At 44.1% G+C, this 62,029-nt stretch overlaps 3 protein-coding genes across 5 annotated transcripts in view; 2 read left to right on the forward strand and 1 right to left on the reverse strand.

The window, feature by feature from the left end:
• The window catches only part of stam2 (signal transducing adaptor molecule (SH3 domain and ITAM motif) 2), a 78,693-nt gene extending 75,123 nt beyond the window's left edge, over nucleotides 1–3,570 (forward strand). For both annotated transcript variants that reach the window (XM_072260950.1, XM_072260951.1), the window contains exon 14: nucleotides 1–3,570. This exon is cut by the window's left edge and continues 30 nt beyond it. In XM_072260950.1, the coding sequence (XP_072117051.1) occupies nucleotides 1–190 (190 nt within the window). In that variant the 3' untranslated portion in view covers nucleotides 191–3,570.
• Nucleotides 3,571–17,283: 13,713 nt separating this feature from the next.
• Nucleotides 17,284–25,202, reverse strand: rpl39 (ribosomal protein L39). The gene is made up of 3 exons (XM_072260954.1): nucleotides 25,107–25,202; nucleotides 24,765–24,868; nucleotides 17,284–17,449 (listed from the first exon to the last, which is right to left on the reverse strand). The coding sequence occupies exons 1-3, from the start codon at nucleotides 25,107–25,109 to the stop codon at nucleotides 17,401–17,403; spliced, it is 156 nt and encodes a 51-aa protein (XP_072117055.1). The 5' UTR covers nucleotides 25,110–25,202; the 3' UTR covers nucleotides 17,284–17,400.
• Nucleotides 25,203–25,386: 184 nt separating this feature from the next.
• On the forward strand, nucleotides 25,387–59,465 carry tsn (translin). 2 transcript variants are annotated; one of them, XM_072260952.1, is made up of 6 exons: nucleotides 25,387–25,588; nucleotides 34,854–34,947; nucleotides 41,355–41,451; nucleotides 46,964–47,079; nucleotides 52,553–52,632; nucleotides 58,859–59,465. In XM_072260952.1, the coding sequence occupies exons 1-6, from the start codon at nucleotides 25,523–25,525 to the stop codon at nucleotides 59,099–59,101; spliced, it is 696 nt and encodes a 231-aa protein (XP_072117053.1). In that variant the 5' UTR covers nucleotides 25,387–25,522; the 3' UTR covers nucleotides 59,102–59,465. The 2 variants fall into 2 exon arrangements, with proteins under 2 accessions (XP_072117053.1, XP_072117054.1); XM_072260953.1 differs by lacking the exon at nucleotides 25,387–25,588 and adding an exon at nucleotides 25,743–26,291.
• Nucleotides 59,466–62,029: the final 2,564 nt, after the last annotated feature.

Raw genomic sequence — 62,029 nt, forward strand, 5'->3', positions numbered from 1 at the left:
AGCAGCAAGTCTGCAGGTGACAAGTGGACCTGCCACCCCCTACACAGCTCAAGTAGGATTGAGTACCGACATGTCTGCCTATCAGAACACTACAGTCAGTGCATCTTTGGCTGCAGGCTACCCCATGGCGTCCCAGGCTCAGTCTCTCCCCCAGCAGCACTCTAACTACTTCCAGCAGCCACTGCTTTGAAGCCTGTCTCTGGGTGCACATCTCCAGGCTGTTGTACTGGTTTCTGTGTTATTGTGCTGGTACTGCCCTGTTTAATGTGCACTGTGCCGTTGCATAAGCGTTACATTTGAGATTTCCTTTCACCAACCTTTACTCCTCCCAAGGGCATTTGTAGTGGGCTAATTTTCTTTTTAATGAAATAGGTGTAAATTTGTTTTCTAGTTTTTTAAGTGGTCTTTCCCGCTCTCAGACCTGGTGTACCATTAAGTTGTTTTGCTCATGGCCCCACTGAGAACTCAGCTGTTCCAGCAGATTGTTCTTGCTGAATGTGTGGGACTGACATACCAACATTCCCTTCCCACCCTCTCATTGCAACTGCAAGACATGACCCTTGAGATTCACCCTGGCTTAGTTGTTATGTGCTCTTGGAACAGTGAAAGGTGTAAATCCAACTAGAGTGTAGGAAGGGACTGTGGAGTGCAGCTGGGACTGGTTACTATTAGCTACAGAGTTTTAAGCTAGAGAGCAAGGTTGTTGAGAAAGAGCACAAGTTAGAACAGACTGACTTTGTCAGGAGCATCAGAATTACAGGTGTGGATTAGTTTTTAAACTGAATACCAACTCAGTGATGTGACTATTGGCAATCTGGGTAAGTAAGGACTTGGATTGTAATCTCTATACTGCTAGCTCCCCGTATTCCATTCTGATCTGGATTGTGGGAGACTTGAGTTTTATGCCCAATCTTTTCCATTTGTTCTCAATCTTGACCAGGCAGAGGTAGGTTCTGAAACTCAACCGCAGTGTGTGACATTGCACTTGCTGCTTTGTCATAATGAATGATGAGCGGATCGAGATTGGGCAGACAATGAACGATGAGCTGATCGAGATTGGGCAGACAATGAACGATGAGCTGATCGAGATTGGGCAGACAATGAACGATGAGCTGATCGAGATTGGGCAGACAATGAACGATGAGCTGATCGAGATTGGGCAGACAATGAACGATGAGCTGATCGAGATTGGGCAGACAATGAACGATGAGCTGATCGAGATTGGGCAGACAATGAACGATGAGCTGATCGAGATTGGGCAGACAATGAACGATGAGCTGATCGAGATTGGGCAGACAATGAACGATGAGCTGATGAGATTGGGCAGACAATGAACGATGAGCTGATGAGATTGGGCAGACAACAGACTGAGCATAAAACTCGCCCTGAAAGTAGACCCCTGAAGTTACCCAAAAACTGACTTTAAAACAAAAGTTCTTTTAACAGCCAGAAGTATCATCGTAAGTCAATAATGGGTAAAGAATTGAGTAAAGCAGTAGTAATGAAGCATCAGATAATTGTTTCTTGAGCATGTTCTGCTCTGGGTTCATGGTCCAGTGGTCATTTTGTGGTTCACATTCACAGTTCAGTAGGTGTATTATGGTCTCAATTGCAATACATCAATACTTCCTTTTATCAACTATGCTTCATGGAAAACCTCTCTCAACAGATCATTGTGTAGATCATAATTCTATCCCTGTGACACCCATGGAATTGAATTAATTAATTTTTATATCGATCTGTGTGCATCAGAAATCTAAATAAGCACATAATCTTTTATTACCTTGTTTTGTGATTTAAAAATTCATACTTCTGTCTCTAGAATTTGGTACTTTGGTTACCTGGACAAATACAACCCCCCTCCCCTTCTCCATCATTACTAAATCCACAGGACACGCGGTTTCCCTGAAGTAAGTGCTTTGATCAAGAATGTGTGTACCTGAAATGGTCACATAGCGATCATCCCTTTAATCATGTTCCTCCGTGGACTTTGCAAGAGTCTAGAACTGTACAGGAGTAAGTTTACAGGAGGTTTTATGGAGCTGATGAGCAGGAAAGGAAACTATAATCTTGGCTTTCAAAAGGGAAAGTAAAACACTTGTGGATCTGTTTTGCAGGTTCTTGACTGAAATTGGGCAACTCAATTCCTATTAAGCCAGCTTTTGGTACCTTTTTCTCCCTACCCAAAACGTGACCGTTCAGAGTATGAATTGCAAACTGATGTTCTTGGAGAGAATTTGGAAATGGTGTATCAAGGTGAAAAAAAAGTTCCAGATCACTTGTGTTTTAAAGTTTCAGTGGTGAGCCCTGTATGCAGTCAGTATAATAGTAAGAAGTGTTCCCAGGAGACAAAGGTGCCCAAGTGAAAGAGGAGCAGATTATGTCACTGTCCAGAGGAACCTCTCAATAGCCAGTTCTCCCCAAAGAAGTGAGTCCTTTGCAAAGCTCCTCTGCCACCACTTCCAGAATACTGGCGTTCAGTGACTTAAGTCTAGTTCCAAGATCAAACATTGTGAACCTCAGTTGGCATGCTGTGGTTTACACATATTTACAGAAAACTGGGGAATAGTTCTTTGAAATACTTCTCTTTTAAAAGACAAGACTTAATAATTGTTGTTTTTGAATGTTTTAAAAACTAATTGTTATCCTTTTGACAATACTGTACCTAGTGTCTCAGCAGGACTTTGTACACTTGTGTCACACACAAACTGGGCAAAGATAACTCTTGTACTCTTGAAAGATTCCCTGGTGCTTGTGAGGCCAATCAAGGCACATTCCCTTTTCTCTAGTATCCCGCACCCCCCATTCCTCATGCATAAAATATTTCTTATGATAATGAACAATTTTTTGCCTGGACACCTCTCCTCATTTCACCACGTATTCATCTGTCCCTTTGTGGCCCGTATACATAACAAGTTGTCACTTAATTCCACTCATTTTGGTAGCTGCAACTAACAATAACGAGTTGTACATACTGCTTCTTCGGCTGTGTAAGTGATCACATATTTATAGCCTCAGTTTTGGTGTCTCCCAATGTTTAAATTCAGCCATTAGATTTTTGGGCTAGAAAAATATCATCTGAAGATTGTCACAAAAATAGGTTAACACTTTGTCAAACTGTTATTTTCCCTTCCTTTTAAATCTGCTTATTTATATTAAGCAACTACTTGCATTTAAAACCAGCACAATAAGATGGAAACCAATCAATCTTCCCAATTAATTCTATTATAATGTATGTTGAAGATTTGTTTATAGTTGTATTTTACTTTATTCCTTCCAAATAAAGAAAATAATCTGCTGGTTTTGGCTGTTTTCCCACTCTTGACATCTGCTTTTGTGTGTGTGATGCTCAATCATTGTAATTGGGAGTGTGGAATTACTCTTTTGTTTATTCCTATCTGCACAAGACATGTAGTTTTAATTTTATTCCTTCAGTGAGTATTGAAATATCATAGATGCAAGATGTCAGCAAGAATGATACACACTGGTGGCTTGTACTGACATTTACTAGGCTTCAACTGCCTTCTAGTTCTTTCAAATAATAAAATAATTAATTTTTATTTAAATAAAGCCCATGTGTTTTGCACTTTTTGCATGTTCCTTGCCAGTTTTAGAGGAGATTCACTACTCTGCCTCTGTTTTAAGTGACCAGTCCTTTATCTTCTAATGTTCTTTTGTTTCTCTCATTGAAAATACTTCTTCAAGATATTCTTAAATGAAATTAGTATTTCACCATTATTCTTAGTATTCTTGTATTCTTAGTTGCTCTTCAGAACTAATTGGTGCTTTTGCCAATCAACTGTCCAGCTCTTGGCTCCATCCCTCCCCCTCCTGTCTTCTCCTATCATTTTGGGTCTCCCCCTCCCCCTCCCACTTTCAAATCTCTTACTAGCTGTTCTTTCAGTTAGTCCTGATGAAGGGTCTCGGCCCGAAACGTCGACTGTACCTCTTCCTACAGATGCTGCCTGGCCTGCTGTGTTCACCGTCAACTTTTATGTGTGTTGCTTGAAATAACAGCATCTGCAGATTTCCTCGTGCTTGTGACTTTAGAGTAGTCTCTTCATTGAAAATACCTGGTTTTGAGAAAACAGCAAAATCTAAACTAAAATAAAATTGAAAAATTTAACCCAATTTACATTAAGATAACACTTCCATAATACTTAGGAACAGACTTGGACCATTTGGTCCAACTGGGAAGGAGAACAGCCAGAGGTTGCGGTATATATTGGTACCAACAACATGGGTAGGAAAAGGGAGGAGGTCCTGAAAACAGACTACAGGGAGTTAGGAAGGAAATTAAGAAGCAGGACCTCAAAGGTAGTAATCTCAGGATTACTGCCTGTGCCACGTGGCAGTGAGTATAGGAATAGAATGAGGTGGAGGATAAATGCATGGCTGAGGGATTGGAGCAGGGGGCAGGGATTCAGATTTCTGGATCATTGGGACCTCTTTCGAAGATGTGTGACTGTATAAAAAGGACAGGTTGCACTTGAATCCCGGGGAACCAATATCCTGGCGGGGAGGTTTGCTAAGGCTATTGGGGAGAGTTTAAACTATAATTGGTGGGTGGTGGGAATCGAACTGAAGTGACAGAGGAAAGGGAGGTTGGCTCACAAATAGAGAAAGCTTGGAGACAATGCAAAAGAGAGGATAGGCAGGTGATAGAGAAGGGACACGCTCAGTCTGATGGTTTGAGATGTGTCTATTTTAATGCAAGGAGTATTATGAACAAAGTGGATGAGCTTAGAGCATGGATCAGCACTTGGAGCTATGATGTTGTGGCCATTACAAGGACTTAGATGCTGCAGGGGCAGGAATGGCTACTTCAAGTGCCAGGCTTTAGATGTTTAAGAAAGGACGGAGGGAGGCAAAAGAGGTGGGGGTGTGGCACTATTAATCATGGATAGTGTCACGGCTGCAGAAAAGGAGGAAGTCATTGAGGGGTTGTCTATGGAGTCCCTGTGGGTGGAAGTTAGGAATAGGAAGAAGTCAATAACACTAATGGGTGTTTTTAATAGACCACCCAATAGTAACAGGGACATCGAGGAGAAGATAGGGAGACAGATTCTGCAAAGGTGTAATAATAACAGGGTTGCTGTGGTGGGAGATTTTACTTTCCAAAATATTGATTGGCATTTCCCTAGAGTGAGGGGTTTAGATAGGGTGGAATTTGTTAGGTGTGTTCAGGAAGGTTTCTTGACACAATATGGAGATAAGCCTACAAGAAGAGAGGCTACTTGATCTGGTATTGGGAAGTGAACCTGGTCAGCCGTCAGGTCTGTCAGTGGGAGAGCCTTTTGGAGATAGTGATCACAATTCTATCTCCTTTACCATAGCATTGGAGAGGGATAGGAACAGACAAGTTAGGGAAATGTTTAATTGGAGTAAGCGGAAATAGGAGGCTATCAGGCAGGAACTTGGAAGCATAAATTGGAAACAGATGTTCTCAGGGAAAAGTACAGAAGAAATGTGGCAAATGTTAAGGGGATATTTGCGTGGAGTTCTGCATAGGTACATTGCAATGAGACGGAAAGGATGGTAGGGTACAGGAACTGTGGTGTACAAAGGCTGTTGTAAATCTAGTCAAGAAGAAAAGGAGCTTACAAAAGGTTAAAAAAAAATAGGTAATGATAGGAATCTAGAAGATTTAAGGCTAGCAGGAAAGAGCTTAAGAATGAAATTAGGAGGGCCAGAAGGGGCCATGAAAAGGCCTTGGTGGACAGAGTTAAGGAAAACCCCAAGGCATTGTACAAGTATGTGAAGAGCAAGAGGATAAGACGCATAGAGAATAGGACCAATCAAGTGTGACAGTGGAAAAGTGCGTATGGAACCGGAGGAGATAGCAGAGGTACTCGATGAGTACTTTGCTTCAGTATTCACGACGGAAAAGGATCTTGGCCATTGTAGGGATGACTTGCAGCAGACTGAGAAGCTTGAGCATGTAGATATTAAGGAAGAGGATGTGCTGAAGCCTTTAGAAAGCATCAATTTGGATAAGTCACCGGGACAGGACGGGATGTACTCCAGGCTACTGTGGGAAGCAAGGGAGGAGATTTCTGAGCCTCTGGCAATGATCTTTTCCATCATCAATGAGGATGGGAGAGGTTCTGGAGGATTGGAGGGTTGCAGATGTTGTTCCCTTATTCAAGAAAGGGAGTAGAGGTATCCCAGGAAATTACAGACCAGTGTGTCCTACTTCAGTGGTTAGCAAGTTGATGGAGAAGATTTGGAGAGGCATAATATGAATAGGAATAGTCAGCATAGCTTTGTCAAAGGCAGGTCGTGCCTTACGAGCCTGATTGAATTTTTTTGAGGATGTGACTCAACACATTGATGAAGGTAGAGCAGTAGATGTAGTGTATATGGATTTCAGCAAGGCATTTGATAAGATACCCCATGCAAGGCTTATTGAGAAAGTAAAGAGGCATGGGCTCCAAGGGGATAATGCTTTGTGGATCCAGGACTGGTTTGCCCACAGAAGGCAAAGAGTGGTAGTAGATGGGTCGTATTTTTGCATGGAGGTCGATGACCAGTGGTGTGTCTCCGGGATCTGTTCTGGGACCCCTACTCTTCATGATTTTTATAAATTACCTAGATGAGGAAGTGGAGGGATGGGTTAGTAAATGTGCTGATGACACAAAGGTTGGGGGTGTTGAGGATAGTGTGGAGGGCAGTCAGAGGTTACAGTGGGACATCGATAGGATGCAAAACTGGGCTGAGTAGTGGCAGATGTTCAACCCAGATAATTGTGAGGTGGTTCATTTTGATAGGTCAAATATAATGGCAGAATATAGCATTAATGGCAAGACTGTTGGCAGTGTGGAGGATCAGAGGGATCTTGGGGTCCGGGTCCACAGGACACTCAAAGCTGCTATGCAGGTTGACTCTGTGGTTAAGAAGGCATACGGTGCATTGGCCTTCATCAACTGTGGGATTGAGTTTAAGAGCCAAGAGGTAATGTTGCAGCTATATAGGACCCTGGTCAGACCCCACTTGGAGTACTGTGCTCAATTCTGGTCATCTCACTACAGGAAGGATGTGGAGATCATAGAAAGTGTGCAGAGGAGATTTACAAGGATGTTGCCTGGATTGGGGAGCATGCCTTATGAGAATAGGTTGAGTGAACTCGGCCTTTTCTGCTTGGAGCGACGGAGGATGAGAGGTAACCTGATGGAAGTGTATAAGATGATGAGAGGTATTGATCATGTGGATAGTCAGAGGCTTTCTCCCAGTGGTGAAATGGCCAGCACGAGAGGCCATAGTTTTAAGGTGCTTGGAAGTAGGTACAGAGGAGATGTTGGGGGTAAATTTTTTACGCAGAGAGTGGTGAGTGTATGGAATGGGCTGCCGGCAGCAGTGGTGGAGGTGGAAACGATAGGGTCTTTTAAGAGACTCCTGTCTAGTTACACGGAGCTTAGGAAAATAGAGGGCTATGGGTAACCCTAGGTAATTTCTAAGGTAAGGACATGTTCGGTACAGCTTTGTGGACCGAAGGGCCTGTATTGTGCTTGTAGGTTTTCTATGTTTCTAGTTTGCTTTGCTATTCAATTATGCCTGATGGAATGATCTGAAAATTTTTTTTTCAACCTATTCTCCTGTGCAGGTTTGTAGTCTAGTGCAGTTTTTATGTTGTTTTACATAGTCTAGTGTAGTTTTGTGTTGCTTCATGTAGCACCAGGATCCTGGAGGAATGTTGTTTCATTTTTACTGTGTACTGTACCAGCAGCTTATGGTCAAAATGACAGTAAACTTGACTTATCCCCACAAACTTTGGTTGTTCTCACTAGAGACAAGGAGCAGAAGGGAGAGCTGATTGAAGTTTGTAAGATTATGGAAGGCAAAATTTTAAGAGAAACAAAATCTTTTTCCTAGTTGGAAATGTCAAACACAGTGGATTCAGGTTAACTGGGGCACAAAGGTGTGTGATGCTTGTGCTATTAAGGAATGAGACAGGTGACAGAACGTTGTGTAGGGGAACACTGCATCTAGTAATACCATTAGTTTCAAAGTAAATACGGAAAAGGATAGATCTGGTCCTCGGGTTGAGATTCTAAATTGGAGAAAGGCCAATTTTGATGGCATCAAAAAGGATCTGGCAAGTGTGGATTGGAACAGGATGTTTTCTGGAAAAGGTGTACTTGGCAAGTGAAAGGCCTTCAAAATGAAATTTTGAGAGTACAAAGCTTGTTTATGCCTAGCAGAGTTAAAGGTAAAGATAACAGGCTTAGGGAACCTTGGTTTACAAGAGATATTAGTAATAGACAATAGAGAATAGGTGCAGAAGTAGGCCATTCAGCCCTTTGAGCCATCACCACCATTCACAGTGATCATGGCTGATCACCCACAATCAGTACCCCATTCCTGCCTTCTCCCCATATCACTATCTTTAAGAGCTCTATCTAACTCTTTCTTGAAAGCATCCAGAGAATTGGCTTCCACTGCCTTCTGAGGCAGAGCATTCCACAGATCCACGACTCTCTGGGTGAAAAAGTTTTTCCTCAACTCCGTTCTAAATGGCCTACCCCTTATTCTTAAACTGTGGCCTTTGGTTCTGGACTCCCCCAACATCGGGAACGTGTTTCCTGCCTCTAGCGTGTCCAATCCCTTAATAATCTTATATATTTCAATCAGATCCCCTCTCATTCTTCTAAATTCCAGTGTATATAAGCCTAGCCGCTCCAATCTTTCAACATATGACAGTCCCACCATTCTGGGAATTAACCTTGTGAACCTACACTGCACTCCCTCAATAGCAAGAATGTCCTTCCTCAAATTTGGAGACCAAAACTGCACACAATAGTCCAGGTGTGGTCTCACCAGGGCCCTGTACAACTGCAGAAGGACCTCTTTGCTCCTATACTCAACTCCCCTTGTTATGAAGGCCAGCATGCCATTAGCTTTCTTCACTGCCTGCTGTACCTGCATGCTTTCAGTGACTGATAAATAAGGACACCTAGATCTCATTGTACCTTCCCTTTTCCTAACTTGACACCATTCAGATAGTAATCTGCCGTCCTGTTCTTGCCACCAAAGTGGATAACCTCACACTTATCCACATTAAACTGCATCTGCTCACTCACCCAACCTGTCCAGGTACCCTGTATTCTCGCATTAGGGTTAGGGTTCCTCCTCACATTTCACACTGCCACCCAGCTTTGTGTCATCTGCAAATTTGCTAATGTTACTTTTAATCCTTTCATCTAAATCATTACTGTATATTGTAAGTAGCTGTGGTGCCAGCACCAAGCCTTGTGGTACCCCACTAGTCACTGCCTGCCATTCTGGAAGAGACCCGTTCATCCCTACTCTTTGTTTCCTGTCTGCCAACCAATTTTCTATCCATGTCAGTACCCTACCCCCAATACCATGTGCTCCAATTTTGCCCACTGATCTCCTATGTTCTGTTTAATGCCCCGTTTAAGAACAAAAAGGTGCAAAAAAGGTATCGGCAGGTTAGAATAAATGAGGTACTTATGGAGTATAAGAAATGCAAGAGAAAGAAACCAGGAGGGCTAGCTAATAAGAAGGCATGAGGTTGGCCTAATAGACATGGTGAAGGAGCATCCTAAGGGATTCTACAGATATGCTAAGAGCAAAAGGATTGCAAGGGACAAAATTGATCCTCTGGATGATTTGGTAGGTCAAATGTGATGGCAAAATATAGCATTAATGGTAAGGCTCTTAGCAGTGTGGAGGATCAGAGGGATCTTGGGGTCTGAGAATGGTAATTCATGTGTGGAGCCAAAAGAGATGGGGGAGGTCTTAAATGAATATTTTCCATCTGTAAACACGAGGAAATCTGCAGATGCTGGAAATTCAAGTAACACACACAAAATGCTGGTGGAACGCAGCAGGCCAGACAGCATCCATAGGAAGCAGCACAGTCGACGTTTTAGGCCGAGACCCTTCGTCAGGACTAACTGAAATTGCATCTGTATTTACTCAGAAGATGGACACAGAGACAGTAGAAGTGAGGCAAAGTGGCATCAACTTCATGTACCTGATACAGATAACAAATGAGTAAGTGTCTGCTGTCCCGAGGCAAATTAAGATGGAGAAGTCCCCAGGCCCTGATGAGGTGTTCCCTCGGACCCTGCAGGAGGCAGGTGAAGAAATTGCTGGAGGTCTAAATGAGATATTTAGATCATCCTTACGGACAGGTGTGGTACTGAAGGATTGGAGGATAGCCACTGTTGTTCAGCTATTTAAGAAAGGCTCTAATAATAGAGTGAGAAATTATAGGCCAGTGAGCCTGACATCAGTAGAGGAGGGATTATTCTAAGAGACCAAATATGAGAATTTGGAGAGACAGGGAATGATTAGGGATAGTCAGCATAGCTTTATTGTGTGCTAGGCAGTGGATGCTGTCTACGTTGTCTTCAGCAAGACATTTGACAAGGTCCCACATGGGAGGTTGGTCAAGAAGGTTCAGTTGCTCGGCATTCAGGATGAGGTAGTAAAGTGGATTGGACATTGGCTTTGTCGTAGAAGCCGGAGAGTGGGAGTAGATGGTTGCCTCTGACTGGAGGCCCGGAACTAGTGGAGTGCCACAGGGATCGGTGCTGAGTCCATTGTTGTTTGTCATCTATAGCAATGATATGGATGATAATGTGGTTAACTGGATCAGCAAATTTGCAGATGACACTAAGTGACTCTAGCCTTGAACTCCAGGCTACATATGCCGTCACACTTCCTCCCTCACCACCATTCAGGGCCCCACTCAGTCCTTTCAGGTGAGGCAACACTCCACCTGTGAGTCGACTGGGGTGATATACTGCATCTGGTGCTCCCGGTGCGGCCTTTTATATATTGGCAAGACCCGACGCAGACTGGGAGATCGTTTTGCTGAACACCTACGCTCTGTCTGCCAGAGAAAACAGGATCTCCCAGTGGCCACACATTTTAATTCCACATCCCATTCCCATTCTGACATGTCTATCCACATCCTCCTCTACTGTAAAGATGAAGCCACACTCAAGTTGGAGGAACAACACCTTATATTCCGTCTGGGTAGCCTCCAACCTGATGGCATGAACATTGACTTCTCTAACTTCCGTTAATGCCCCTCCTCCCCTTCTAACCCCATCCCTTATTTATTTATTTGTTATTCCCCCCCCCCACCCTTCTCTCCCTGTCCTTCTCACAATCACTCCTTGCCTGCTCTCCATCTTCCTCTGGGCTCCCCTCCCCTTTTCTTTCTCCCTAGGCCTCCTGTCCCATGATCCTCTCCCTTCTCCAGCCTCATCTCTTTTGCCAATCACCTGTCCAGCTCTTGGCTCCATCCCTCCCCCTCCTGTCTTCTCCTATCATTTCAGATCTCCTCCTCCCCCTCCCACTTTCAAATCTCTTACTATCTCTTCTTTCAGTTAGTCCTGTTAGCCCAAAACGTTGACTGTACTACTTCCAATAGATGCTGCCTGGCCTGCTGCATTCCACCAGCATTTTGTGTGTGTACCAAAATATATATATATATATATATATATAAAATATAGAACAAATTAGAACATTGTCAATATTACTGAAGTACCATAAAACTTTATATTAGTTCCTAATATTTACCAGCTGAGTAATTTCACCTTTTCAATTAGGCTTGTGATGAAGATTTTAACATTGTAAACTAGCGAGTTGTTTGTTATGTCTCCCCGCTCACTGGGAAAACAGACACCTCCTTCTCCCTTATTAGGGGGAGTGAGAGAGAGCCTGTGGTATGTCTTATACCGGGTGAAAGGCTAAGTCTCCGGGCTATTTGCTATTGCTTTGCTCACGCTTGAGTGCTCGGTGACGGGTGCAGATGCTTTTTTTGCTGGTGGAGGGAGGGGCAATTGTTGCTCGCTGCCGCTTACGCGTAGGAGGGGGGAGCTGGGGGGGGGACTTTGGGGTTCTAACATTTAACTGTCATTCACTCTTTGGGGCATCCCTCTGTTTTTGTGGGTGATTGTGAAGAAAAAGCATTTCAGGATGTATATTGTATACATTCCTCTGAGATTAAATGCATCTTTGAACCTTTGAAGATTTAAAGGGCCGAGCTTCACGGCGGTTTCTCTGAAGCAATCAACAAAGGGATTCATTAGAAAGGGCAAATAAAAATAATGCAAGTGTATGTAGAGCAGCCAATCTTTTCAATGTGCCACTGTTTGGCGTGGCTTTGGCTCATCAGGCTTGGGCAAGGTAAAGTATTTGTCAACTTTCTTCTCATTCTCATTCTCATTCTTTGTTCTCATTTCTTCATTCCTTGTCTGTTAGGGCATAGTAGTGCAGTGAGAATGGCTCCAGGGGCAGTATTTTGTACTGTGTGGGATGTGGGAATTCTCAGAGACATCTAGTCTCGGATAAACACATCTGCACCAGGGGCACTGGTCTGCAGCTCCTGAGGAACTGGAGCTGCAGCTCGATGACCTTCGACTCATACTGGAGAACAAGGAGGTGATGGACAGGACCTCCAGGAAGGCAATCACCCCTAGGTTACAGGAGACAGGTAACTGAGTGACTGTCAGGAGAAGGAAGGGAAATGCAGAGTACACCTGTGGCCATTCCCCTCAATAATAAGCATATAATTGTAGATATTTTTGAAAGAGTTTACCTCCTGGGGGGGGGGGGGCGCGGGAAGCCACAGCAACTGGGTCTCTGGCACTGAGTCTAATACTGTGGATCAGAAGAGCAGAGAGGTGAGGAGGACAGTGTTGATAAGAGATTGCATAGTCAGAGAGACAGAGACGAGATTTTGTGGACACGAAACATGTTGCCTCCCAGGTGCCAGGGTCAGGAAAGTCTGAAAGGGTGAGCAGCCAGAGGACTTGGTGCATATTGACACCATTGACATAGGCAGACTAGGTGAAGAGGTCCTTAAGGGAGGATTTGGAGAGCTAGGTAGAAAGCTGAAAAACAGGACCTCCTAGGTAGTAATCTCTGGATTGCAGTCTGTGTCACGTGCCAGTGAGGGTAAGATTAGGATTTGGCAGGTGAATGCACGGCTAAGGAACTCGTGCAGGGGTCGGGGGATCATTGGGATCTCTTCTGGGGAAGGAATGACCTGTACAAAAGGGATGGGTTACACCCAAACCCGAGGGGGTACAATATCCTTACAGGCAGTTTGGTTAGAGTTCTTCAGGTGGGTTTAAACTAATTTGGCAGAGGGATGGGAACCAGAATGATAGTGTTGAAGGTGAGATAGCTGGTTTACAAACAGAGGTAATGTGTAGTGAGACTTCTAGCAAGGAGAGGCTGATGATAGGGCAAAATTGCAGTCAACAGGATGAGTTGCAATATAAAAGGCAAACATAATCAAAAAGGGTGAATACAAGACTGAAGGTGTTATATTTGAATGCACACAGTATATGTGATAAGGTAGATGAACTTGTAGCACAGTTGCAGATTGGCATGTATGATGTCAGCATCACTGAATCATGGTTAAAGGAAGTTTATAGCTGGGAGCTTCATGTTCATGTATACTGTACACACTATATCAAAAGGACAATCTGGAAGGCAGAGAAGATGCCATTGCTATTGGTAAAAAATGTAATCAAATTATTAGAAAGGTGACATAGAATCAAAGGTGCTGAAAGGTAGATTACAGCTAAGGAGCTGCAAGGGTAAGAGACCCAGATAAGAGTTGTATACAAACCCCTAGTGGTAAGGATGTGGTCTACAAACTACAACAGGAGATAGAAAATGCATGTTGAAAGGGCAATGTTACAATCGTCATGGGGGATTTCAATATGCAGGTAGATTGGGAAAGTCAGGTTGCTGCTGGATTCCAGGAGGGGGGGTTTCTAGAATGCCTACAAGATGGCTTTTTCATGCAGCCCGTGGGTCAGCCCACTGGGGGATCAGCTCTTCTGGATTGGGTGTTGTGTGATGAACTGGAATTGATCAGAGAGCTTAAGGTAAAAGAAACCTCCAGGGCAAGTGATCATAATATGATCAAATTCACCCTGAAATCTGAGAGGCTAAAGGCAGATATATCAGTATTACAGTGGAGAAATGGAAATTAGAGGCATGAGAGAGGAGTTGGTCAAAATTGATTGGAAAAGAACACCAGTGGGGATGACATTAGAGTACCAATGGCTGAAATTTCTGGAAACAATTCAAAAAGCTCAAGATAAATACATCCCAAAGAGGAAGAGGTATTCTCAAGAGAAAATGACACAACCGTGGCTAACGAGAAGACAAATCCAACATAAAAGCCAGAGAGGGCATATAATAGAGCAAAAATTGTGGGAAGTTAGAGGATTGGGAATCTTTTCAAAACCAACAGAATGGAACTAAGGAAGTCATTAAGAAGAAAAAGATAGGATACGAAAGAAAGCTAGTCAATAATATTGGAGGATCCCATAAGTTTCTTCAGATACATAAAGTGTAAAAGATAGGTGAGAGTGGATATTGAACCACAGGAGAGGTAATAATGGGGGATGAACTGAATAAATATTTTGCATCAGGCTTCACTGTGTAAGACACTAGCAGTATTTTGGAAGTGTCAGGGGTCAGAAATGTGTGAAGTCACCATTTCTAGGGTGAAAGCTCTTGGGAAACTGTAAGGTCTGAAGGTGGATAAATCACCAGGATTAGATGGTGTACACCCCAAGTTTCTGAAAGAGGTAGCTGAAGAGATTGTGTCGGCATTAATAATCTTTAAAGAATCACTAGATTCTGGAATGGTTCCAGAAGACTGGAAAGTTGCAAATGTCACTCCAGTCTTCAAAGGAGACAGAAGTCATCAAATTAGAGGCTGGCTGGTCAGTGGTTGGAAAGACTTTGTAACCAAATGTTAAAGATGTGGTTCAGGGTACATGATAAAATAGGCTATGGTTTCCTCAAGGGAAAATCTTACCTGACAAATCTAATGGAGTTCTTTAAAGAAATAACAAGCAGGATAGACAAAAATCAGTTGATGTACTTAGTTTTTCAGGCCTTTGACAAGGGCCACACATGAGGCTGCTGAACAAGTCCATTGTATTACAGGAAAAATACTAGCATGGATAAAACAGAGGCCATTTGGCAAAATGCAGAGAGTGGGAATAAAGGGAGCCTTTTTCGCGTTGGCTGCTGGTGACTAGTAGTGTTCCACAGGCGTCTGTGGTGGGACCACTTCTTTTAGCGTTACAATATATGTAATGACTTGAATGATGGAATTGATGGTTTTGTTGCAAAGTTTGCAGACAATACACACAGAGGTGGAGGGGCAGGTGGTTTTGAGGAAGTACAGAGGCAACATAACTTCATTGGACATGTGATTAGGAAAGAGGAGTTAGAATGCACAGTAATTATGGGAAAGATTGAAGGGAAGAAAGGAAGAGGAAGACAAAGACAAATGATGATGGAGACAGCAGCCAGAGAACTGGAAATGAATGCCAATGAATTGATCCACTTGACCCGAAACAGGAGTGTGTGGGCATGGCACCTGATGATGATGACAGAGGCTAAAGGAGGACTTAAATTAGGAGAATGGCAAAGAAGCATGTCACTATATTCATGCACTTTGGTAGAAGAAATAAAAGGATAATTTTCTAACAGAGAAATTTCAAAAATCTGAGGACCTTGTGCAGGATTCCTTACAGTTTAATTTGCAGGTTGAGTCTATGGTGAACAAGGTAAATACAATGTTAGCACTCATTTCAAGGGAGCTAGAATATAAAAGCAAGGATGTAACTTTGAGGCTTTCTAAAGTACTGATGAGGCCACAATGAGTGTTGTGAGCACTTTTGGGCCCCATATCTAAGTGCTCACACTGGAAAGGGTATAAGAGAGGTTCCTGAAAATGGAGCCAGGATTGAACTACTTGTCATACGAAGAGCGTTTGATCGCTCTGGGCCTGTATTCACTGGAATTGGATAAAACAAGGAGCGTGCTAATTGAATGGTGAAAGACCTTGGCAGTTTATGTGGAAAGGATGCTTCCTGTGGTGGGGGTGTCAGACCAGAGCACACAGCCTCAGAATAGAGGGGCATCCTATTAGAAGAATTTCTTTGACCAGTGGTGAACCTGTGGAATTTGTTGCCACAGGCAGCTGTGAAGGCTGCTTACAAATATTTAAGGCAAGATGAAGAGAAGGCAGGAGAGGAAATATGGATCAGTCATGATGAAATGGTGGAGCAGACTCTGGGCCAAATGTCCTAATTCTTCTCCTATATCTTATGGCCTTAGAGAGATTTGTATGTCACCAAAAGCACTTGCAAATCTCTAAATATTACTGTGCAGAGCATTCTAACTGGCTGGGTCACTGGTATGGTGGGGGTGAACTGCTGTACAGGATCAAAGAGCTGTAAAATTAAGTCAGCTTGAACCTGGGCACTTGCATTTATAGTATGCAGGAAATCTGCAAGGAGCAATGCTTCATAAAAGCAGCGTCATTAAGGGTCCCCACCACACAGGACGTGCTGCTTCTCATTGCTACCGTTAGGTAGGAGGTACAGAAGCCTGAAGGCACCACTCACCGATTCAGGAACAACTTCTTCCCCTCTAAATGGATATTAAACCCATGAACACCTCACTACTTATTTAACTATAAAACCTAATTACACACTAATTCAGTTTTTCCATATCGTCATGAATTGCACTGTACTGCTGCTGCAGTTAATGAATTTCACACTATACGATGGTGATATTAAACCTGATCTGAATTCCATAACCCACCCACTTCAAGTTTTGCTGTGCTGTGCATTCAGAGATGATCTTCTGCACACCACTGTTGTAACACGTGGTCATGAGTTAGTTTCCTCTGTCAGCTTGATCATTCTCCTCGGACCTCTTCCATTAACAAAGCATTTTCATCTACAAAGCTGCTGCTCAGTGCATTTTTTTTGTATGTACTATTCTCTGTGAACTCCAGAGATTGTTGTGTGTAAAAACTCCAGGAGACCAGCTTTTACTCAAGCCACTTGAGTATCTGGCATTCCGTGGTCAAAGTCACTCATATCACACTTCTTTTGCATTCTGATGTTTGGTCTAAACAACTCGACCATGCTTGCATGCTTTTATGCATTGAGTTGCTGCCACATGATTAGCTGATTAGATAGTTTCATTAACAAGGTGGCCACTGATTGTATCTAGTGCACGAATGTGTTGCAAGCCTATAGATCGAGAGCCACGTATCAGGGCAGCAACCCATATTAACACTTTCCCATAGATGCTGCCTCACCTGATATTGCCAACACCTGGAGCATTCTGGCTCTGCATCACTCTCACACCTTCTGCACCAAATGTCACAAGGCCAGGGTGCATTTCCAATCAGAGAAACAAAGCACCTGAAGAACTACAACATTTGATAGTCAAAATTCACACATACAGTTGCCAAACACCAACAGCTTTATTTTTCAACAATAGAAAATAAAGAAAATATTGTTCCGCTCAGATCCACAATTCCATTCTCCCACTTGGCAGAGCTGTCAGAGGGAGTGAATCTTCTTACAAGCCAAGTTTGGTCCTTCTCCAGTGTCTCCTTTTTGAGTTGTATCTGCAAGAGCAACAAACAGCAGTGAGTAAGCCTCACGGTAATTTACATCTTTTCTATGTCAGTGACAGCAGAAGTAACTGGAGAATTTATTTTCACATGCAAGACTAGTGACCCAGATTTAAATTTTGTCATGTCTGTAAGGAGGTGTCTGTTCTCCCCGTGTTCCTCCCACTTCCGAAAGATGTACAGATTAGTCGGATAATTGGTCACAGTTTAATTGGGCAGCACGGGCTCACTGGGCCAGAGCGGCATGTTACTGTACAGCTTCTCTCAAAGACAACAGAACTTGAGTAATTCAGTGCTGTATGTAGCTGTTATGAAGTCTGATCTTGCCATTGAATGGCAAGACAGAATACAACATGCAGACAGCTGTTAATCTCAGCAGGATTAATGACAGCACAACACTTGTAGGAGGCGCTGTAATTGCAGACCTGCTGCGAAGGAAAAGTTGCATCAATTTAGCCAACAGACTTGTTTGAAGGCTTTATATGCCTCTCCAAGCACAAATTACAAAATCTTTTGATTTCACAACCCCCACCACTGCACACACGAGTATTCTAAAGATTAGATGAGCTAGATTCGTTACATGTACATAGATATATAGAGTGAAATGCCCTATTTGTACATAGATATATACAGCGATGCCATGCTCCCTACACCAAAATAGCATGCCTACAATTTACTAACCATAACCAGTATGGGAGGAAACCAGAGCGTCGGGAGGAAAGTCATACAAAACCTAGGTTGTTGCACTTTAAAACCATGGCATGAGTATCAACCAGATCAGGAGTCAGGAGTCGGGAGGAAAGTCATACAAAACCCAGGTTGTTGCACTTTAAAACCGTGGCATGAGTATCAACCAGATCAGGAGTCAAGAGTCAGAGTCTCACCCAAGGAAGCAACAGAGAAAATTACCAGACTGTTACAAAGGAAACCAGTTCCTTAATGTCTTCCTAGACACTGTCTGAGTGAAACCTGACTGACCTTTAACGATGTTAACAGGGCGTGATAATTAAGCCATTAACACAACGCAGAACAACAGTTGATTTAGTTTCATTTGCTGTTGTGACAGGAATTGCAAGACCCCCCTCCCCCTAGACCCAGACACACACACACACAAATCACGCTGAGACTCCCAGCAGCACAGCACACAACTGCAGAACGCACCACTGAGTTTACATGCTGTACTCGGGTCCAGTAAATATACTGTCATGTTAATAATGAGAGTGCACTAGCAGGGAGAAGTGAACAAGGCAAGTTACATTTATAACAGAGTAGCTCAAATGTTCCCAAATGTCAACAATATTTCTAAGCATGTAAAGTGCCTGACAGACATTACTGATCCTCACCTCAGTTACTTCACTCCCCAATTTCCCCATAAGACCAGATCCCCTCAATATAGAAAGTAACTTCATTGGTAAATATACGCAACCCTCCAAAGTGTGGGAGCATAGGCCAAGGACTCTCGGCTGGAGGTCGTATGTGTGTGAGTCTGGGCCGAGGACTGGAAGCTGGTGACGGCCTGCCCTGAGGTTAGAAGCCGGTGTGGGCAAAGGGGCCTGTTCAAGTGCTGTTTGTTTTGTTGTTGCTGCTACTGCTGCTCGTGATGTTTGTGTCATATTGTGTTCTGTAGTTGTGGGCATGCTATATCAGCACTGGAAAGTCTAGTGACTTGCAGGATTCCCCACATCCTCGGGTGTGTCGGCTGTCCATGTAAATGATGCAATTCACTGTATATTTCAATCCGAAAGTGGAACATTCCTAAGATTAATATGAATAAAATCCTTACTGACTGATACCTTATAAATAGGAAGCATAAACTTACAGATGTACATGAGAAATGCCGATATTTAGCTGAATTTCCCCCACTTTGCCGCCTGGCTTTCATGAACAGGAGTATTATTACATCCGCTGATTTCCATTTCACTAGAACATTTTGTAATGCTTCCCACCACGACATCAGAATGTGGGTCATTATGTTGCCTACAATCTTTAACTCCAGTGATAATGACTTAAAATCCCCATTTCCTTTCCTCCCCACAATGCTGGGACGCTCTTATGATCTGCTCCTACCTTCGATAAATGGCTTGTTTCAAGACTCTGCACGTTTCTCTCACTATCAATGCATCAAGTCTCCTCCCTCAACCGGTGAATGTTTTCTTTAGTGATAGAATAATAGAACACCGCTGCACGGAAACAGGCCGTTAACCCATCTAGTCTGTGAACAACTATCATTCCGTCTAGTCCCATTGCCCTCCCATCCAAGTACAGTTGCAACTACCTGGCTTTCTGCATTCATGCCATAACATCTCAGATGGGTTACAATCTGGACTCTGACTCGGCCATTCCAAAACATGAATTTTCTTCTTTTTAAACCATTCTGTTGTTGATTTACTCATGTTTTGGATCACTGTCTTATTGCAACATCCAACTTTTATTAACCTTCAGGTGACAGATCGCTACCCTGACATTCTGTAAAATGTCTTGAGGCAATTTTGATTCTTTGTTCCCTCAATGTTTTCAATCTTTTTGTCTCATCTATCCATGGAACATTGTCCCAGAAGCATTATGGAATATCCAGGTAGCCTTTTGCAAACTTGAGACATGCAGCCATGTTGTTTTTGAGAGCAGTGGTTTCCTCCATGGAGTCCTGCCATGAACATCGTTCTTGTTGTGTTTTTCTCATAGTGAGCACATGAGCAGAGACTTCAGCAAGTTGTAGACATCCCTGCAGGTCTTTTGCTGTTGCCCTTGGGTTCCTTTTCACCTCCTTCAGCATTGCAGAGTGTTCTTGGTGTGATCTTTGCAGGACACCCACTGCTAGGGTGAGTAGCAACAGTATTGAGCTTCCTCCATTTGTAGACAATTTCTGAGTGGATTGGTAAACACTCAGGCCTTTGGAAATGCTTTTGTAGCCTTTTCCAGCTTCAGGCATCTCGACAATTCTTCTAAGGTCCTCTGAAAGTTGTTTTGATTGAGACATGGTGTACATGAACAGATCTTTCTTAAGAGCAGGCTCTGTCAGTAACCTGACTTTGTGTATTTTTTATATATAAAGGCAGGGCACCTCTACAGCCCACACCTCATTGATTGGAACACCCGACTCCAAATAGCTTTTGTAGAAGGCATTACCCCAGAGGATCACATGCTTTTCTGAACCTAGACCGACCTTTTAAATGGTGTGGCACAATTGTTTGATTGTTATTAGTTTCGGAAGGTTGCGTTTGTCTATTATTGTGACTTAGATGAAGATCAGACCACATTTTATGAGTAATGAAAGCAGAAAGCCAGGTGATTGGCAAAGGGTTCACAAACCTTTTCTTGCAACTGTACCTATCCAAACTTCTCTTAACCATTGACACCGAACCCAAATTCACCACCTTCCACTGGCACCTCATTCCACTCTCACCACCCTCGAGTAAAAACGTTCTCCCTCATGTTCCCCTGAAATATTTCACATTTCACCTTTAACCCATGAACTCTGGACTCACCCAACCTCAGTGAAAAAGCCTGCGTTTACCGTATCTATACCCTTGTAATTTTGTATACATCCATCAACTCAAAATCACGATCCTTTAGACCATCTCATTCAGTTTTTCTTCATTAGAAAATCTCACTTTAGGAATCAACTTTATTAACTATTTTGAAACTGCTCTTCTGTACACACGTAGCTGCTACTGTTTTTAAACTTTCTGCTTATCAACTGTCAATTTATTTTCTCCCATTTAATAGGGCCACCCCCTGATAAGTTTCTGACTCACTACCAATCTTCACAATTATGCCCCCGTGCATTTGACACCACCCTCAATTGCCTCGGTTAACCACACATGGAATATGCTTCCTGGAGTCTTCTCTCTCTCTCTCAATGGAATAAATTTTTGTCCAATGCCGGAGACAATTCCTTCAAAGTCTGCCATTAGCAACCTACCATCCATACTTTTAATCCATTTTCCCAGAACACTTCAGCCAACTCTGGTTTTTACATTATATTGATATTAGTCATCTTTATCCAATTTGATGGTTTCTCATTAATGACCTGATCTCACCCCTCATCAACTGAGCTAACTAATCATTTCCTTTCTGAAGAAAATCAAATACCATTCAATATTCAGGCATCTGCGCTGAACTAGCCATCAAACCACACCTTCAATTTCTGTTAGTGCTGACAATTTATCTTCAGTGTTCTGAATGCTGAGATCAGAATCTCAGTTCCACTTAGTGAAAAAAACCTTCAGTTTCAAATTGTTCTTATTCTGTCCCACTGGTTACTATGACCCCCAAACAATGACCTCATCTTTAATCTAACTTTCCAAATGCCTTTCCTCCTAAACAGCAGAGTTCAAGACTCTGCCAAAAATCTCAAGACTATCCTGCCAATCAACCAGAATACGAATTATCTACTCTGCCATTCAGTAATATTTGCACTATTACTTAACAGACAGATTTTGTGTATTAGACCATAATGCAGAATTAGGCCATTCAGCCCATTGAGTCTTCTCCACCATTTGACCACGCCTGATTTATTTCCCCCTTCAATACCATTCTCCTGCCTTCTCCCCGTAACCTTTGACAATCTTACCGATCAACCTGTCAACCTCTCCTTTAAATATATCTAAAGGCTTGATCTCCACAACCGTCTGTGGCAATGAATTCCAGATTCAACAGCTGAAGAGATTCTTCCGCATCTCTGTTCTGAAGGGACGTTCTTCATTTTGAGGCTGTGCCCTCTGGTCCTAGGCATCAACTCTCCCACATCCATTCTACCTAGGCATCAACTGCTCCACATCCATCCCATCTAGGCATCAACTGCTCCACATCCATCCCATCTAGGCATCAACTGCTCCACATCCATCCCATCTAGGCATCAACTGCTCCACATCCATCCCATCTAGGCATCAACTGCTCCACATCCATCCCATCTAGGCATCAACTGCTCCACATCCATCCCATCTAGGCCTTTCAACATGTATTTATCTGTGTCCTCAACACTCAGCTGATGAGCCTCCACAGCCCTGCTGGCTGCATGAATGCAAAGATTGCTCACCCTCTGGATGAAATTTATCTGCTTGCCAGTCACTTACTGGACCCCTGGCTGTAGATATCCCAGCCAAGGGAAACCTCATCTCTGCAGCTATCCTTCATTACTCAAGTAAACCGCTTAGATTCATTCCCAAAGCAGGCTAGTACTCAGCAAAATCACTAAGGGATCACGTACAAAACAGAGACAAATAAAGTAAATTATACTTATTAGGTAAGTTGTAGAGTCTTTGAAAGTGAGAGCAGAGTTGAGGTGAGTGAAGTTATCCACACTGATTCATGAACCTGGTGACTGACAGGTAATAAGTGTTCCTGAACCTGGTGTTATGGGACTCAGTTTTTTAACATATGTCAAACAGAACTGTAGCGATGAAAGAGAATCACCCAAAAAGGAATGCAAGTTGGGTGCCAATTGTGGAAAGAGAAACAATTAACATGTTGGGTCAGTGACTATTCAGAACTGAAAGAGAATTTTTGTTTCCATTCATAGAAACATAGAAAATAGGTGCAGCAGTAGGCCACTCGGCCCTTCGAGCCTGCACCGCCATTTATTATGATCATGGCTGATCATCCAACTCAGAACCCTGCACCAGTCTTCCCTCCATACCCCCTGACCCCCGTAGCCACAAGGGCCATATCTAACTCCCTCTTAAATATAGCCAATGAACTGGCCTCAACTGTTTCCTGTGGCAGAGAATTCCACAGATTCACCACTCTCTGTGTGAAGAAGTTTTTCCTAATCTCGGTCCTAAAAGGCTTCCCCTTTATCCTCAAACTGTGACCCCTCGTTCTGGACTTCCCCAACATCGGGAACAATCTTCCTGCATCTAGCCTGTCCAATCCCTTTAGGATTTTATATGTTTCAATCAGATCCCCCCTCAATCTTCTAAATTCCAACGAGTATAAGCCTAGTTCATCCAGCCTTTCATCATCCCATTCATGAGAATATATCACAATAAGGTCATATTGGAATTTTCTCCAATGCAAGTTCACCCTGTTAGAGGGGAGACAGGTAATACAAGAGACTGCACATTCTAAATGCTGTAGTATTAGCACTGAGCGTGAAGGGAGGGGAGAGGAAGGAACTAGCAGACTATCCACACGACCAATGCCTCTCATCATCTTGTACACCTCTATCAGGTCATCTCTCATCCTCAGTCACTCCAAGGAGAAAAGGTCGAGTTCACTCAACCTATTCTCATAAGGCATGCTCCCCTATCCAGGCAACATCCTTGTAATCTCCCCTGCACCCTCTCTATGGTTTTCACGTCATTCCTGTAGTGAGGCGACCAGAACTGAGCACAGTACTCCAAGTGGGGTCTGACCAGGGTCCTATACAGCTGCGACATTACCTAGGATAAAGGGTACAGCAGTACAGGTGTGCTGTGACTGGAAATCTAACACTTTTCACAATAAGGAAACAAACTGCTGGAGGAACTCAGCAGGTCAGACAGCCTCTGTGGAGGGAAGTCAAGTTACTACTTCAGGTTGAGACCTTCCAATTAAGTGCCCTGATCCATCGTTCTGCCTCGGACATGTTAACAACAGGGCGTGACGCCTTTTCCATTGATTTTCTTTCTGGCTGCAGATTCCAGCAATCTTGTCTCTCCATCTTACTTTCAATGACAGAGGCCCATACTCTTTCCTCGCTTTACTGGCTGGAACAGGCCATTTAACTCAACAGATGCCAAACTAATTAAACTAGTAAATTAATGCCTAAAGCAATCACGTTTGCCTATCCTTCTAGTCTCTGCATATTCATGTGCCTCACTAGCACACTCTACCACCACTCCAAAGCCTGCTCCCTCTCAAAGCACACGCTTTATTCTGCACCTGTGGAAACGCTCCAGCATGATCTGATTCCTCAGTAGCTGCGCTGTGTGACCTTCCTTCATTTAGTCCACATGCTGATTTTACTCAGAAAGTGGCCCAGTCTCTCTTCTACCACAACAGATGCGGGTCAGGCAGCATCTGTGGAGGAGAGTAAACAGTCGGCGTTTCGCGTGGGTATTTTACCAGGATTGGCTTCTGTCGCCTTCCATTCACCAGCTGCTTACCTCTTCAGATTTGGCACATAAATCATTTACCTTTAACAAAAAATGCTGCAGAAACTCAGCAAGTCGGGCAAAACACAGCCGAGACCCCTCATCAGGACAAGTGCCTGACAACTCCCTCCTGGCCCGAAACGCGGACTGTTTATCTCCCTCTGCAGATGCTGCCCGACCTGCAGCATTTCTGAACGGTGCCCAGTCCGGCAGGCCCGAGGCCCCGCACCCACCTGATTTTGTTGCCGGTTTTCATGCGGATCCATTGCGGGATCGGCCGGTTCTGCTTCATCTTCTTGGCGAGAAAGCGCTTGATCCGGAAAGTTTTGTGCGACGGCTATCGAGGGGACAGAGAAGGAGAAAAAAACATCGTCAGCAGAGAAGAGCCAGTGGGGAGTGGAACCCCGTCGTCCCGCCGCATAAACATCGCTAATCATTTACAGTTTCCATTCAATACAACTCCGAAAAGTCACACCGAACGGCTTTACGCTGTTTTGCGGTGGTTGTTTGTCGGCAGGAGACGATTTGGAAGGCGGATGGTGTCGGATTGCGCCGGATTGCGCCCCTGCACTCACCATGGCCGAAACTGCGGCTCCCAGAATGGCGAGCGACCAGAAAGAAGAGGGAGGGCACGGCACGGCGGGTCAAAGGTCAGAATTGCGGGCCTTTAGCTTAGTTTCCCGAAGAGGATGCCATTGGATAAAAAACGGCAAGTGGATAAAAAAAAACAAAAATATATTTTAACAAGCACATTAACTATTTTTACATAAATTTAGCCGTCGATACTACTTCAAAATTAATGTTGTTTAACCTGTAATAGAATAAAACAGTCACTGATGGAGATGATGTTTTAGTGCGACAATTAATACGGAAGGACCCCGCGCCAAGAAACAGCAGAAGAGGAGACGGAAGACGGCGGTGGTGGTGGTGCTGTGTCTACGATTGGTCGTCAACCGATTTATGTGCACATTCCCGATCTTCCATCGCCTTCATGTCGGTCAGCGAACTCTTCAGCATGGTGCAAGCCTCGCTAGCTGCCGATCAGGATGTCAGGGAGGTGGGTGTCCATGGCGACCGATGGAGGGCAGGACCTGATTGGAGGCCCTGCTGCCAATCAAGCGGATGGCCACGATCTACAACCAATTGGCGCCCAGGAGTCTCCCCAGCCAGCGCCCCCTCCCCTTGCCCTAGGCCTGTGAGCCAGCCGGACTGTGTTTAAGTAGTACCCTGTCTGAGGAGAGATGCCGCCGGTTCAGGCTGGCTGGAAGCTCCAACTGCTGGGCCAGAGTTTCGAGTTAGCTGCTGGCTGTGGGGTGTTGTGGGGGACATTCTGTGGGAATATTGACCGACGGCCTGTATAGGTCCGGAAAGATATTCGTACACGGTCCCTTGCAAACTCTGATAGAATGGCAGGGAGGGAGACTGATGGTGACAGCAACAGCACAGAGTGTGAGTGGGGAGAGGTAGGGAGAGGGACTAAGAACAGGAAGATGATGGGTCGGAAGATAAAGAAAGGAGGTGTGTCTAGTGTAGGTGGATCGGAAGGAGAGAGAGAAGTTGAGGAGAAGGGCCCGAGGGCAAAATTGCTAAATGTAGTGATAAGATTTGAGGGGGAAGGGAGAAGTAAAGAAAATTGATTTGCTAAGCTAACAAAAATCATTAGAGGACAAGTAGGGGAAGTGAACCATGCGAGAATTTTAGGAGATGGAAACCTGCTGACAGGATGTAAAACTGAAGAGCAGATGGAGAAAGCAATGAAGGTGACTAATGTTGGGAAAGTCAAAGTGTCCAGGGTTGTAAGAGTTGGAGCACAAAGGGTCAGTGTTTGCAAGGGGGTGATTTCTGGGGTTCCCCTCGGTGTTAATATGAAGGAGCTAGTGGAGAACTTGAGGGTGAGGAATGGTTCAGTGAAGAGTGTGAAAAGAATGACAAGGGGAGCAGAGAAAAGGGAGACTGAAACCATTCTGGTAGAATTTGAGGATAAAGTGCTTCCAAAGGAGTGATATTTTGGATTTCTAAGATATAATGTAAGAGAATATATACCAAAACCTATGAGGTGTTTCAATTGCCAGGAGTTTGGGCATGTGGCCAAAGTGTGCAAAGGAAAGAGAAGATGTGCAAGGTGTGGTGGGGAATATGAATACAGAAAATGTGGAGAGGGAGTGAGACCAAAGTTCTGTAATAGTGGAGGTAGCCATAGTATAGTGTACTGGGGGTGTGAAGTGTTGAAAAAAGAGGTGGAGGTGCAGCAGATAAGGGTGAAGGAAAAAGTCTCATGCAGAGGCAGTCAAGTTGGCAGGACAGAAGAAAATGAATAAGGGAGGATGTAGTAAAGAGCAAGCAGCAGCTAAAGAAGGGCAAGATAAGAAGAATGCATGGATAGAGAAAAAGAAATTGGTGACCTTTATAGCAGGAGTGGTAAATGCAACGTATGAGATCAAATCTAAAACTGAAAGGATTCAGATTATTGTGAAAGCTGCAGGGCACCATTTGGGTATGATAGGATTAAAATGGGAAGAAGTAAACGATGAACTCAGGGTACAGTCAAGTCAAGAGACAGTATGTGTGGGTTGATATTACTAATAATGCTACTTCTTCAATGGAATGCAAGAAGCCTGATTGCTAATGGACAAGATTTCAAACAGTTTATAGCGAGTAGGAGAGAAAAGCCAGATGTTGTGTGTATCCAAGGGACCTGGTTAAAACCTAATTTAGATTTTGTTTTATATGGTTATGAGGCAGTAAGGCGAGACTGGAGAGAGGGTGGAGGAGGAGGATGTGCAACTTATGTAAAGCAAGGTATTTCTTATAGAATACTAGGTGTAGGACGTGAACAAGAGTATGTGGTAGTAAAAGTATGGTCTGAAAGGAAAGAGTTGGTGATTGTGAATTATTATAATCCATCAAAAGACTAGAGTTAAACAAGCTTGAGGAGATAGAAGGGCAGAATAGTAGTAACGTTGTTTGGTGTGATTTTAATGGACATAATGTATTATGGGGGAGTGACAGAACAGACATCAATGGTCAGGTAATAGAGAAGTAGACGAGAAGTATTTAGTGTGCCTAAATGATGGCAGTAGTACTAGAATTGATGTTAATACAGGTAAAGAATCTGTGCTTGATCTTACATTAGTATCAAACTCCACTGCATCAGTGTGTGATTGGTTAGTGTACCAAGAAGGAACTGTAGGGAGTGATCGTTACCCAATCTGGTGCAAGATAAATATTTCTGCTTCATTGGTCACAGAGAATACAGGTGGGAAATGGATCCTTGAGGAAGCCAATTGGGAGAAATTTCTGGAAAAAAGTGATAGATATCTAAGTCAGGTCAGAGATGGAATGGACGTAGAAACACTTGACAGCATATTAAAACAAGGTATGATATCAGCTGCATTAGAATCCATTCCTAAAAGTAAAGGAAGAATAAAGAAGAGAATAATACCATGGTGGGATGATAATTGTAAGGAAGCAGTGAGAAATAGAAATAAGGCATTTAAAATGGTTAAAAGAACTCATAATTTCCAACATATGATTCAGTACAAACAAGCTCAGGCAGTAGTAAGGAGGACAATAAGACATGCTAAAAGGACGTACTGGAGGAAGTATTGTGATTCAGTGGGAAACACAACTCAAGTAGGAGAGGTGTGGGGGATGATAAAAAGGATGGGAGGGGACAGGAGAGAGTGGAGGTACCCAGTTCTGGTTGATGGAAATGTGACTGCAGTAACAAATAAGGAAAAGGCAGAGTTGTTGGCAAACACTTTTGTTATGGTACATAGTTCTGATAATTTGTCTGAGAAGGGAAGAAGAGGTAGAGAGAGAACAAAAGCTGAAAATATGGAGGCTTTATGTAGGAAAACTAACCTTGACGGTGTGCAAAATGTCCCTTCCAACATGGGAGAATTAAGAAAGGCACTAGATAAAACAGGAAAGACTGCGCCAGGTAGAGATGAAGTATGTTATAGTATGATCAAACACTTGAGTGAAGGAAGTCTGGAGAAACTACTGCTTCTGTATAACAAAGTCTGGGATGAAGAGAGAATACCAGGGAGCTGGAAAGAGGCAATAATTATTCCATTAAGGAAACCTGGGAAAGATGCCAGCAGGCCGGAAAACTACAGGCCAATTGCCTTGACGTCACATATATGTAAACTTATGGAACGTATGATAAATGAGAGGTTAGTGTACTTCTTGGAAAGTAGAGGTATGGTGGCTATGTATCAAAGCGGGTTCAGGAAAGGAAGGAATACTATGGATCCGGTGTTGTGTCTAGAGGATGAAATAAGAAAAGCTCAAGTAAATAAAGAGACAGTGGTTGCAGTTTTTTTGATGTTGAGAAAGCTTGTGATATGTTATGGAAAGAGGGGCTCCTAACCAAGCTACATTTAATGGGAATGGGGGGGGGGGCAATGTTCAGTTGGGTTAAGGACCTGTTAAATGGGAGAACTATTCAGGTGAGGATAGGATCAGAGCTAACAAGCCAGTATGTTGTAGAAAACAGGACGCCTCAGGGGAGTGTAGTGAGTCCAACTTTATTCTCCATTTTGATAAATGATTTGTTCGTAAATATTCCAACAGAAGTGGGAAGGTTTGCAGATGACGGGGCTTTGTGGAAAAGAGGGAGAAATATTGAACATGTAGTTACGAAAATGCAAGATGGAATTAATCAAGTTGAAGAGTGGGGGACAAAGTGGGGTGTTAAATTTTCAGTGGAGAAGACAAAAGCCATGTTCTTTACAAGGAAAAAGTCCAGGGGACTTAATTTGAATCTGTATGGAAGTAGCCTGGAGAGAGTTGAAAGTTTTTGGTTTTTGGGAGTGCACTTTGACCTGAGATTAACACGGAGAGAACATGTTAGATATGTAGTTAGTAAATGTAAAAATGTGATAAATGTCATGAGGTGTCTTGCTGGATTGGAATGGGGTGCTGATTATGCATCACTGAAGTATATTTATGGAGCATTAATAAGATCAAGATTAGACTATGTAAGTATTGTATACAGATCAGCAGCAAAATCTGTGCTGGCAGAACTGGATATCGTGCAAGCTCGGGCTCTAAGGGTGTGCTTGGGAGCGGTTAGAACTTCCCCAGTGTGTGCACTCCACGTTGAGGCAAATGAAATGCCATTGGGACTGCGGCGTAAACAGCTGGAGGCCAGTTACTGGATTAATTTAAGGGGGCATGGTGATAGCCATCCTACAAAAAGGGTGTTGCAGACATGCTGGGAGAAGGAGAGGTCACAAAAAGAAAGTTTTGAATGGACAGGAGAGCAAACAGCAAAAGGTATGGGTGTATACGATAAAGAGTTTTGTCCAAGTGTGGTGTGGCCTGTCAGACCTTTCTGAGTATTAGAAAATCCCTCTGTAGATTTGGAATTGCTTAAGATTAAGCACAGTAATAAGATGGCTGATATACTCAGTGAATATCATAGTTACAGGAAATATAAAGGCGTACAGATTTTTACTGATGGATCAAAGGATCCAGAAACAGGTACAACAGGATCTGCAATTGTTGTACCAAGTTATCGAGTGGAGATTAGCAAGAGAACACCTGATTGCTTGAGTGTATATGCAGTTGAAATGTTTGTCATATTGTTAGCACTAGAATGGAGTGAGCAGGTTGATTGTAATAATATTGTGATATGTAGCGATTCTGTGTTGGCCCTTGCAAGCATTAAGGCGGGTACAGCTAGAGGTCACCAGGATCTGCTTTATGAAATCCTGTTTGCAAATTCAAGACTGGCTAGACAAGGCAAAAATATCGTATTCATGTGGGTTCCAGCACATTTGGGTATTATGAGAAATGAGACAGCAGATAGGCTGGTAAAATCTAAAAAAGGATCTGTAGAGGTCAATATTAAACTATCAGAATCAGAGGGGAAGAGCATAGTGTGGGGAAGGATAAATCGACAGTGGCAGCAGCATTGGGATAGAGCTATAAAAGGAAGACATTTACATTCAATTCAGAACAGAGTAGATATGGGAAGAAGTAGGGGAATAAAGCGGAAGGAGCAAGTGATTATAAGTAGACTGAGAATTGGGCACAGCAACCTTAATGGCACTCTGGCCATCATAAACAAGCATCCAACAGGTTTTTGCGATCTATGTCAGGAGACTGAAACAGTAGAGCATATCCTTATTTCATGCACAGGAAAGGCAACTAATGTTACAACAATTACACAAACTAGGACTGGTAGAGAACAATGTTAAAGATTTATTGGAATGTGGGGAGAGTGATCAGGGGAGGAAATGGTTGTTTAGTTATTTAAGGGCGACGGCACTGGAAAGACGGCTTTGAAGTGAATGAAGGGACAATAAATCCTGAAGATGGCAGTAATGCAACAATATGGATGCCAACTGCCGTAAAAACTCGAAGAAGAAGAGAGATGCTGCCGCCGCCTCTCCCAGATTTGTCTTTGGTCCATAAAATCTAATTTGTCTGTGTCTGACAAATCTCTTGGAGCTTTACAGATAGGTGATCTAGAGGTGATCTGTTGACAGTGGGGTGGTAGATGTACGTTCAGAAATTTGTTGTGCAAAACGTAAAAATTGCTACAACAAATAAATAATACAAAGATAAATTAAAATACAATAACACAAGGCCGTAGACTGATGACAAAGGAGCAGAAGCTGTTAATAAAATATTGAGTCTGGGTCTTCAGGCTCTGGTACCTCCTCCCTGATCACAGTAACCCAAAGAGGGCACGTCTTGGATGGTGATGAGTTTTAATGATGATGGTGCGAATCTTCATTGATGGATCTTGAACCTGAACTCCTGGGGTGCCTCGGGAACAGCAGTCTCGAAGGATATGGAATGTTGGCTGTCCATTTTCCTCCATACTGATGCTGCCTGACTCACTGAGTTCCTCCAACAGCCGTAAAATCTGTTTGGAGTTTAGCAAAGGCTTTCATGACAGGAATCTGGAAGGTTAGATCACACGGAGCATTAGCTAATTGGATTCATAATTGGCTTGATAGTAGGAAGCAGAGAGTGATGGTGGGAAGTTCTTTCCTCATCTAGAGGCCACTGAGAAGCGGTGTGCCAAATGGGTCAGTGCTGGGAATTCTATTATTACTGTAAGTGACTGAATGTGTTTGTGAGATTGTGAACGATAGTAGAACATGTGGTTTTGAAGGCAGTGAACAAAGTTATCAAAAGCACAAGGGGATCTTGATCAGTAGGGTTGAGGACTGGAAAATTCAGGCAAATGCAAAGAGTTACATTTTGGAAAGTTAAACCAGAGTAGGATTTTGCACAGCGAATGGTGGGACCTTGGGTAGTGTTTTGAGACAGACAGAGGGACCAAGGAGTAAAAGTACTGAATCTGGAGTATTGCTGATAGTTCTGGTCACAAATATACAGAAAAGATATGAAAAATATTGAAAGGGTGTAGAGGAAATTTACATGGATGTTCCAGGCCAAGAGGATCATTGTTACAGTATAGGGAAAGGTTCCATAGATTGGACTTTATTGCCTGGAGCATAGGAGAATGAGGGAAATCGTAAAGAGGTATACAAAATCCACCCCCCCCCCCACCCTGGGATTGGGTGAGATTAGAACTAGAGACAGTAGATTAAAGGTAAAAGGTGAAATATTTAAGGGGTATCTGATGGGAACCTCTTAATGCGACTGTGGAATGAGCCTTCAATGAAAGTGGTGGATGCAGTTTCAATGGCAATGGGTCTAGGCAGAAAAATAGATCAGCATGTGCTTAGTGGTCTATTTCTGTACTGTCGTGTGCTTTGATTCTACAAAGTTTGCTGAAAGTGCAGTCACATGTAGACAGTGTTGAAGGAAACACTTGGCATGTTGGCTTTCATCAGTAAGGACACAGTGTAGGAGTTAGGATATTATGCTGCAGTTGTACAAGACTTTGGTGAAACTACCTCAAGTATTGTGCACAGTTGTGATTATCCTGTTGAGGCAAAGGTACCATTAAAACTGGAAAGAGTGTAAAGAAGGCTTACAAAACTGTTGCCAGAACTCGAACATCTGAGTTACGAGAGGAGGATTGGCAGGCAAGAAGTTCCGTGGAAAGTATGAGATGAAGTGGTGATCATTAAAACATGGAAAATTCCAACACAGTAATGGCCTGTCCACCCACGATGTTGTGCCGACATTTTGACCAGCTCCACAGTCAATCTATTCTTATTACAGAGGTGTGAGAGAGGAGCTGGCCACAACTGGTTGCGAGGTGAAACTAGGAATCTAGCAAGGATAACAGCAGAGCAGCGATGGCTGGAGTTTCTGGGAGCAATTGGGAATTGCTTCCTACATGGCTCATAACCCTCCAATTTTCTTTCATTTATGTTGCCTTTCTAAGAGTTTCTTTAAGTGTCACTAAAATATCTGCCTTTACCACCAGCCTAGCAGTGCATTCCAGGGCACCCACCACATTTGTAGAATTGAAAAAAAACTAACTCTGACATCTCCACTGACTTCAAATGAATGTCCTTTGGTATTGGCCATTGCCACTTTGGAGAGAAAAAGACGCTGGCTATCCACTCTGTCTATGCCTTTTAATCATTTAGATGCCTCTTATAATCTGATACACCTCTATCAAATCATCTCCCATCCCCCATCGCTCCAAAGAGAAAAACCCTAGCTCACTCAACCTTTACCCATAAGTCATGTCCTCTATTCCAGCAGGCTTCAGATCTGGATCATAGGGTATAGGAGCAGAATTAGACCACTTGGCCTGTTGAGTCTGCTCCGCCATTTCATCATGGCTGATCCATTTCCCTCTCAGCCCAATCTCCTGCCTTCTCCCTGTATTCCTTCATGCCCTGACCAATCAAGACTGTCTTGAATATACATACAGACGACCTCCACAGCTGCCTGTGGCAAAGGATTCCACAGATTCACCACTCTCTGGCTAAAGAAGTTCCTCTTCAGCTCTGTCCTAAAAGGATGCCCCTCTATTCTGAGGCTGTGCCCTCTGGTGTCAGACTCTCCCACTACCGGAAACATCCATTCTATCAAGGCCTTTAAAGCAATGGTACAGGTCCCCACTGGGAGCTGTGAGAAGATGGCACGGCCCAGACGATGGCATTGGATGTATTCTTGATGCAGCCCCTTCTGTAGATGCCAGCATTGCTGGGGAGGAATGAGCTTCTGTAATACTGGGCTGAATCCATCACTCTCTGCAGCTTCCTGCATTCCTGTGCAAGGTATGCGGTAGAGTTAAAGGCAGAAGTTATTCAACAATGAAGAATAGCGATAGAAGTTGCGAAGGACAATCAGGGTAGGACATTCACAGTGAACATTGGGACACTGAGGAGTACAGTAGAATAGATGAATCTGGGAATGCTGATCTATAATTTCTTGAATTTGGCTTCACAGGTAGAAAGGGACATAAAGAGAGCTTTTGACACATTGGCCTTCATAAATCAGAGTATTGAGTGCAGGAGTTGGGATGGGCCTGTATTGTGCTGTCGGTTTTCTATGTTATGTTGAAGTTGTATAAGACTTTGGTGAGGCCAGATTTAGAGTATTGTGTGCAGGGATACAAGGTGGTAGATGAAACCAGGTGAGGGGGAAGTTGGGTGGGTGGGGGAGGGGGATGAAGTGAGAAGCTGGGAGGTGATAAGTTGAAGACGTAAAGGAATTTAATAGGAGAGGACAATGGACCATGGGAGGCAGGGAAGAGGAGGGGCAGCAGAGGGAGGTGATGGGCAGGTGAGGAGAAGAGAAGAAGTGAGAGGGAACCAGAATGGGGAATATAAAAAGCAGAGGAAGATGGGTGAAGCGGACATCGGAGAAATTGATATTCATGCCATCAGGTTGGAGTCTACCCGGACAGAATATCAGTTGTTGCTCCTCCAACCTAAGAATAGGCTGATTGTGACAGTAGAGGAGACCATGGACCGACAGGTCAGAATGGGAGTGGAAAGTCAAATGGAAATGAAATCCCATCTTTTATGGAGGTGCCCAACGAAGCAGTCCTCCAATCTACATCGGGTCTCACAGACATAGAGGAGGCCACACCCAGAGCACAAGATACAATAGTGTATAGTAGACCGTGATGGTCTTGCAGGTGAAGTGTTGCCTACAGGAGCGTTTGGGTCTGGATATGTGGTTTGATAGGACTAAGCCAAAACGGAGCTCAGCATGGAGTAGTTGGGTTCTCTCTGCTCTAGTGCTCTGTGACGCTATGACCTCGAGGGCACGAAAATACTAAAATGAGAGACTCACATTAACTAACATTACAGTAGAGGGCCATTTAGTTCACTGTGTCTGTGCTGGTAACGATTCTAACCTGAGGAACTTTTCTGTCTTTTCCTACATTCACTTCATTCTCTGATTTCTGTTGAATTTTGTAGGAAATCAGGAAAGTAGTTCAAGTCCTTGAACAAACAGCTCGTGAGATTCTCACCCTGCTACAGACTGTCCATCAGATGTCTGGCTTTAAAGAAAGTAAGTATGAGAGGGGGAAGAAAGCTAAGGTAGTAACCTATTATAGCTGTTCTGCTTTTTTCCAATTTTCCATTCATACTCTCTCACTCCTATTTACAAGCTCCCCTAGCTTTCAAACACCTGACTTGTGTACACTTGACCAAATATTGAAAGGCCTATAGATGGAGTAGATTTTATTTATTAATTAGAGATCCAGTGCAGAACAGGAACTTCCAGCCCAACGAGCAGCACTGCACAACAACCACCTATTTAACCCTAATCGCAGGGCAATTCCCAATGACCTGTTAACCCTCGCACTGTGGGAGGAAACCAGAGCAACACGGTCACAAGGAGAATGTACAGACAGTGCTGGAATTGAACTCTGAACACTTGAAGCCCGGAGCTGTAATAGCATCACACTAACTACAGTACTGCACTACTGTAGCGCCCCAGTTTAGAGGAATAGGGGGAGGCTGACACCTATTGAATATTGAAAGGGCTAGATGAGAGGATGTGGAGAAGGTATTTTCTACAGTGGATGAGTCTAGGACCAGAGGGCACAGCCTCAGAATAGAGATGAGGAGGAATTTCTTTAGCCAGAGGGTGATGAATCTGTGGAATTCACGGTGACAGATGGCTGTGGAGGTCAAGTCATTGGATATATTTAAAGTGGAAAGTGATTTATAAGTGTGTCAAAGGTTATGGGGAGAATGCAAGAGAATATGGTTCAAAGGGATAATAAATCAAACATAATGAAATGGTGGAGCAGACCCGATGGGCTGAATGGCCTAATTCTGCTCCTCTGTCTTATGACTGAGCGTTTGAGAGACACTTGCTGACTGCTGCAGGCATCTTCCGTCAAGTGTGAATTTAGCTACAGCCTAATTACAATATGTGAACTGTCATAGATGCCAACTGACCCATTGAGTTCCTCCAGCATTTGTGCATGTTGCACCTGTATTTTTATTTTCTATTCTGCTTGCTTTTCCTATTTTCTCTTGTCTGACTTGCTGCATACAGGTTGAGTACCCCTTATCCGAAATGCTTGGGTCCAGAAGTATTTTGGATTTTGGATTTTGGAATGTATAATGAGTTAGCTTGGGATCACCATAATTTCCGACTCTGAGTTTATGTGCTGCCGGTAAGCAGTCTTTGCCTTACGCATGTTCATCACACATACTGATACGGCCATTCATTGTGTTAGATTTTTATCAGCGATGATCTGGGCAAACTCACTGCTTCGTCATCAGCAGATGCTTTATCAGAACAATTCATTAAAAATTTAATGTTGTGTCTTCTCTTAATTTCCTGCAACCAGGCTGCTGAATATTCACAACTACCTTCAATTTTCAGTTTGTTTCTGGATTTTGGAATTTCAGATAAGGGGTACTCAATCTGCATTTCTTCTTGTACTTCTAATCTGTCTTCACTTGCTCTTTCAATTATAAAAAAACACAGCTGGAGGAATAGAACAAAGAAGTTGGGACAGATATGCCAATGACTTTCTATTCCATAATTCGTGCTACTTAACCATTGCAAACGGATTAGACTTTGAGCTGAACTATAATTCCCCCACATCCCTGTCCCTAAAGCCTAACTGGAGGAGTGTGTATGTGTAGTGAAGGGAGAAAAGGGGCTTGCTTTGTTGCTTGTTGTGTCCTGCTCAACATTGTGACGACACTTGCAGACTGTCCCAGGCACAATATTGGCTGTGTTGGTTGTCAACACAAACCATGCTTTTCACTGTATGTTCCAATGTACATGAAGAAATGAGAAAGGATCTAAAAAGCATGGATTGGGACAGGTTGTTCTCTGGCAAAGATGTGATTGGTAGGTGGGAAGCCTTCAAAGGGGAAATTTTGAGAGTGCAGAGTTTGTATGTTCCTGTCAGGATTAAAGGCAAATTGAATAGGAATAAGGAACCTTGGTTCTCAAGGGATATTGCAACTCTGATAAAGAAGAAGAGGGAGTTGTATGAAATGTATAGGAAACAGGGGGTAAATCAGGTGCTTGAGGAGTATAAGAAGTGCAAGAAAATACTTAAGAAAGAAATCAGGAGGGCAAAAAGAAGACATGAGGTTGCCTTGGCAGTCAAAGTGAAGGATAATCCAAAGAGCTTTTACAAGTATATTAAGAGCAGAAGGATTGTAAGGGATAAAATTGGTCCTCTTGAAGATCAGAGTGGTCGGCTTTGTGGAGAACCAAAGGAAATGGGGGAGATCTTAAATAGGTTTTTTGCGTCTGTATTTACTAAGGAAGCTGGCATGAAATCTATGGAATTGAGGGAATCAAGTAGTGAGACCATGCAAACTGTACAGATTGAAAAGGAGGAGGTGCTTGCTGTCTTGAGGAAAATTAAAGTGGATAAATCCCCGGGACCTGACAGAGTGTTCCCTCGGACCTTGAAGGAGACTAGTGTTGAAATTGCGGGGGCCCTGGCAGAAATATTTAAAATGTCGCTGTCCACGGGTGAAGTGCCGGAGGATTGGAGAGTGGCTCATGTTGTTCCGTTGTTTAAAAAAGGATCGAAAAGTAATCCGGGAAATTATAGGCCGGTGAGTTTAACGTCAGTAGTAGGTAAGTTATTGGAGGGAGTACTAATATACAGAATCTACAAGCATTTGGATAGGCAGGGGCTTATTAGGGAGAGTCAACATGGCTTTGTGCATGGTAGGTCATGTTTGACCAATCTGTTGGAGTTTTTCGAGGAGGTTACCGGGAAAGTGGATGAAGGGAAGGCAGTGGATATTGTCTACATGGACTTCAGTAAGGCCTTTGACAAGGTCCCGCTTGGGAGGTTAGTTAGGAAAATTCAGTCGCTAGGTATACATGGAGAGGTGGTAAATTGGATTAGACATTGGCTTGTTGGAAGAAGCCAGAGAGTGGTGGTTGAGAATTGCTTCTCTGAGTGGAGGCCTGTGACTAGTGGTGTGCCACAGGGATCAGTGCTGGGTCCATTGTTATTTGTCATCTATATCAATGATCTGGATGATAATGTGGTAAATTGGATCAGCAAGTTTGCTGATGATACAAAGATTGGAGGTGTAGTAGACAGTGAGGAAGGTTTTCAGAGCCTGCAGAGGGACTTGGACCAGCTGGAAAAATGGGCTGAAAAATGGCAGATGGAGTTTAATACTGACAAGTGTGAGGTATTGCACGTTGGAAGGACAAACCAACGTAGGACATACAGGGTTAATGGTAAGGCACTGAGGAGTGCAGTGGAACAGAGGGATCTGGGAATACAGATACAAAATTCCCTAAAAGTATCATCACAGGTAGATAGGGTCGTAAAGAGAGCTTTTGGTACATTGGCCTTTATTAATCAAAGTATTGAGTATAAGAGCTGGAATGTTATGATGAGGTTGTATAAGGCATTGGTGAGGCCGAATCTGGAGTATTGTTTTCAGTTTTGGTCATCAAATTACAGGAAGGATATAAATAAGGTTGAAAGAGTGCAGAGAAGGTTTACAAGGATGTTGCCGGGACTTGAGAAACTCAGTTAAATAGGTTGAATAGGTTAGGACTTTATTCCCTGGAGCGTAGAAGAATGAGGGGAGATTTGATAGAGGTATATAAAATTATGATGGGTATAGATAGAGTGAATGCAAGCAGGCTTTTTCCACTGAGGCAAGGGGAGAAAAAAACCAGAGGACATGGGTTAAGGGTGAGGGGGGAAAAGTTTAAAGGGAACATTAGAGGGGGCTTCTTCACACAGAGAGTTGTGGGAGTATGGAATGAGCTGCCAGACGAGGTGGTAAATGCGGGTTCTTTTTTAACATTTAAGAATAAATTGGACAGATACATGGATGGGAGGTGTATGGAGGGATATGGTCCGTGTGCAGGTCAGTGGGACTAGGCAGAAAATGGTTTGGCACAGCCAAGAAGGGCCAAAGGGCCTGTTTCTGTGCTGTAGTTTCTATGGTTCTATGGTTCTATGTGATAAATAAATCTGAATCTTGAATTTTTACAGCTATGAATTAATTTACAGAAAAGGCCTGGATAATTTCATGTTCTATGTTCTATGTTCTATTACAGCAAAGAAACACCAGGTGAAAAATCTTTCATCTTCAGCAGTTAAGACTGAAATCGGGTGCCTATTTTTACAATGTAGAGAGGCAGGACTTCCCTAATTGCATTACTAGGAATAGAACATAGAACACTGCAGCACAGTACAGGCCCTTCTGCCCATGATGTTGTACCAACCTTTAAACCTATTCCAAGATCAATCTAACTCTTGCTTCTTACATGGCCCTCCATTTTTTTTCTCTATCATTCATTTGTAAGAGTTTCTTAAATGCCCCTAATGTATCTGCCTCTACCACCATCCCTGGTAGGATGTTCCACGTACTCATTACACTCTGTTTTAAAAAAACTTACCTCTGACATCCCCCTATACTTTCACCTTAAAATAATGTGCCCCGGTATTAGCTGTTTCTCCTCTGGGGAAACAAAGTCTCTTGCTATCCATTAAATCTATGGCTATTATCACTTGTACATCTCTGTCAAGTGGTGTAGAACCAAAACTGAAAAGAGTACCACTCCAGTTGTGTTGCTTCTTACCCTGTGGGACAATATTTCGCAATACCCTAAAGTGGAGCCAGAGAGATAAGGAGCACATTGCATGAGAACAGTGTGGACAGTGCCAGATCCAGTCACTGCAATTTAATGTGTCTTACTTCCTGGAAAACAGGACTTGGCTGTTATTGTACCTCATGACCAGAAACGACTAAGTGACACAGAGAGGAGTGTGAATGGCTACTCTATGATAAGTAGTATTGAGGCATCTAAAGGATAAGAGGGGAAAAAAGAGTCAGAATCCAATTTATTCTCACTGATATTTGTCATGAACTGTGTTGTTTTGTGACAACAGTGCATTGCAAGACATAAAAGTGACTGAGGTACAAATAAATAAAGAGGAATAGTGAGATAGTGATCATGGGTTCATGGATTGTTCAGAAATCTGCCGGTGGAGGGGAAGAACTTCAGCCTCCACATCCACTCTATCTAGTCTACCTCGGCCTTTCAATATTCAGTGAGATCCCCTCTCAACCTCCCCAATGGTAGTAATGAGGAGGGCATGTCCCGGGTGGTGAGGGTCCTTAATGATGGATGCAGAACTTCCTGAGGCACTACCTTTTGAAGATGTCCTCAATGGCGGGGAAGCTAGTGCCCATGATGGAGCTGGCTCAGTTTACAACTCTCTGCAGTTTTGCAGCTTTTTCTGATCCTGTGCATGATGCCTCGTGATATAACCAGCCTGAATACTCTCCACAGTACAAGAAAGTTGTGCTAGAAAGAGGTAGCTCTGGGAGATTGGGAGCAGATTCACATAGGACAGGAGTCCCCAACCTTTTTTGCACCACGGACTGGTTTAATATTGACAATATTCTTGTGGACCGGCTGACCGGAGGGGGGGCGGGGGGGTGTTCAAGTAGGGTTAAACTCACCTCAACATGTCTTTTACAGTTAGGGTTGCCAACTTTCTCACTCCCAAATAAGGGACAAAAGTAGCAGTCAAATCCCGGGACACTTTACCCCAGGAAAGACTACCATGACCATGAAGCCTTGCACGAACACCTGTGTGCGCATGCGTGATGTGTGCGTACATGATGTGCACATGCGTGTACGTGCTGATTTTTCCCCCACAAATCGGTTTTGCCTTCATCTTCCCAATTATACTGTACATACATTATTTCTACTTTATTAGGCTGTGTATTTATCATATCATTCCTGCTTTTACTATATGTTAGTGTTATTTATTTTTGGTTGTATGTGTTATTTGGTATGATTTGTTAGGTTATTTTTTGGGTCTGCGAACACTGAAAAATTTTTCCCATATAAATTAATGGTAATTGCTCTTTGCTTCACGCCATTTCGGCGCGAAAGGTTTCATAGGAACGCTCTACCTTAGCGGGGGAAATGCGGGACAAGGGCGGTCCCGTATAGGACAAACCAATTTAGCCCAATATACGGGATGCCCCGGCAGATACGGGACAGTTGGCAGCCCTATATTCAAGTTCATGCTTGGCTACTGGGCCGCGAGGAAACGAAATGAGTCAGCTGCACCTTTCCTCATTCCCTACAGACCATGTAGGACATAAATGCCTACATGGTCTGAATAGTCTATTTCTGTACTGTAGCTTCCAGTTGACATGGGTATTTATCCAATCCACAAAATGTCCCCAAGTCTTTCTACAGACGATGTTAATGTCAAATCACTGTAGTAATCCAGAAACAGAGCAGCTAATCAATGGATCTCACAGCAATTTTGTGCTAATTATCATCTTGTTTGCTTTGCTAAATATTAGGTGAGGTTTAAACATTGGACAGGACTCTTGACAATGGACTTCACATTTTTTACCTGATGGAACCCATTAATAATAATAGCTTGTATTCATCCAAATCATTGATTATTTTTCTCTCTTTAGTACCAAACAAATGTCAAAAAGCACGAAAACATTTTGACACCGTGAAAACACATCTGGCAGAGCTGAAAACAAAGTTCCCTGCGGACCAATACTACAGGTTAGTGGCAAAAATGAAAACTTAAAAAGAGAGGAATAGTCCACCCATCAGCAACTTAAAAGAAAATACAGGGGACAATACTGAGGTTAAAATCCATTAAGCACCACAAAATATTGGAGTTTTGTGTGGAATGTCTCAGTGGATGTATATACACTCAGTGCCTACTTTATTAGTTACCTCCTGTACCTAATAGAGTGGCCACTGAGTGTGTGTTTGAGGTCTCCTGCTGCTGTAGTCCATCCACTGCATGGTTCAGCAGGTTGTGCGTTCAGAGACGCTCGTCTGTACACCACTGTTATAACGCACAGTTATGAGTTACTGTTGCCTTCCTGTCATCTTGAACCAGTCTGGCCATTCTCCTCTGACTTCTCTCATTAACAAGGCATTTTTGCCCACAGAACTGCCACTCCTGGATGTTTTTTTGTCATTCGTACCATTCCGTATAAACTCTAGAGACTTGTGCATGAAATCAGCAGGATATCAGCAGTTTCTGAGATACTCAAATCACCCCATCTGGCACCAACAATCATTCAACGGTCAATGTCATTTGGATCACAGTTCTTCCCCATTTTGATGTTTTGCATGCTTTTATGCATTGAGTTGCTCCCACATAATTGCCTGATTAGATATTTGCATTAACGAGCAGTTGTATCCTATAAAGTGGCCCCTGAGTATATATGTAAATTAAAAAGAAAGCTTGCGATTTGTTTTGCTGTCCCAAAACACTTTATAACCCATGAAGCACATTTGAACTGTAATCACTGTTGTAGAAGTACAGAGCATAGTAACATAGCAGTTAATTCGATTCCCGCCACTGTCTCTAAGTTCTCCCTGTGACCATGTGTGTTTCCTCCAGATGTTTGGTTCCCTCCCATATTCCAAATGCGTACAGGTTAGTACTCTGGGCGTGCTGTGTTTCAACTGGAAGCACAGGTGTAGAATTTTCCCAGCCCAATCCTTGCTGATTTGATTTGATGCAAACAACACATTTCACTGTATGTTTTGATTTACACGTGACAAATAAAGCTAATCTTTCTTTTCACTCAGCAAGAGCCCACACAGAAATGTGATAATGAATAGAAAATCTGTCTTGATGATGTTAATTGAGTGAACAAGATGCCGAGGATAATTACTTGATTGTTGAAATATTACCATGAGATTTTGATGTTTCCACCTAAGTGAGTGGATGGAGCCTTGCTTAATGGCATTCTTGGCAGTGCAAAATGCCCTCAGTACTGCACTGGGAGTGTCCGCTATGCTACTTTCATTCTGCAGTCTCTGAAGAGGACGGAATCCAGCTCTGACCCAAGACGACTGTTACCAACAATAGGACCAGAGGGCATAGTTTCAGAATACAGGGACGTCCATTTACAGCAGAGATGAAGAGGAATATTTTTTAGCGTGTGGGTGGTGAATCTGTGAAATTTATTGCTACAGATAGCTGTGGAGGCCAAGTCACTGCTTACAACAGGGATGTGCTAGGGCTGCTCACAAATGCTTCCGGTGCCAACATGGCATGCCCATAATTTACTAACCCTAACCGGTATGTCTTTCCAATGTGTGAGGAAACACACAAGGTACAAATTCCTTACAAGGAAGCAGTGGGAATTGAACTCTAATCGTTTGGCTAGTACTGTAAAGCCTTGCACTAACAGCGGTACTACCATACTGCCCTCCAGCAATATCTAAACACAGATTAACAATTGGTTTGAAAGTTTCGGCAGTGATGCACTGGGATTAAAGGCATTTTAAACTCCATTTAGAATAGCTGTCTGTTCATTCAATTCTACTTGCTCTTGAGGTTTGAATGACATCATATTTAATTATGGCACAGAAGAATGCCATTCAGCCCATTTGATAACACAAAATCCCATTTAACCCTTCTCACCTTATTTCCCTGCAATTCATTCATATTCTCATTCATTCTCATTCTCTCTCTATCCCCCTCCTCTCCTCCCTCCTGCCCCTCCCCCTACTCCCCCGCACTTCCTCCTCCCCTTCCCTCCTCCCTTCCCTCCTCCCCTTCCCTCCTCCCCTTCCCTCCTCCCCTTCCCTCCTCCCCTTCCCTCCTCCCCTTCCCTCCTCCCCTTCCCTCCTCCCCTTCCCTCCTCCCCTTCCCTCCTCCCCTTCCCTCCTCCCCTTCCCTCCTCCCCTTCCCTCCTCCCTTTCCCTCCTCCCTTTCCCTCCTCCCTTTCCCTCCTCCCTTTCCCTCCTCCCCCACCCTCCTCTCCCCCTCCTCCCCTCCTCCCCCTCCCCTCCCCTCCTCCCCCTCCCCTCCCCTCCTCCCCCTCCCCTCCCCTCCTCCCCCTCCCCTTCCCTCCTCTCCTCCCCTTCCCTCCTCCTCCCCTTCCCTCCTCCTCCCCTTCCCTCCTCCTCCCCTTCCCTCCTCCTCCCCCTCCCCCCTCCTCCCCTTCCCCCCTCCTCCCCTTCCCCCCTCCCCCTCCCCCTTCCCCCCTCCTCCCCCTCCCCCTTCCCCCTTCCCCCTCCCCTTCCCCCTCCCCCCTCCCCCTTCCCCCTCCCCCCTCCCCCTTCCCCCCTCCTCCCCCTCCCCCTTCCCCCCTCCTCCCCCTCCCCCTTCCCCCCTCCTCCCCCTCCCCCTTCCCCCCTCCTCCCCCTCCCCCTTCCCCCCTCCTCCCCCTCCCCCTTCCCCCCTCCTCCCCCTCCCCCTTCCCCCCTCCTCCCCCTCCTCCCTCTCCTCCCCCTCCTCCCCTTCCCCCCCTCCCCCTCCCCCTCCCCCTCCCCCTCCCCCTCCCCCTCCCCCTCCCCCTCCCCCTCCCCCTTCCCCCCTCCTCCCCCTCCCCCCTTCCCCCCTCCTCCCCCTCCCCCTTCCCCCCTCCTCCCCCTCCCCCTTCCCCCCTCCTCCCCCTCCCCCTTCCCCCCTCCTCCCCCTCCCCCTTCCCCCCTCCTCCCCCTCCCCCTTCCCCCTCCTCCCCCTTCCCCCTCCTCCCCCTTCCCCCTCCTCCCCCTTCCCCCTCCTCCCCCTCCCCCCCCTCCCCCTCCCCTTCCCCCTCCTCCCCCTCCTCCCCCTCCCCCCTCCTCCCCTTCCCCCTCCTCCCCCTTCCCCCTCCTCCCCCTTCCCCTCCTCCCCCTTCCCCCTTCTCCCCCTTCCCCCTTCTCCCCTTCCCCCTCCTCCCCTTCCCCCTCCTCCCCTTCCCCCTCCTCCCCCTCCCCCTTCCCCCTCCTCCCCCTCCCCCTTCCCCCTCCTCCCCCTCCCCCTTCCCCCTCCTCCCCCTCCCCCTTCCCCCTCCTCCCCCTCCCCCTTCCCCCTCCTCCCCCTCCCCCTTCCCCCTCCTCCCCCTCCCCCTCCCCCTTCCCCCTCCTCCCCCTCCCCCTTCCCCCTCCTCCCCCTCCCCCTCCCCCTCCCCCTCCCCCTCCCCCTCCCCCTCCCCCTCCCCCTCCCCCCTCCCTCTCCCCCCTCCCTCTCCCCCCTCCCTCTCCCCCCTCCCTCTCCCCCCTCTCTCTCCCCCCTCTCTCTCCCCCCTCTCTCTCCCCCCTCTCTCTCCCTCCTCCTCCCCTTCCACTCTCCCCTCCTCCCCCTTCCTCATCCTCACCCCTCCCCTTCCCTACTAACCCCCTCCCTACTGCCTCCACTCCCTCACCCTCCTCTCCTTCCTCTCCCCTCCCTCCCCCCTCCCCCCTCCCCCCCTTCCCCCCGGGGGAGGATGAAAGGATTAACATTTGAGGAGCGTTTGATGTCTCTGGGGCTGTACATACTAACTGGAGTTTTGAAGAATGAGAGGGTTATCTCATTAAATCTATCAAATATTGAAATACCTAAGACAGTGGATGTGGAGAGGATGTTTCCAATAGTGAGGTACTCTAGGACCAGAGGGCACAGCCTCAGAGTGTAAGGATGTCCTTTTAGAACAGAATCTCTTTAGCCAGAGGGTGGTGAATCTGTGGAATTCATTGCTACAGACGGCTGTGAGGCCAAGTCTTTGGGTATATTTAAAGCAGAAGTTGATAGGTTCTTGATCAGAAAGGTTAGGGGGAGAAGGCAGCAGAATGGAGTTGAGAGGGATATAAATCAGTCATGATGGAATGGTGGAGCAGGTTCAATGGGCCAGATGGCCAAACTGCTTCTGTTTTATGGTCTAAGGGCTGAAACTAGCATAGCCTAAAGATAATGTAAGGAATGCAAAACAATTGATAGATTATTTCAATCTGACCAGTTTAACCTGGTTCACTGATATCCTTGAGGGAAGGATATCTGCTCTCAGTTTGGCTGAAGTATAATTCTGGAACCGTAGTAAGATTGACTCTTGACTCTCCTGCAAAATAGGCCAACGAATCCCTTGTTTCCAGGGCTATTAACAATGGGCAATAATTACTGCTGTTTTAGTGACACCTGGTTCCTGTGATTGATTAAATGAAACTATGCAGGTCAAAGTAAAGGAAAATTTATTTTCAAAATACATATGTCACTATACACAGGAAAGTTAAGAAATATGATAGAATTTATGATAAACTATATATAAACAAAGACTGATAAACAACCAGTGTGCAAAAGAAGGCAAATATTAAGAGTAAAAGATAAATAAATAGCACTGAGAACATGAGTTTACAGTCCTTGAAAGTGAGTCCATGGGTTGTGGAATCTGTTCAGTGTTGGGCTGAGTGAAGTTATCCACGCTGGTTCAGGAGCCTGATGGTTGAAGAGTAATAACTGTTCCTCAACCTGGTGGTGTAGGACCCAAGGCTCACTGCCCGATAGTAGTGGTAGATGGTGTAGAAATAGGTAGATATTGGCTGGGTCTTTGGAAAATAGTTACACACTGGAACATGACAGCTGGTGTGTTGGGTCTCCATAGATTTAAAATTGAAGTTGCACCAAATTCGAGGCTACAAGGGACCCTGACAGACGTTTATAGAATTATGAGAACACTGATAGGGTAGACACAGAATCTTTTTCTCAGGGTAGAAATGTCAAATACTAGAGGACATGGATTTAAGGTGAGAATGGAAAACATTAAAGGAGATGTGTGAGGCAAGAATATTGATTTCTCAAACTTCAGATTATGCCCCCACGTCCTTCACTATTCCCCAGCCCTGTTTCCCTCTCTCACCTTATCTCCTTACCTGCCCATCACCTCCCTCTGGTGCTCCACCCACTTCTCTCTCTTCTATGGTCTTTTGTCCTCTCCTGTCAGATTCCCCCTTCTCCAGCCCTTTGGCTCTTTCACCAAACAACTTTCCAGCTCTTTACTTCACCACCTGCCCCCCCCCCCCAGTTTCACCTATCACCTGCCACCTTGTACTTTTTCCTCCCCTCCCCCCATCTTCTTACTCTTGACTTCTCCTTTTTTTTTCCAGTCTTGAAGAAGGATCTCAGCCCAAAACTTTGACTGTTTACTCTTTTTCCATAAATGCTTCCTGGCCTGCTGAGTTCCTGCAGAATTTTGTGTGTGTTGCTATCTCTGGAATTTTTGTATAAAGTCATTGTTAAGCATTGTATTGAAATGCATTGTAGTGAGACCCAAACTTGTGTTTGACTCTGAGTATCTTTATTCAGGTTCAATGAGCATTGGAGGTTTGTCCTGCAGCGTCTGATCTTCCTGGCTGCGTTTGTGGTGTACCTGGAGTCAGAGACCTTGGTGACGCGGGAAGGTGTTGCAGAAATACTGGGAAGTATGTTATGTACCTGTGCCGTCACTTTTCTTGTGTGCCTGTAACACCTGTCTTCTATTTAAGTGGTGGCCTGTAGAAGGAGGATCAGAACATAGAACAGTACGGCACTGTACAGGCACAACTCACGATGTTGTGCCAGCCTTTCAACCAATTCCAAGATCAATCCGATCATTCCTTCCCACATAGTCCTCCATTCATTAACAGATACTTAAATATCCTTAATGTATCTGCCTCTACCACCACTCCTGGCAACACATTACACACACCCACCACTCTCTGTGTATTAAAAATCTACCTCTAACATCCCCCAATATCACCTTATTTCCTCTAGTCACCTTAATGGCGACATCATCATTAAGGATCCCCATCACCCAGGACTTGCCTGCTTCTCATTGCTACCATACAGGAGCCTGAAGATACGCACTCAACATTTTGGGAACAGCTTCTTCCCCAGTGCCATCAGATTTCTGATAGGACAGTACCATACTGGGCAGCACTTTCCACTCTCTGAGTGAAAAAAACATCCCTCACATCCCCTTTGAACCCATCCCCTCTCACCTTCAATGCATGCGCTCTAGTATTAGATATTTCACCCTGGGAAACAAATACTCCCGTCTACTCTATCCATGTCCCTCATAATCTGTGAACCACTGTCAGATCTCCCCTCAGCCTCCACTGCTCCAGAATCAGGATCAAGTTTAATATCACTGGCATATGTTGTGAGATTTGTTGTCTGTGCAGCAGCAATACAATGTAATACTTAATAACAGAAAAGGGAAAAAACCTGTAAATGTATAACTGTGTGTGTGTATATGTGTGCGTGCGTGCACATATATGTAGTTAAATTAAGTAAGTAGTATAAAAATAAAGCAGTCAGGTAGTGTTCTTGGGTCCAGAGTGTCCAGACAAAACAATCCAAGTTTATCCAGCCTCTCGTGATAGCACATGCTCTCTAAACCAGGCAGCATCCTGGTGAACCTTTTCTCACCTTCTCCAAAGCCCCAACATCCTTTCTATAATGGGACAACCACTATGGTCAGTGATGAGGGTAAAGTCTCTGCCATACAAGTACTGGTTGAAATATTTCACACCCCAAACCAGACTCAAGGCGCCTCTGTCAATCTGTGCGTAATTGTTCTCTGCAGTGATAAGGGAACGTGATGCAAAGTCGATAGGGTGTTCACTTCCATCACATATAACACCTGATGTGACTGCACCTAAATCATGAGATGAGGTGTCACAGTGAAGCTTCACTAGACAATATGGACCATAATGTGTGAGTACAGGTTCTGACATCACCATTTCTTTTGCCTTTTGGAAAGCCATCTCATACTGTTTTGTCTGTTGCTGTTCCTTCACAATCCGTAGTAATAAGTTCAAGGGGTGGAGCACAGTAGCCAGGTTTGGCAGAACCGGTTATAGTGATTGACTGCATCTGTGACACGTTCTTTGGCCTTTGGGCATCCACCACTGCTTGAATTTTCTCAGCACATTTGTGACCTCACTAAGTGATACTTGGTTTAAAGAATTCACACTTATTGCATCGTGCTCTGAGCCCATAACCTTGTCATTTTTCTAACACTCGTGAGATTTTGGAGATGTTCCTTATCATCCTGACCAGAACAATGATATCATCAGGTAACACTGAGTGACTGGGCAGCCTTGCTGCACCTGGTCCATAGCTTCCTGCCAGAGTACCAGTGCAGGTGATACTCCAGAATAAGCCTGTTGTAGCAATAAAGCCCTTTGTGAGCGTTGATGGTGAGAAACACTTTGGACCCGTCTTCCATCTCCATCTGTAGGTAGGGCCTCAACTAAGTCCACTTCGATGAAGTGTTTTGCTGAAAGGTTTGCAAAGGTATTCTCTATCCTGGGTAGAGGGTATAGATCTACTTTTAGTACTGGGTTGATGGTGACCTTAAAATCACCACAGATCCTGACAAATCTATCTTTCTTGGCTACTGGGACCATTGGCATTTCCCATGGGCTCCACTCAACCTTGTAAACAATTCCTTCAGCCTCCATGCTATCTAGCTCAGTGGCTACTTTATCACGGATGGTACAAGGAACCAGATGGACTTTGTAAAACTTGGGTGTGACTTTTTCATTTAACACTCTCTTAGCCTTGATAGGTTTGAGTTTCCCAATGCCATCCTTGAACACTGCTGTGGCATCATCTAATACCTTTCTGAATTTGCTTTCAGTTGACTATTGCAGGGGATGTGGCACGCAAACGGTGGCTAGACCTCCAATCAAGTTCTAGTTGTCTCAGCCAATCATGCCCTCATACTGTCGGCTCTCCTGTTTTGACCACACACAAATACAATATGGCTTGTTGGTTGTTGTATTTCACTGTTACAAATATCATCCACACAGGAATGATCTTTTCTCCAGTATAAGTTCTTAGTCAGATATCTGTAGGCTTTAGTTCAGTATCTTTGAAATGTCATTCAAACTCATTTTGTGGAATGACTGAAATAGCTGAGCCAGTGTCCAATTCCATTTTAATTTGCCGTTTACTTCTGAAGTAAGCCAGAATGCTTCTCTCGTTTTCACATTGTAAATCTCATGGCTTTTCAGTCCTGTTGTCACTCTCATTGTTACCAGATTTTTCATCAACAGCTTGCAGATTAGTGCTCTTTTTGAAACTGCAACTTGATTTTCTTTTTCTCTTCCCTGTGCAGTTCATTTATTTTTGTCTGCCCGACATACTCTCTACATGGTTGTATTTTCTGCAAGTTTTGCCTTTAAGCCTGCATTGGTTTGATCTACATATGTGAGCCCCTGCCACAACGGTAAAACAATCTGTTCACCCAGGCAGGTTTCTGTGTAGACATTGCAATTTGGTTAGTGCTCACTTTCATTCCTGACTGCAATTCAATTGGCTGCTGTTTCCATTGATGCAGCAATTTCAGCTGCTTTTTTAAGTGTGAGTTGTGCTTCAGTTAGGAGCCATTTTTGAATGTTTTCTTGTAAGATTCTACAAACTAAGTGATCTCCCTTCACTAAACTGACATTGCTTAAGCAACTTCTTCAACGTTCTTTTTGATTCTTATGAAACCTAAAGCATTCTGCAATCAACAATGGTTTTGATTCTAGATGTTCCTGCATTACTTTCACAATCTCAGCAAAGATCAGTTTGACTGGTTTGGTTGTAGCAGTCAAATTTTTAAGTAGGCTGTATGCTTTTCCACCTATTGCAGTCAGCAACACTGACACATGGTTTTTATTAACTATTTCATTTGCTTCAAAATATGCTGAATATGTCATCCAGTTGTTTGTTATGCAATTGAATGCATTGATTTCTCCAATAAAGCCAGCAATTAATGCCTTCTTAAACTTTATTATTACCTTTAGCCATACATGTTGCTTGTTAATTTTGTCTTGTTTTCTCCCTTACTTTTTAAAAACTTGAACATCTCTCTCCCTTTCCGAAGGAGAAAAATGTGCAACACTGCAACTTCCATCTCAGGTTCATTTTAAAATTACCGGCACTGTTATGTTCTGTAACCCCAGAAATTAACTGAAGGAAAAACTTGGGAGCCTGGGATAACATGTCTACTTAGTTTTTCTTTAGTGATCACTCCCATATGACGTGGTGGCATAATGACGTATGCCATTCACATACTTCTTGCATATAACCTGTAATGAATTATGTAAATGAACAATATTTATAATATTGCTCAAATATTACTGAGAAATTGACTACACTACAACATCCCCCCTCAAACTTTCCTACAGTCACCTGAAAATTTATTTCCCCTTGTATTAGCCATTTATGTTTGGTATAAAGTCTCTGGTTATCTGACTCAATCTATGCCTCTTATCAAATTCTATGCGTCTGTCAAATCACTTCTAATCCTCCTTTACTCCGAAGGGAAAAGCCAAAGCTTGCTCAACCTGCCCTCAGAAAACAATGAAATGGTTATGGAGCAAATGAAATGGCTACAGAAAACAATGAAATGGTTACAGAGCCGACAGCAACCTGCCCTCAGAAACAATGAAATGGTTACGGAGCCTACAGCAACCTGCCCTCAGAAAACAATGAAATGGTTACAGAGCCTACAGCAACCTGCCCTCAGAAACAATGAAATGGTTACAGAGCCTACAGCAACCTGCCCTCAGAAAACAATGAAATGGTTATGGAGCAAATGAAATGGTTATGGAGCCTACAGCAATAGGCCCTTTGGCCCACCATGTCAATTGCCCATCCCACCTACCTGTATTTGACCTGTAGCATTCCATGCCTTGTCAATTCAAATACTTGCCTGGATACTTCTCAAATTTTGAGATAGTGTCTGCCTCCACAATCCCTTAAGCAGCACTTTCCTGATTCCACTCATCCTCTGGGTGAAACAAGTTCCTCCTCTGCGGCAAGGGTTTCTCTTTTTGTCAGGAGTTTTAAGATCATTTGCAGAACAAACAAAAATGTGAGCATTAAAAAAGCTTCTATTTCTTTTCATAACCTCCCAAAAGCACTTTTTTTTAGCCACTGAAGTACTTTAGAAGTGCCATTATTAGTCTCCACATGACAAAGCCAACAGAAGCTTAATGTCTTACCACACCACCAGTTTCAGGAGTAGCAGTTATCAGGCTCTTGAACCAAAGGGGATAACTTCACTCACACCAGCAGTGAACTGTCCCACAACTTATGGACTTACTTTGAAGGACACCATCTCCTGTCTTTAATATTTATTGGTTATTTATTGTTAATATTATTTTTCTTTTTGTATTTGTGCAGCATGTTCTCTTTTGCACATAAGTTGTTTCTCTGTCTTGTGTGCAGGCTTTCATTTATCCTATTGTGTTTCTTTGTATTTACTGCAAGCAAGTGATTCTCAGGGTTATATATGGTGACATATATGTACTTTGATAATGAATTTACGTTGAACTTTGAAAGGTGGCATCTCTGCTCACTTGCCACCTCACCTGGAGTTCAAGTTTAAATATCTGAATTTAAATGACTTGAAAAGAAGAGCATTTGCAGGACAATGAGCAGTGGGAAGAGATTAGTAAAATTGCTCTCTGATCTTGTGTTCTCACAAAATCGGTGACGTTCAGACCATTCGATATTCTAGGAGCAGAATTAGGCCATTTGGCTAGTCTGGCTGCTCAGCCATTCCATCATGGCTGATTTATTTTCCCTTCTCCACCTCATTCTCCAAAGGATCCCGATAATTTTTGACACCCATTCCTGACATATTGTCCTCTGGTTTAAATACGCCCAATGTCTTGGTCTCCATAGCTGTCAGTAGCAATCAATTCCAAAGATTCACCACAATCTGGCTAAGTAAATTCCCTGTCATCTCTGCTCTAAAGGGATATTTTTATATTCTGATTTTTAAACTCTCCCACCATAGGAAACATTCTCTCCATGTCCACTCTACCTAGGCCTTTCAATATTCAGAGTGAGATCCCCCCTTATTCTGTTAAATTGACAATAAATGGACAATGATATTTTATCTATTTGCAGTTGAAGTGCACCGAGATAAAGGCTTCCATCTCGATATTGAGGATTACCTTTCAGGACTCTTGATTCTAGCTAATGAACTGGTAAGATACTTACAGATAAAGAGATTAGCTTTGCTTGTCACGTGTACATGGACATACAGTGTAATTGTACTAGGCACCTTGCGACTGTCACCGTGCTTCCGGCGGCAACAGAGCAGTCCACAACTTGTTACCCCTATTCATACATCTGTGGCTAGGGATGTGGAGGAAACTGGAAACTCACATGGTCATGGGGAAATCGTACAAACTCATTACGGGCAGTGGCGAGAATGGATTGCTAGTGTGGTAATAGCATTCCGCTAAGTGCTACAACATAAAGAGTGACTCAGCTGCTGAATAACTCAGTGCGTGAGAGTGCACATTCATGCCGCTCACTGACGGGCTGTAGTAGATCATTTTGCTCCTCATTCATTTTCTGCATGAATCTTTTGAATAGTACACAGCTTCCAACCTGCTCATTAGCTTTATTTTATTTTGATATATTTAGAGATACAGCCCAGTAACAGGCCCTTCCGACCCAGTGAGCCTTTCTGCCCATGTGACCAATTAACTGACTAACCTGTACATCTTTGGAATGTGGGAGGAAACCCTCGCAGTCATAGGGAGAACTTGCAAACTCCTTATAGACAGTAGTGGAATTGATCCTGGGTAGCTGATGCTCTAACAGCATTATGCTATTGTGCCACCCTACCCCTACCTTTTTCTGTGGGTATATCAGCTTGACCTTCGGTTAAATTATGGCCTACAACTCATCCCTGAATGTTTCCAGCATTTTACATTTGTATTTCAGTATCTTGAATTTTAGTTTTTAATGCCACAAACATAATTCTAGGAGCAGGAATAGGCTATTCAGCCCCTCACGCTTGCTCTAACATTTAAGATTGTGGTTGACTTGATTATAACCTCAAAGTTCAGAAGGTTGTGGGCTAAATACTCGCTTGGATGGGGCATCTTGGTCAGTATTTGGGCTAAGGACCCATTTCCGTGCTGTATAATTCTGACTAATGAACCCCACTTTTCCATTTTCCTGTGGTAACCTTTCCACACTACTCAACAACCTGTCTTCTTCTGCACGAAAAATAGATCCACATTTTGCTTACATCAGCCTTTGAGGAGTTAAGAGTTCTAAAGACTTGCACATAATACCTTGGGAGAACATTTTTTTTTAAACCTCATTCCCTTCAAGTAGTGACCCCATGTTTTTAAACAGTGTACCTATGATTCAGTATCCTCCCACAAGGTGAAACTTTAACTTTGCATCCACCTGGGGATCTCATGTATCAATGCAGTTCCTTCTCATCCTTCTGAACACCAACCTGTCTGTATAAGGCATCCCACCCAATCCTGACATCAGTAAGTGAGCGTCTGAACTGCTTTCAGACAATAAACACCTTTCCTTAATACTTCACGCAGAGCCCCCTGTAACTGAGGTACAACATCCCTACTTTTGAATTCAATTCCCTTGACAATAAACAGTAACATTCTGTTAGCTAATTACTTGTGGTATCTGCATAGCCTTCCATGATTCACACACGATACCTTGGTCCCTTTATGTAAATACTCTGTCATCTTTCAGCATGCTTTAATTACTTTTTCACCTTTTCATAATGTACGTACTATTGGCCAGATATTTGCCCACTCACTTAACTGGTTCATATCCCTATGCTGCCTCCTTCACAACTTACTTCCCAACCTATCTTTGTGACATCAGCAAAGTCTACCTTGGTTATATAATCAAAGCCTTTTATATAAATGGTAAAAGGTGCACATAATGCCAACTGTCATTTTTATATTAACAGGCGCAAAGACAGCTTTTATTATGGGCCTTAATATGATAAGATGGATTCTTGAACTTGCAATCTCTCTCATTATTGCCATGCATGTTATTGTCTGCCTCCTCTGCACTTTCTCTGTAACTGTAACACTATATTCTGCATTCAGGTGGTTTTGGCATGGACTAGATGGGCCAAAGGACCTGTTTCTATGCTGTATTTTATATGGCTGTATGACATGCAAATTGAAATGACCCACACAGTTTCAGGATGTGCTGGGATCAGCCCACAGGTGTCGTCATGCTTCCAGCATCAACACATAACTTACACCTTACACCTGACCCTTACACCTTTGGATCATCTGAAGGAATCCCACAGGGATAACATACAAACTCCCTATGGAATGCAGTGGGGAAGAACCCAGGCTGGTGGCGCTTTAAAGCATGGTGCAAACCGCTGGGCCCGCATGCCCCTTGTACAGCCTCAGTGCACTGATGTAACGGATGGCATACATAACAAGGGTTTTCACTGTCCCCCAGTACATGTAAACCATTATACCCGCTAACTATACTGACTCTTGTTCCCTAACTCTGTGATCTTCAGTCCTTGCTACCCCCCACGATCTTTGAGCTCCTTGAGTTCTGGTTTCTTTGGCATTTAATTGCTCCATCACTGGTGATCATGCCTTCAGCTGCCCAGGTCTCAAGCCCTCAATTTCCCTCCCTAGAGTTCTCCCTTTCTCACTCCTTAAGCCAACCTGTTTGACCCTGTGTTTGGGTTCTTGTCCTAATATATGGTTAAGCATTTGTTGTTGCTAAGGCTATTGAACGAGATCTTGGATTGCTTCTTTCCAATGTAAATGCAGGTTGGTGTATTTTCTAAAAAAGCGAATGGCATGTCCCACCCTCCCTGTGTCCTCTTTTCCCCCTTGTTCCCTCCACTACTGCTGTCTCGTTTTCCTCCTTCATGATGTATCCCTGTTCCTGCTTCTATAGAGACATTGTGGGATGAATGCCTGTGGTTATGCTGTACTGTTCCATATAACAGCAGTGTGGTAGCGTAGTGGTTGGCACGACGCTATTAGAGCTTGGGGTGTTCCGGAGTTTGGAGTTCAATTCTGGCGCTGTTTTGTAAGGACTCTGTACATCCTTCCTGTGGAATAACTGGGTTTTGCCCCCGTGCTCCAGCTTCCTTCCACAGGCGTACTGGGTAGATTAATTGGTCATTGTAAATTGTCTGTGATTCGGTTAGGGTTAATCAGGGGCTACTAGGCAGTGTGGTTCGATAAGTGTAGCCACACTGCATCACTTAAAAAAAAATTAAATTAATGTTCCACGTTCCCCATCCCACTCATTCACCTTCCCAGTCTCTATTTCCCCTGTGTTTCCCCATTTGAGATCATAACACAATCAACGCACATCAAAGTTGCTGGTGAACGCAGCAGGCCAGGCAGCATCTATAGGAAGAGGTACAGTCGACGTTTCGGGCCAAGACCCTTCATCAGCACTAACTGAAAGAAGAGATTAGTCCTGACGAAGGGTCTCAGCCCGAAACGTCGACTGTACCTCTTCCAATAGATGCTGCCTGGACTGCTGCGTTCACAGCATTTTTTGTGTGTGTTGCTTGAATTTCCAGCATCTGCAGATTTCCTCGTGTTTGCGTCATAACACAAGGGAGCAGAATTAGGCAATTCAGCCCATCCGTGGGCTGAATATTATGTTACGTTGCAATGCAGATGCACCGTAAAGATTTTTACTCACATATGTGAAGGATGTAGGCAATAAAGTCAATTCAATTCAGTTCCAGTCTACTTCCTCATGCCATCATGGCTGATTTATTATCCCCCTCAATCCCATTCTTCTGCCTTCTCCACGTAACCCTTGAGACCCTTAATATCAACCCCCGCTTTCACTATACCTAATGATTTAGCCTTTACAGCTGTCTGTGGGAATGAATTCCACAGATTCACCACCCTCTACCTAAAGAAATTCCTCCTTATCTGTTCTAAAGCGATGTCCTTGTATTCTGAATGCAAACACGAGGAAATCTGCAGATGCTGGAATTTCAAGCAACATACATGAACGCAGCAGGCCAGGCAGCATCTCTAGGAAGAGGTACAGTCGGCGTTTCAGGCCGAGACCCTTCGTCAGGACTAACTGAAGGAAGAGTTAGTAAGAGATTTGAAAGTGGGAGGGGGAGGGGGAGATCTGAAATGATAGGAGAAGACAGGAGGGGGAGGGATGGAGCCAAGAGCTGGACAGGTGATTAGCAAAAGGGATATGAGAGGATCATGGGACAGGAGAAAGAAAAGGTGGAGGGGGGGAAAAACCAGAGGATGGGCAAGGGGTATAGTGAGGGGGACAGAGGGAGAAAAAGGAGAGAAAGAAAAAGAATGTGTGTATATAAATAAATAAAGGATGGGGTACAAGGGGGAGGTGGGGCATTAGCGGAAGTTAGAGAAGTCAATGTTCATGCCATCAGGTTGGAGGCTACCCAGACGGAATATAAGGTGTTGTTCTTCCAACCTAAGTGTGGCTTCATCTTTACATTAGAGGAGGCCGCAGATAGACATATCAGAATGGGAATGGGATGTGGAATTAAAATGTGTGGCCACTGGAAGATCCTGCTTTCTCTCCATTTTCTCACCACCCCTCTAGGAATAGGGTTCCCCTTGTCCTCACCTACCACCCCACCAGCCTCCGGGTCCAACATATAATTCTCCGTAACTTCCGCCACCTCCAACGGGTTTCCACCACTAAGCACATCTTTCCCTCCCCCGCCTCTGCTTTCTGCAGGGATCACTCCCTATGCGACTCCCTTGTCCACTTGTCCCCCCCCATCCCTCCCTACTGATCTCCCTCTTGGCACTTATCCTTGTAAGCGGAACAAGTGCTACACGTGCCCTTACACTTCCTCCCTTACCACCATTCAGGGCCCCAGACAGTCCTTCCAGGTGAGGCAACACTTTACCTGTGAGTCGGCTGGGGTGATATACTGCGTCCGGTGCCTTCTATATATTGGCGAGACCCGACGCAGACTGGGAGATCGTTTTGCTGAACACCTACGCTCTGTCCGCCAGAGAAAGCGGATCTCCCAGTGGCCACACATTTTAATTCCACGTCCCATTCCCATTCTGATATGTCTATCCACGGCCTCCTCTACTGTAAAGATGAAGCCACACTCAGGTTGGAGGAACAACACCTTATATTCCGTCTGGGTAGCCTCCAACCTGATGGCATGAACATTGACTTCTCTAGCTTCCGCTAATGCCCCACCTCCCCCTCGTACCCCATCTGTTATTTATTTATATACACACATTCTTTTTCTCTCTCTCCTTTTTCTCCCTCTGTCCCTCTGACTATACCCCTTGCCCATCCTCTGGGTTTCACCCCTCCCCCTTTTCTTTCTCCCTAGGCCTCCTGTCCCATGATCCTCTCATATCCCTTTTGCCAATCAACTATCCAGCTCTTGGCTCCATCCCTCCCCCTCCTGCCTTCTCCTATCGTTTTGGATCTCCCCCTCCCACTTTCAAATCTCTTACTAGCTCTTCTTCCAGTTAGTTGTGACGAAGGGTCTTGGCCTGAAACGTCAACTGTCCCTCTTCCTAGAGATGTTGCCTGGCCTGCTGCGTTCACCAGCAACTTTTATGTGTGTTCCTTGTATTCTGAGGCTGTGCCCTCTGGTCCTGGTCCTAGACACCCCCCCCCCCCCCACAACTATAGGAAACATCCTCTCCACATCCACTCTATCTAGCCCTTCCAATGTTCGATAGGTTTCAATGAGATCTCCCCTCATTCTTCTAAACTCCAGTGAGTACATACCTACAGCCATCAAACACTTCTCTTAAGTTATCCTTTCATTTCTAGGATCATTATTGTGAGTGTTCTTTGGACTGTCTCCAATGCCAGAATGTCCTTTTTTTTAAAGACAAGGGGCCCAAAATTATTTACCATTTTACCCCATTCCTTCCCTCCTTTTTGTCCCCCTTCTCTATTTTCCAGTCATTCTGTTTCTCACTTTATTTAGCCTTTCTCTTCCATTCTCACTTACTGATCGCCCTTCAGAACTGCTCATCTTGCTGCATCCACTGCTCGCCATCTCCTACTCAGGAAATACTATGATAGAAATTATCTTTCGTAGAAACTATGATAATTTCTGATAGTTCCTTGTGAAACTGCACCAGATTATGAAAGAGCCGCTCCTCACAGTGTTCGGAGGCACAGAAACAGTGGTGACTTTATTTATTGCTATATAGGCTCAGGGCACCCCACAATTACAACACAAACAACAGCGAACAGACAAAACCTTGTTGAATCTACATAACTACTTTTGAGAGAAGGGAATTAGGAGAGGAGGGCGAACTGTGTTGGTGTACTGAGGTCTGTGGGGGAAATATGATGGCTAACCCTAACTGTGAAGTAAGAAGCTAAGACCGAAGTGGAACTGACTGTAGTAACTCTGCATTTCCCATTCATTTTCCTGGCCTTTGCACACAGTCAAGGCTCGCTCTAAACAGCGTCACCGCTGGTGACTACTCCCGTCCCCTCCGCATCTCTTCCTTTATCAACGAGCTGGATTCTGGTTTCCGCCTGCTCAACCTGAAGAATGACTCCCTGCGGAAGCGCTATGATGGCCTAAAGTATGACGTGAAGAAGATAGAAGAAGTGGTGTACGATCTGTCGATACGTGGGCTGGGGAAAGGGGATGAGCCCAGCGGGGGCACAGGTGCGGGAAAGTAACTTCCGTTGTGGGCTTGAGGATTCACCTATTTGCTGGGAAGGAAGGAAGTTACCGGTTGATGGTGTTTTTGATGAAAAATGGTGATGTATTCTTTTTGATCTTGATTGTGGCTTATGGTAAAGTGAAATCATTTTGGGATCTGGAGTTTAAAGAGCTGTAACTTCCTTCAATGATATCAGTATTATGCTGATTTGTGCAGCGCTATTCTGTGGGTGCTGAGCTGAGCTCTTGTGCTGATTTACAACATAATCCAGCACTCATCACCACGTTTGTGCACAGCCATTTACTTGTCGGTTTGCCTTTTGATAACTGTAAACAAAATAAAAGCCAAATATTCCTGCATGCACATGGGTCTCATCTTGAAGGGAGTTGGTGTCAGAATTTCATTGAATGATACGGCACAGCATGAGCTCGTTCCTCTGCCAGAGTATGGATTGAGAGGGTGGGGAGTCCTGGATGAATAGAATGTAGAACATTATGGCACAGTGCCGGCCCTTCAGCCCACGATGTTGTGCTAACCTTTTAACCTACTTCAAGATGAATCTAACCCTTCTCTCCCTCATAGCACTCCATTTTTCTTTCATCCATGAAACATCAAAGACCACAAGAGATAGGAGCAGAATTAAGCCATTTGGCCCACCATGTCTGCTCTGCCATTCGATCATGGCTAAAATTTATCATCCCCCCCTCAACACTTCTGTTTTACTCAGAGTGGTAGGTGCGTATAGCTGCCAGAGATGTTAGAAGCTGATACATTATTGATGTTTAAGAGACTCTTTAAACAGAGATGGGGAGGAGTTTCTTTAGCCATAATGCTGAAGGCTCTCTGGCCTTCAGTATTATCATGGAAAAGGATAGAATCAGGACAGGAAAATTTTTAATTGGGGAAGGGCAAATTATGAGGCTATAAGGCTAGCACTTGCGGGTGTGAATTGGGACAATGTTTTTGCAGGGAAATGTACTAAGGACATGTGGTCAATGTTTTAGAGATCTTTTGCAAGATGTTAGGGATAAATTTGTTCTGGTGAGGAAGATAAAGAATGGTAGGGTGAAGGAACCATGGGTGACAAGTGAGGTGGAAAATCTAGTCAGGTGGAAGAAGGCAGCATACATGAGGTTTAGGAAGCAAGGATCAGATGGGTCCATTGAGGAATATAGGGAAGCAAGAAAGGAGCTTAAGAAGGGGCTGAGAAGAGCAAGAAGGGGGCATGAGAAGGCCTTGGCGAGTAGAGTAAAGGAAAACCCCAAGACATTCTTCAATTATGTGAAGAACAAAAGGATGACAGGAGTGAAGGTAGGACCGATTAGAGATAAAGGTGGGAAGGTGTGCCTGGAGGCTGTGGAAGTAAGCGAGGTCCTCAATGAATACTTCTCTTCGGTATTCACCAATGAGAGGGAACTTGATGATGGTGAGGACAATATGAGTGAGGTTGATGTTCTGGAGCATGTAGATATTAAGGGAGAGGAGGTGTTGGAATTGTTAAAATACATTAGGATGGATAAGTCCCCAGGGCCTGATGGAATATTCCCCAGGCTGCTCCACGAGGCGAGGGAAGAGATTGCTGAGCCTCTGGCTAGGATCTTTATGTCCTCGTTGTCCACGGGAATGGTACCGGAGGATTAGAGGGAGGTGAATGTTGTCCTCTTGTTCAAAAAAGGTAGTAGGGATAGTCCGGGTAATTATAGACCAGTGAGCCTTACGTCTGTGGTGGGAAAGCTGTTGGAAAAGATTCTTAGAGATAGGATCTATAGGCATTTAGAGAATCATGGTCTGATCAGGGACAGTCAGCATGGCTTTGTGAATGGCAGATCGTGTCTAACAAGCCTGATAGAGTTCTTTGAGGAGGTGACCAGGCATATAGATGAGGGTAGTGCAGTGGATGTGATTTATATGGATTTTAGTAAAGCATTTGACAAGGTTCCACATGGTAGGCTTATTCAGAAAGTCAGAAGGCATGGGATCCAGGGAAGTTTGGCCAGGTGGATTCAGAATTGGCTTGCCTGCAGAAGGCAGAGGGTCATGGTGGAGGGAATACATTCAAGGTTGGAGGATTGTGACTAGTGTTGTCCCACAAGGATCTGTTCTGGGACCTCTACTTTTTGTGATTTTTAATAACGACCTGGATGTTGGGGTAGAAGGGTGGGTTGGCAAGTTTGCAGAGGACACAAAGGTTGGTGGTGTTGTAGCTTGTAGCTTGTCGAAGATTGCAGAGAGACATTGATAGGATGCAGAAGTGGGTTGAGAAGTGGCAGATGGAGTTCAACCTGGAGAAGTGTGATGTGGTACACTTTGGAAGGACAAACTCCAAGGCAGAGTACAAAGTAAATGGCAAGATACTTGGTTGTGTGGAGGAGCAGAAGGATCTGGGGTTACATGTCCACAGATCCCTGAAAGTTGCCTCACAGGTAGATAGGGTAGCTAAGAAAGCTTACGGGGTGTTAGCTTTCATAAGTCGAGGGATAGAGTTTAAGAGTCGCGATGTAATGATGCAGCTCTATAAAACTCTGGTTAGGCCACACTTGGAGTACTGTGTCCAGTTCTGGTCGCCTCACTATAGGAAGGATGTGGAAGCATTGGAAAGGGTACAGAGGAGATTTACCAGGATGCTGCCTGGTTTAGAGAGTATGGATTATGATCAGAGATTAAGGGAGCTAGGGCTTTACTCTTTGGAGAGAAGGAGGATGAGAGGAGACATGATAGAGGTATACAAGATAATAAGAGGAATAGATAGAGTGGGTAGCCAGCGCCTCTTCCCCAGGGCACCACTGCTCAATACAAGAGGACATGGCTTTAAGGTAAGGGGTGGGAAGTTCAAGGAGGATATTCGAGGAAGGTTTTTTACTCAGAGTGTGGTTGGTGCATGGAATGCACTGCCTGAGTCAGTGGTGGAGGCAGATACACTAGTGAAGTTTAAGAGACTACTAGA

The sequence above is a fragment of the Mobula birostris genome, chromosome 6 (assembly GCF_030028105.1).
Source record: "Mobula birostris isolate sMobBir1 chromosome 6, sMobBir1.hap1, whole genome shotgun sequence".
NCBI lineage: Eukaryota > Metazoa > Chordata > Chondrichthyes > Myliobatiformes > Myliobatidae > Mobula > Mobula birostris.

What these genes read in the sequence shown, in the direction of transcription:
- rpl39 (XM_072260954.1), bottom strand. An exon ending in AAAACCGGCAACAAAATCAG is followed by an intron (nt 17,450 to 24,764) that starts GTGGGTGCGGGG and finishes TTGCTCTTGCAG; the next exon opens with ATACAACTCAAAAAGGAGAC.
- tsn (XM_072260952.1), top strand. Translation starts at nt 25,523, where the DNA reads ATGTCGGTCAGCGAACTCTTCAGCATGGTGCAAGCCTCGCTAGCTGCC. An exon ending in TGTTGCAGAAATACTGGGAA is followed by an intron (nt 47,080 to 52,552) that starts GTATGTTATGTA and finishes ATCTATTTGCAG; the next exon opens with TTGAAGTGCACCGAGATAAA. An exon ending in TGATTCTAGCTAATGAACTG is followed by an intron (nt 52,633 to 58,858) that starts GTAAGATACTTA and finishes CTTTGCACACAG; the next exon opens with TCAAGGCTCGCTCTAAACAG.